Source organism: Myodes glareolus, chromosome 1, assembly GCF_982192425.1.
Source record: "Myodes glareolus chromosome 1, mMyoGla1.1, whole genome shotgun sequence".
NCBI lineage: Eukaryota > Metazoa > Chordata > Mammalia > Rodentia > Cricetidae > Myodes > Myodes glareolus.
This window is the reverse complement of record NC_142026.1, coordinates 25,707,404-25,779,492: the sequence shown is the minus strand read 5'-3', so window position 1 is coordinate 25,779,492 and position 72,089 is coordinate 25,707,404.

The window sequence follows — 72,089 nt, the reverse complement described above, 5'->3', positions numbered from 1 at the left end:
GACTAATTTCCCCTGTTTTACAGAATCAAGGAGCTAATTTGACCCAGGACAGGGAATTTTGGAAGACTCTTGACATAAACTTGCTTGATTCTGAGACATAGGAAGATCTCAGTCTCACAGGCAGCATCAAACACATTTACAAAGCACATAACAATTTTCCTATTAAAAAGTTCATCATGCCATGCCAAGTCACAAGGGCAGCATTCCTCAAGAGTATGGTTATGGGCCAAGGCCGGTTCAGACACCCTCTCCTCTGTCCAGAGAACAATCTGGGGATCTCTCCTTGGACCTGAGATCCCATTTATAAACAAGTCTCTGGTAAACCCTAAAATGACTCCCTTAGTTGAGATATATACTTCCCTGATCCCATATCCATCCTTCCTCCCTCCCCCAATCCCAATCCCCCGAGCTTTCCCCATTCCTCCCCTACTCCCTTCTCTCTAACCCTCTTCCCTTCCAACAACCCCCCACCCCCCCATGCACCCGAGGTTGCCTGGCACTCTTGTCTACTTCCAATCTCCAGGAGGATAACTACATGATTTTCTTCAGGTTCACCTTCTTATTTAGCTTCTCTAGGATCACGAATAAAAGGCTCAAAGACCTTTAATTATGGCTAGAATCCACATATGAGTGAATACATACCATATTCCTCTTTTTGGGTCTGGCTTACCTCACTCAGTGAAGCATTTTCTATGTCCATCCATTTGCATATGGAATTGAGTTAATTGTCCATTTACAGGGATGAATAAAGAGAATAGGGTGTGTACATACATTTTTACTCACTTTGAAGTTTGAATGTTTCTAAATGGAGTATTTTTTTGAGTGACTAAGCTCTTTTATTTTCAGAAAAGTGAATATATTGTCATCCCTGGCCTCAAAAGCCAGCATTACTTCCTTTCATGCACTGGTCAATAGGATCCCTCAGGAGCAAAGTGCTTATTCATTCCTTTGTATCTTCTACACTAGTATACCAACAAATGGCTCTGAGAGTGTGGGTAAGCCATGCGATTCTCAAGAATCTAATGTTTTGATAAGATTCAAGTAACATTTATCTTATAGGCTTCTTCTGAGAATTATCTAGCATAATATATGCAGACAGACCATAATGTTATACAAACAACAATTAATAAAATTTACCTTTTCATTTATGAGAAATATCTCTGCAACATGAAGTCTTGAGATTTACAAGCCATCTTGAAAAATCCAGAGTTGTTTTGAAGACTACCTATGAAATAGTAATTGTTTTTTAGCCAAACTCTTTGAGTAATTAAGGAACACATGTGAAGAATCCTGTCTTTTATTTTAGTGGACTGAGATAAAAAAAAAAACAGTCCATTCTTAAATATATGCTAACTGTGTTGTAAATTCTCTAGCTTGTTAAAATTGACAGTTGACACATGAATATACAAGCACATGTTTATACCAAAAACCAGAGGAAAATAAGAGAAAGAAAGAAACTGGAGAGAGTTTATGTTAAGAGGCTGGCCACCATCAACATACCAGAGATGCATATCGTTAGGAGAAATAGGGCATAAGTGGTCAACAGATTGTTTTGAAATGAATCCACACGAGCAGCTACTTTTGAGCAGGTATTACGCTCATCCGCATTTGCAGGAGCGGAGCATAACTGTTTTGAGCTTGAGCTGGCAAGGACCTGGTTGGGTGGAGCAGACAGAAAACATGGGAAGTTGTGAAGATGATAAAGACAGAAATCCAGGCTTACAAAGCAGCACTATTGTTCCCTTGGTAGCCTCATGACACCGGGGGAGGGAGGAACCTGAGTGGATGGAGAGGGAAGTGGTGATGGAGAAAAAAAAAATGTGGAAATGCAAGAACTTGAGAAAATGAGTGTAAAGACTTCCCTGAAGTAAACTGAGTTTAGATTTCTAGTTCCCATTCTAAAACGTGTTTCTGCGCAGAAATCACATAGACAGCCCCACTCACAGAGAGACACCCCCCATAGACGGAGACAACTTCTCTCTCACACACAATGATACACTTGCATACATAGAGACACACCTGTGTACACACACACACACACACACACACACTCACACACACATACCCTCACAGAGAAAGAAAATAAGACATAGGCAGAGATACATAGGTATGCAAAGGTGCACACACAGTGGCACCACGTGCTTCCGTGAGCTCATAACTGATGACCACTTTCATTGTAGAAGAGGATGTGCTTTACAAAGACATATCTTTTTTCAGGGCCAGTCAATCAATCGTCACCAAATGGACATTTTTAACACACGCAGTTCTGAATCAAAAAGGCAGACATCTTTGCTTTGTTTCCTGTGAGATTTTGATCAAATCTACCTGTTGTCCTTAAGGAGACAATGTAAAATCCCCACACGGAAATCACTTCTATGTCATTGTGTGAATGCTCATTGCTTCTTGACTAAGGCAAATGGTTTAAATAATTGCTGAGTCTTTTTCACGAACATATGTGTAATCTTGTCCCTCTGACTGATGCAAGGATTTAACCTTCTGGTCACGAAGCAGATAAAATGCTAGCCATTCAGAGAAGATTGAGGTGTGGAAACTCCCTTGTAGGAGAGTAATCAGCAACAAAGGGAAGCGGGCATAGTACCTCATGGGAGCTGCGCAGAAGAAGCCTCTGGGACAGGTGAGGGTGAGCAATATTAACAGGGTAATTAACGCCAGTGAGCAAAACGGTGCTGCAAGATAGTCCCTACGTTCACAGATGATATTGCTTTGACTGGTCTTTGTTACTCTGAGAGAATTTATGGTGCTATTAGCCTTAATGGATTGCTTTCTGCTTTGCATCCCATCTGTTTTTTTTTTTTTTCTCCAGATAATACCTCACTTCTCCGTATGGCCATACTGATGTGGAAGAAGGAAGCTGTGATGGTTAGCATAGATGGTCAGCTCTACAGGATATGAATCACCTAGTGGACTAACTGTTCAATCCAAGTATGAAGGATTATATAGATTGGCCTAGCTTCCGTGGGTGCTTGGGAGGACTTACCTATACGCGTTCATTGAGATGGAAAGGCACACTGATAACAGTGGGCAGTACCTTTCCCTATGCTGGATCCTGAACTGCATCAAATGGAAAAAGCTAGCCAAGTGTGAGCATTTATTGTCCCCTTCTTTCTGACTGTGAATGTGATGTGACTAGCTGCTTCAAGTTCCTGCCACCATCCCATGACAGAATGTCCCATGAACAAGCCAAAGGAAGCCTTTTTTTTCCATATTGCTTCTTGTCAGATATTTGGTCAAAGAAACGAGAAATCTAATAGGGAAGACAAGATCAGCAGCCATGTAGAGAGACCAGTATCATCTGTGTGGCCGGATTCCACTCCTAGTTGTATCCTCAATTGCTGATCAAAATAAACTCCTAGAAATCTATTTGTTGTGAGTTCCATTCATGTCTGATCATGGAGCCATTTTAAATAACTTTTACATTAAGAAGAGAGCCATTAATTTGCCCCAACCCTTTGAAATTACATATTTTTTACCCTATCTGCCAGATATTAATTAATCTTCAGCCTCAGAAACTTTACACACATACACAGTTTAAGGAAACAGCCCCTTACCTTCCTTCTGTCAGTATTTTAGACTCTTTCAGGCCTTTTTCATGGTCCTGCATAGACGTGCATGAAGCTCATGGAGACTCAAGTGTTTTCTGTTGTGCTGCGCTCCTCCATAGCCACTCCTTAAAAATAATAGACACAAATTTCACTTTTTCCGTGTGCTTTGGATAAACATATTTTATATATTTATAAAAAACTTGTAGTGTAGCATGATTAATAAATCCCAGAAACAGAAATTGGGGTTCAACCTGAAGGTCAGAAAAGCCAGCCATTGGCTTTTACATCTACCTCAGTCCAAACTGCCAATCCTGCCTTCAAACATCTCAGAATGAGACTGGGTCTGGGAGCTGTCTCCTCCCGTCTTATATTCCTCTCTAGGGCTGGGATTATTCTGAGAGGCCCAGCATAACAAAGGAATACAGCAGGGTTTCCAAAAAGCCAACAAAGTTTTTGCTGTTTGTGAGGCCCCATGAAAAGTTATCATACAGTGTATTGACTTGGAGGACAACCCATATGGAAAACTGCTGTTTTCAGATATAAGACAGGAAATAAAATAACAACCCTAAGCTCACTAGCTCTGTCTTTCACACACAAGTGTACTGGATGGGACATTTATTTTTTAAAAAATATTTTATTTTATTACTTAAAAAAAAACTACCAATCCAAATTCCGACTCCCTCCCCTCCTCCCACTCCCTCCACAGCTCCTCCCACCTCCTAAGAGAGGGCAAGACACCCTGCCCTGTAGAAAGTCCAAGGCCCTCCCTACTGCATTTAGGCTGAGCAAGGTATACATCCAACGAGACTAGGATCCCAAAAATCCAGTACATGCAGTAGCAACAAATCCCAGTGCTACCGTCAGTGGCTCCTCAGTCTGCCCCAATTGTCAACCACATTCAGAGGAACTAGTTTGATCCCATGCTTGTTCATTCTCAGTCTAGTTGGAATTGGTGACCTCTCATTAGCTCAGGCAAACTGTCCCAGGGGGGTGAACCCTTCATGATCTTGACCTCCTTGCTCATACTCTCACTCCTTCCACTCTTCAACTGAACCTCGGAGCTCAGACTGGACGGGAAACTTCACTCAGACTTCCGTCCTCCGAGCTCACGGGTCAGAAGATCCAGAGTAGTACCCAAGAATGCCTCACAGGCAAATTTTCTGGAGTTACTGAAGTCTGGTCTGTGAACACTGAGAGTTCAATGCATTGCCTCATAGTCTTTAATATCCTGAATTGCTTTGGTATCTCAACATTATATAAAAATAATAAGTGAACTTGGTGGAAGAGCACACAGTTCTGTTCTGCTCTACACAGACACAAGCAACTCTATGCTAAGCACTCACAAATACCCTTCTGGATAGTGAATAGTGAATTATTAAGAAAAACAGGTAAGTAAATTCAACAGATCTATTTTATTGGTTTTTCACTAGACTTATTGCTTTAAAACATATAGATCTTAATTGATGTCATTTAGTCTTTGAGTAGAAAAGTCTATAGGAAAAAGACCCTAATATGGAAACTGGTTGTGTCCATGTGTGTTGAGAATTACAGGCGCATTTCATCCCTCACCCTCTCCTCCTATTTAATTTACTTGTTTCCATTAAGAGTTTCACCACAAAGTGAAACTTCAAAGAAATCAATACTTATATATCATCTACAAATGATTGGAAGAGATTATAAGTAATTGTTTTTTCTTCAAATCATATTTATTCATTCATTTCTATACTGAAAACATGCAAAGTTATCAAACATCTGAAATGGGGCAACTGAGAACTGAGATAAAATTTAGTAATGCAGTATTTCTGAATTTCAAGAAAACACACACACACACGTGTGTGTGTGTGTGTGTGTAAATATATATTAAACTATGGCTTTCATGCCCTCAATTAATTAATAACATTTTGGTAAAGCATAAAATCAACTTTGGTCTGAGCTATTTTGTGTTTGTTTGTTTTACTGGGACACTGGAAACTGTCTAGGGGTCTCATGCCATATTTCAGTTCTGGAATAAATTTGAGTTAATTTTAATTCATCTCAGGCAAAGCTTTTCTCATGTTCCACTAAAAGTCAGAGCCCATTTTTAATACAACATTGACACTGTTGGGTTAAGTCCAGGCTTGGCTCCAACCACGCTGGTATGTGGTGCTCAGCACACAGCCCTTCATCTTCAATGCACTTTCATCTCTCAGAGTGGGGAGGGCCAATGTTCTTGGTTTGATTCATTATTTAGTAGCTTATATCAGTTCAAGAGAATAAGTCTTTTGAGTAGTTATCTTATGATTGACTTTTATTGCTGCATATGTGAACCATGATCCTTAAGATGATATGATACTCAGAAAGACCATTTCCAATATTTACTAAACCAATGAGTAAAGCTTATGATGTTGGAAATTCCTAGAACTTGATAAAAAGATGTGTCATTTACAGATAAATGAGAAAACCACCATTGTTCTTTGTGTTTATAGTATTGGAAGCTAGAAAAAAAAATGAGCAATTTCTTGCACTATATCTTTAAGAGTCACTACTAAAATAAAGTTCATAGGTAAGGTATACATTTGTTGTAATGAGTTTTTCCGTTAAAATAGCGTTTGTTTATCTTATGTGCTAACTTATTGTGGGTGTGTGGGTGGGTACTGTCGGGTGTGCACCAGCTGTACCACACATATGGAATCTAGAGAGCAACATTTTCTGTGCTTAGTTCTCTCCATGTCTACTTTGCACAGATTGGTAGGCTTGTTCAACAAGTGTCCTTACCCACTGATCCACCTCATCAGTCCTATTTTATGAATTAAACATAAACAGCACATTGACTGTTGTGCAAGGATATAGACATTTTTCTTCTGTTTGAAAAAAATTGTTATACTCTTCATAGATACTATAGAATATCAAATAGAAATCTCAGAGCCAGGAATGGGTTATTTCTTTTCAAGTTGTTGATCAGTGGGGTCTCCAAACATTACAGTTACTGTCATTGCTCTCATTCTAGCCTATTCTCCAGAACTTGACAACAGTGAGGTCCTAGAGTTGAAGACACCACATACTTCAGTCATAAACTATGGGGCAATCAAGTTGCTCTAGCCCTACTGGCTTGCTTACATAGTTCTGCAAGATGCTTTGCATGCTAGTAGAAGAGAAGTCATTACCAGTTTTATCCTGTTGTGGCTGCAGGGAGTCATAACAATGACTGGTCTGGAAAGAAATGCCTACTGGTGCAGTACTGGAATGAAAGATAAGGGAGTAACCAACCAGAATTTTCTCATCTTTAAAGCATGCTCAATAGATAGAATTGATGTCTTGCAACTTTAATGGGATCAAGAACCTATGGCTAGATGGGTCGTTGGTCCTAAGGGAGAACCTATTACTGTTATTCTGCTTAATGGACATAGTATTAAAAGACATTGTCTCTAAAAATGTTCTGTTTATAATCCCTTGTAATATTACCTTGCTTCCCACAATTATAACACTTGACATTTGATTTTTTCTCAAACCTCTGGAAATCACCTCTCCTATCCAAGTATCATCATAGTCATGAGATTCAATATTGATTGTATTTTAGATCCATTCCTCCAACCGTGCAGACCTTACTTTTAAAGGCCTAGCTATCCCTTTTAATTGAGAGTTAACATTTTAAAAAGCCAGAGATTCAATTATTATTTGTTTAGCTTCTGAATTTGGTATCACTCTATTTACTACTGAAGTAAATCTTTGTAAGACATCCATGAAGGCTTCCTTTCGGCCCTGTATAACTTTAGTAAATGACTCAATTTTCTTTCCTTCTTCTCCAATTCTGTCCTAAGCATTCAACACTGCTGCACAGCATAAAGTCAGGGTGTGGTCATCGTATACAGATTGCCTTTCTATAGTAGCATGATCACTTTCTCCAAGAAGTTGATCTTGGGAGATTTCCACACCTCTAGCCTTACTCCATTGTTCAATAGTCTTAGCCTCTTCTCTGAACCAGGTACTCCATTGTAACTGTGGATCAGGCTCTAAAACAGCTTTAACCAAGTCCAGCCAGTCTTTAGGGATAATTCTATTATAAACTGACAATGAGTTTAACATTTGCTTCACAAAAGGTGAATGTTTGCCATATGAGACTATTGAGTCCTTGAATCTCAGTAAATACAACATTTCCATAGGAGTCCAGTCAGCTATTCCCCAGCCTTGGGGATATATATCATTTGGCATTTGTTCCTGTAGGGCTGCTGGATATATTAAGGTTGGCTGTTTGAAATTCTTGGGCTGTTCCTCTCTAACCTTATAATGTAATGATGAAATTGGTTTCCATTAAATTCTTCTGTATGAATTTGAATATCTCTATAAAATGTTTTACTAAGTTTTTCTAAGGCCTGTAACTTATCAGTCAAACCAAACAGCCTTTTAAGAGATAAACCAAGAACTATCAAAATGACAACAAAGATTACCAAAATGATAATTAACAGTATAGTATGCCAATTCCGGGTAAGTTGATTATCCCTTCATTTAATTGTTCCATTTTTAAATCATACATTATGTAATCAATCATAGAGAGATGTCAATTTATCATAATTATATTCCCCATTTTTTTAACATGGGAAAAAACTTTCCCTTTTAACCAATTCCTCCCTTAAGAATTCTCAATTGTCTCACCAAATCTGCTGTTGTTGATGATGAAGATGTGAGGCTAATTGCTGGTGCATAAAACAGTAAAAGTCTGACTGCATTTCAATACAACTACCTGTTTAGCAGCACTCGATAAGCTGGTTCATGGAATGCCCACCAGGAGAGAAGAAAGGAAAACCTAGGAAGTAGGGTAGTGACTCCAGCAGCGTGCATCTCTGGCCTAAGTGGATGGCAAAGGCAAAGTCAAATGTCTTTTTCATGAATTCATACCTCAAAAGTTGAGTGTCAGATGTAACACGAATAATAAAAACCCAGAAACAGATATTGGGGTTCAAGCTGAAAGGTCAGAGAAGTAAAGGAGTCAACAATTAGTGAGCTCTTATCTCTAAGAAATTGTCAGACTTAAAAGAGAGTGAGTTCCTGTTTCATCCCACCTTATATACCTCTCTAGTGCACACCACCACTACCTGGCCTCTATGATTGCCTAGTGTGGCTTCTGGGACTACAGGTGTGTACTACCACTGTCTGGCCTCTATGGCTGACTAGTGTGGCTAGTTTTGCATTCTGATCATCAGACAAGCTTTATATGTTGTATCATAAACAAAATATCATTATACAGGGAAAAGACTCGGATCCCCAAAGTCATAACCTTGACTCTTCTGAGGACTGCTGAGAAAGTATTGGATCAGTCTAGCCCCCTACAATACATAATACAATACATAAAATCATGCTTTGCTTTGGAGAGTTCTAAAGCTTGAGAAATTCATGTGTGAGGAAATAAATTCAACATGAGGACTACATTAAAACCAACACTTTAAGCTGTCAATTTCTTTACCTCCTTCTTCATCCTGTATCCAGTACATCAGCCTTGAAAGACATACAGTACTTGTTTGATTTGCCATTATTTCCTAGAGAGACAGATAGGTATTTAGTTAATTTGATTGGATGATTAATAAAGGACATTACGAAAACCACTGCATCATTGAACGTGCTAAAGGCTGGGGGAGGTGAAACCTTGATTATGTCTTAACAATGAGGAGAGATTTCTCAGCATGAGAACATAGGAATGGGGCTAAAAGTGCTTGGAGAAGAGAATATAAATATAAATGACTGTGGGATACAACCCTGAATGTAGGCTTGAGGGAAGAATCTCTGAAACTGGTGCCATTGTTAGTTGAATTATGTTCTTTGTGGTTCCCATTTCCTCACTGGTTGTCAAACACAGCACAATATTTTCTTCCAAAAGATGGTGTTTCAGTCCTTCTGGCGTGGGCCATTGGTCACCCAGAACTTCTCCCAGGTTCTTGTGGGTGTTCCCTAAATCATAGACCCAGTAAAAGTGAACCAAATAAAGTTAATAAACTAAATCTCTCTATTTAGCCAGTGCCCTTTTCTAATTCCATAGAGAAAAAAATATTATCTGTCCAGAGGCACATGGGGTTGAGGCAGCACATGAGGACTGCAAGACTGTCCCCTTGTCTTGAAAGTTTGTAACTAGGACTGCACAATACACTTTGCCTTATTAATGTAATGCATTCGGTTGGTCCATAGTTTAGATTGAGGGCCAAAAAAAGTCATCACCAGCATGAGCAATAGTGGGAGATAACAGAGCCCATATTAGTTCACAGGAAGAAGAAGGCATGGAGATAGGAAGCACCAGGGAATTCTCATACACTTTGTGAAGACATGCTCAACATTATTCTTTACTCTCCTTTCTAATCTTGACGTTAAAAGAAAGCATATCTGACCTGGAGATTGGAAATAGACAAGAGTCCCAGATCCTTCATCTGACGATGGATGGCGATACAGATGGAGACCCACATTGGAGCACCGGACTGAGCCCCCCATGGTTCAAATGAGGGGCAGAAAAAGGAAGAACATGAAAAAAACTCAGGACCGCGAGGGGTGCGATCACCCACTGATACAAGGGGACTGATCTAATGAGAGTTCACCAAGGCCAGTTGGACTGGGACTGAACGAGCATGTGATCCAACCAGATTTTCTGAATGTGGCCGGATCTCTGAATGTGGCTGGTCCGGAGCCTTTCTGAAAAGCCACTGACAATGACACTGGGACTTGTTTCCTCTGCATATGCTGGATTTTTGGGATCCAGTCTGTTCGGATACTCACCTTCAGGGACCTGGAAAGAGTGGGGAGGAACTTGAACTTCCCACAGGGCTGGAAGCCCTGACTGCTCTTAGGGATGAAGAGGGAGGAGGAGGGGGAGGGGGGAGTGGGAGGGTGTTGGGAGGAGGGGCGGAAATGAAAACTTTCATAATTCAATAAACTTTAAAAAAAATAATGTTTGTTTATGCTATTCCTCAAGGCCAAAATCTACCATTGCTCGTTTCATAATGGACATTGCAATATTCATGCCAATTGTGCCTCTGCTCTTTTGTTTGAGAGAGAAATTTGAAAACAAACAATCACAAATTGTTAAAATTTATTTCCTTATGCTACTATGAGAGAAATATAAGTGAATTGTAAATAGTAACTCCTTTTCCATCATCTTCACAGTTTTGACCCCTTTAAATGGGTAGATAATGTGCCTGGAAATTTTTGAAACTGAGAGAAAGCTCTAGAAGTGAGCAGTATAACATGCTAAGGATGAGCCCCTGAAGAGTAGGGGTCGAAATCCATTTTTGACAAATAATAATTATGTGATCCAAATATAGTGGCACAGGCTAATCAGAGTGCACATGTGCATGTGTGCACATACACATTCGCACATTTGACAAATCCTTGTGGGTAACTATGTGTAATTATTATCCTACCCTTAAAAGAGGAGGTGTAATGGCCTTTTGTCCTCCAAATATTCCCACCCTCCTAGGCAGGAAGAAGTTACTTAGTCTCTGGAGTCTCTAGTATGTGCTATGTCACATCTCTGGGCATGTCAATCACTTCTCTGTTTCCTCAACTTAATTCTCTGTTCTTTTCCTGGTCTTATATGTAGCCTAAAGAAATGCTCCTCCTAGGTTACCCTGTAGTCATTCTCTTTTTCTCTTCCTCTAATATTTGATGTAAGGAAAGAAACAGAAAAAGGAGGCACAAAAATATTCCTTTAAAGATAGCAAAAGACATTAATCCAGAGGCAACATTTGGCACACATAAGTCTGGCCATTCTGGAGTCAGGCTGTGTTGTTCTCTAATGAAGTATTATGCTCATCCCACTGCTCAGAGCACTTCTGGCCTCTAGTCTTAGGTATTTAATGTATTTAATATCCTGTCTGGTGATTCTTAATAAAGATGATATGGAAAGCCAGCAAACTTGACTTTTTAGCCTATTACCATTTCAAATATCCATACTATGACCTGATGCATGCCAATAGGACATAAATCTTTCATTTACTTCCCTATAAATAACCAGGCTGTCATTTAAAGTCGCTTCTATTAACCCAGTCTATTCAACAAAGGGAAAAATCCATTCATCTGTTGATGAGATTTTTTTTTCAGGTGTCCTATAAAAGATGCACTTGGAAAATCAATGTGTTACCCTCCATTTGATCCTGAAGTCAAGCAATATCCAAGACAGATGAACCAAAGGCATGCTGGGCATCAGAAAAATGTCAAATACCTTCCTTCTCACTAAGATGGATTTCTCATAAGCAAATTCCACTGGCTCAAAGGGCATTGTTTAGAAATTATGCTTCAGGCCTTTTAAGATTTTTATAGGAATTCACATTTATGTTATGAAGGCAGGCAGTGTATATCATACTGATTGTTTGAAATATTATTACAGAGTGATATTTACAGTAAGTCATTTTAATATGACTTTGGATGTACCAAGAGTACAGTTCTTTGTGTATAGTAATAATGGCAATCATGGTGTGTCATTTTGGGAATGTGTATTTAATTCTGAAGATGAACACCAATAACTAGAATGAGGATTTCAAATTTCAAATGCCTGTGAACTGGACACAAGGCACATATTTTTAAAATGCATTATCAGTTTTCTCTTGTTATTCTTACAAACCACCATAAACCCAATGGCTTAAACAATACAAATGAATAGATTGCAGTTCTAGAGGCTGAAGTTCATTAGTGGTACCCACTAGGCCAGAATCAAGGTATCTACAGGTTCATTCTTTTGTAGAGGCCGTAAGAGAGAACATGGTTTTCTCACTTTGTTTCAGAAGCCTCTAGAGACTTCCATCTATTAATATAGTGTTCCTTAGTCTTCAAAGTGAACAATGGCTGATCAGGCTTTCTCATGTCTTCTCACTCACACACCATGACAGTAAAAACTGTCAACTCGACAGGAACTAAAATCACTAGGAAGACAAGCCACTGGTCAGGACTGTGAAGGAGTTTGTAGATAAGGTGAGTTGTGGTGGGGAGATTAGCCATCAATGTGGGCAGCACAATTCCTTAGGCTGACTGTTCTGGGCTCAATAAAAAAAGGAGAAAAAGAGCTAAGAATGCATCACTTTCTTCTTCCTGACTGTGGATGCAATGCAATCAGTTTCTTTACATTCCTACTGTCTGGCCCTCCCTCCCATGACAGACCTTGCCTGTTATGATGGTCCTTGTTTACACTATATGCTAACACACACACTCCCTTCCCTAAGTTGTGTTGGTCAGGCATTTTGTTATAGCAACGGGACAAGTAACTAGTACAGGTACTGACTTTTTTCTCTTTTTAAGATTCATTCATGATTGCATTGGCTCCAAGAGATAATTCATATTAACGTTGAGGAAAGAAATAGTCTTTATTCCACCTGTGACCTTAATTCTCCACTACTGTGTTACATGATATATTTAGAGTTCTGCATCAAGGCATGACTATCTTTGGAGATGGCATCATTCTGTCTCTTTCGGTGAACAACTGTCAATTGCTCTCAGGTTAGCAGTTCAAAATTTATCTGTGACTTTTATAACTTTTAGGTTCATTTGGGATAAACTACTTTATGGCTCATGGGATCATAAGGTAAATAGAAAGTTTGCCTGAGTATAAAGAACCATTTCTTGGTTTTTATTTTGCTTCATTTTTATTTCATTTCTCCTACCTATCTTTCTCTACATATTTAGTTAATGCAACCTTGCTATATACCCTCCACACTTTAGTCAATCTGCAAGCTATTTCATTTTTCTATACACACAGGTTAATTCTTCACATTAAAGTCCACATGATGGGACTAAGATAAGCCCATTTTTATTTTTCTTTCTGTTTGCTTATTTTTGAGACACAGTCTCATGTATCCTAGACTGATATTAAATTACTATGTAATAGATGATGGCATTGAACCCCTGGTCCTTTATTTATCATGTACTAAGATTATAGTCACATGCCATCATACCAGTACAACTAATGTTTTTGATGAAGTTAAATCATTGTTTTCTCAGCGTATGCTGGAGAGGATGTGGGGTAAGAGGAATGCTCCTCCATTGCTGATGGGAGTGCAAACTTGTAAAACACTGTATTGAGTGAAGTAACCCAGATCCCAAAAGACGAATATAATATGTACTCACTCATAAGTGGCTTCTAGATACAAAGCAAAGAAAAACCAGCCTACAGTTTACAACCCCAGAAAACATACAACAAAGAGGACCTTAAGAGAGACATACACGGATCTACATAAAAAGGAGAAAAAGACAATATCTAAGTAAATTGGTGGCATGAGAGTCATGGGAAAGGATAGAAAGAGAGGGGAGGAAGGAAGGGGAGTAGAGAAAAATGTATAACTCAATAAAATATTAAAAAAGAAAAAAATAATTGTTGTTTCTCTACATATATTATTTCTTCACATAATATATTTTAACAATTCAGCCATAATTAGTTTATATCTTGGTGACTACATTGCTCTTCTTGATATTAGCTCTACCTTAGTGTATGCCTCAGTACCTGTGTGGGATAAAGGATCTTTTGCAATGACACAAGCTGTATACATAAGAAATCCACTAGTGCTCAACAGCATGGTGGGAAGGACAGGTTTCCTGGAGAGGAAGCCTCAGCAGTGTGGTGGGCTGTAGTGACAGCAGTGGCCTCCAGATATTGCCTGAGTATGGGAGACTCAATCTCAACCCTGACTATAAGTGGAGAAGTGACCATTGGAACAATAGCAACAACTGCACCATCCGAGCCTTAGGCTCATAGATACCTAGAGGAATTATTATAGAAGTCTCTGCCCTGCTTACACCTAAAGGAGCATTCAATAGAGCCACAGCCCCAGTTACACCAATTGGAGGAAAAAGGCTGCCCCCGAAACACAGGCCCAACTTGTTCCTATCGAAGGAAGAGGTGGGCAGAAAACAGGGCAAGAATATACTCAATAGCATAATGAGCAATATAGCACAGCCAGAAACCAGTGGTTCTACAACAGCAAGACCTGGACATCTCAACACTGTTGAAGCAGAAGAAAATGACCTTAAAAATAACTTTATGAAGATGATTGAGGCCCTTAAAGAGGAAATTAGGAATTCCCTTAAAGAAGTGGAGGAAAAGACAAACAAAAAATGAGAAGAAATCAACAAATCTCCTAAAGAAAAGAAAGAAAAGGAAGTCAAACAGGTGAAGAAAATGGTTCAAGACTTGAAAACTGAAATAGAGGCAATAAAGAAAACATAAACTGAGGGAAATCTGGATATGGAAAATCTAGGTAAATGATCAGGGACTACAGAAGCAAGCATAAAGGACAGAATGCAAGCGATGGAAGAGAGTATCTCAGGTGTTAAAGATATGATAGAGGAAATAGATACATCGGTCAAAGAAAATGCTAAATCCAAAAAATTCTTAACACAAAATATCCAGGAAATCTGGGGCATCATGAAAAAAGCTGAACCTAAGGATAATTGCAATTGAAGGAGAAGTCCAGCTCAAAGGCATGCAAAATATATTCAACAAAATCAGAGAAGAAAACTTTCCCAATCTAAAGAGGGACATACCTATGAAAATATAAGAAGCTTACAGAATACCAAATAGACTGGACAAAAAAATAGTACCGTTGGCACATAATAATCAAAACACTAAACATACAAATGTTTTATCTTTAAAGAATATTAAAAAGTTCAAAGAAAAAAGGTCAAATAACAGATAAAAGGAGACCTATCAGAATTATACATAAATCTCAGTGGAAACAATGAAAGCCAGAAGTTACTGGATAGACATTCTACAGACACTAAGAGACCATAGATGCTAGCCAAGACTTATACCAAGCAAAGCTATCAATCAACATAGATGGAGAAAACAAGATATTCCATAACTTAAATGATACCTGTCCACAAATCCAGCCCTACAGAAAATACTAGAAGGAAGACTCGACCCTAAAAAATTAAATAACCTGAGTGTTAACCATTACATCATAGAAACTGATATGACAGTACACATAAGTGACCCCCAAAATTCTACCAGTAAACTCCTACAGCTGCTAAACATCTTAGGTAATTTAACAGGATATAAAATTAGCTCAAAAGTATCAGTAGCCCTCCTATATACAGATTATAAACAGGCTGAGAAAGAAATCAGAGAAATGTCACCTTTTAAAATATGCACAAATAGTATAAAATACCTTGCTGCAACTCTAACCAAACAAATGAAGGACCTGTATGACAATAAATTTAAATCTTTGAAGAAAGAAATTAAAGAAGACAACAGAAATATCTCCTATGCTCTTGGATAGGTAGGCTTAACAGTAAAAATGGAAGTCTTACCAAAAGCAATCTACAGATCCAATGTAATGCCCATCAAAATACCAGCAAAATTCTTCTCAAAACTTGAAAGAAAAATACTCAACTTCATATGGAAAAACAAAAAACCTAGGATAGTCAAAATGATCCTGTACAATAAAGAAACTTATTTGTTATTTATTATTTATTATGACTTCAAACTCAACTATAGAGCTACAGTAATGAAATCAGACATAGGAGACAGGTAGACTGGCACCATTTCCTTCATCAGCTGTAACCTGGGTTGCCCACCTTCCATAACGTCACTCCATTGGGTAGATTCTCTTCTGCTAGTTTGCTAAATGCTCAGAGCACCAACCTTGGCAGTCTGGGAGCCCCTCTAGGGCCTGTGACCCATGGGGAAAGCCGCTGTGCTTCATCTTGTACCATTTACAAATGTATCAACCCTAGAAAAGGAGGGTGTGTGGAGAAACAATCAACTGTGCAATTTGATCAAAGTTATTAGGGCCCCTCAAAGCCAAGAGGCCACATCTCCTGCAGACAGGAGCAACCAAGGTCTCACTGGGTTCCAGGGAAGGCATCTGGAAATGTTAGGGACACTGAGAGTTCTGTGATGCCTGCTGAGTCAGCATCTCAGAATGGGGTCAGTGCTGTAGCTCTAGGTCCACGTTCTCTCCAGAAAGGTAACCTTCAGGATGGGGGCTGCCAAATTTCTTGCCTCCAATTAAAAAGTGGGAGGCAAAGTAGTTTTCAGACTCCGGGGGGATATTCAGCAATAAAAGAGAAAACGCAGAATTTTAAGAAAAGGAAAAAATCGCAATGACAGATGTTCTAAAGTAAACTAATAAAAGAGAAGGGAACAACCATGGGGCATAGGCCGGCTGGATTGTATAAGGGTAGGCTGGAATAAAATTCAGAAAATAGAGATGGATTGAATAGTCAAGGTGAAAGGACTACTAAGGCCATCTAAACTAATAACTAGAAACTTGTCTTGTGCTTACCAACACTCCTTCCTGCTGCCGGAGAGGTGGGAACTCCCTTCAGCTACTGTCTCCTTCTGTACTTCCTAAACTGATGTGCTGAAATCGAATCTCCAATAGGTTGGCTTTAAGACATGAGCATTGATGAGATGAGTAAGCTATCAGGCCTTTGCTCATGAGTGATAATAGTGTCCTTTCAAAAGAGGTGCGAAAAACTGAGATAATCCCTTTTTCTATTGTATGACATTTAGGAAAAAAGTCATCTATAGCCCTGAGGGCATGAGCTTGGGGGGACTGGCCCCACCCATCTCCATGAGCACTCAGCATGGTCAGCACAGTAGAGCTGGCCCTGGTGGAGGGGGCTGGCCCTGAGGATATAAGCAGAAGAATTGTCCTATGCAGCCTGGGAGAGTTGACCTTAAATCTGTGAGAGTGAATGGGCAGCACGAAATGAAATTCACAAAGAATCAATAAAAAGGATGACTGTATCCTCACCAGATGCCAAATCTGAGGGAACATTGGTCTCAAACTTCTTAACAAACAAAATTACAAATGATACAATGTTCACCAATTTATAAATTGTCCAGATGATACCTTAGCTCCATATCCCAACAGACTAAGATATTATCTCTGGTCTAAGTTAACTTAAGCCCCATAAGTTGAAGTCTACATGTTCGGGTCATCAAACCCAGTATAGGGCTTTCCTATCAACTGTCCATCAAGCCCATGCCAGATTCTACCAGAATTTTAAACATTTCAAGATGGTTTTAATCTGACTTAATACGAAGAAGATAAGGAATTAATCTTCATAGTGGTGGCTGATATATGCCACAAAGCAAAATTGATCTCATGAATGGATTTGTAAAATGTTATTTATATCTTACATATACAAAATATGAATGGGTGAACTGTTATGTTCCTGGGAGATTTCCAATTGCAAACTTGTCATAAGTAGGTAGCTGTGGCATTTCAATGCATATAAGGAAGCTTGAATGACAAGGACTTATCTTTAACCAGGTCCTATAGGTCTGTTCCTGTGAGTTTCTGGGAAGCAGGAGGAATTACCACTGACCTTGGTTTCTCCTAAAGGTAACACTACCCCAGTCTTCCAGCAGGAAGTCACACCCTTTCCTAAGGTTCAGACAGTCAGGTACTGCCATCCGATTTCCAGAGTCCCCAGCCTTTCCCTGTTATGTGATTAGCATCTGTGTCTCTCCAGATTAGTGTTGGGAGAAAGAATGGGGAGCAATTCTCTCCAGTGCAGCTGTGGTTAAAAGTAATCCTTCCTCAGGGCATTATCATGCTGTTCTCTCCTTCCTATACCTTCCTGGTTCTTATTTTAGAAGATTATGCTCTTGCTCTGTCTGGTATTGTCTCCTTAGTCATAGAATCCTTCAGATTTTTTAGTTTACATCTAACAATAAAACTCTAGTTCATATGAACTCATGCTGATGTTATTAAGACTGCCTAAATACAACCTACACAGGGTAAACACCAATAGACATGCTAACATGGATGGGGAAAGTTCAGAAGCCTTCAACCTAGGGCAAAGAATTACAGACAACTAAGGAATGCTAAGGGCCACAGAATTAGTCTTCACCAAGAAGTATTCAAATTCGTTATTCAGTACTAAATGGTCAGCCATAAAAACACACATGTAAATAACCTTATACAGACTAAACATACTATATTTATATATTTAGTACACACACAAATATATATGTAACAGCAATTAAAAAAGAAAGCGGATGAGTGTGAATGAGAATGGGGGTATGGGTGGGGTTGGAGCGAGTAAAAGGAAGAACAAATGATGCAATTCTATTATAATTAGAAAAAACAAATTAATCCCCCAATATTACATGCACGTGTGTGCACACATGCGTGTGCATGCACACACACACACACACACACACACACACACAGAACACAATCAATTTTAGTAAGCAGTGTACCTGTTAAACACCTTGACTGTGCTAATAGTATTGTACATCCATGCACACGATCAGCAGGAACTCATCATAAAGCATGTGTGAGGTATTTCTACAAATGATTTTTGTCTCAGTAAGGTTACCCCATTATCTCAAACCATCTCAGTGTCTCATCTATCCTCTTATAGTGCAGGCAATGGAAAATAGCCAGTTCAACTGTCTTGTTAATATAGTTTCTGTGTGATTATTCAGGTCTGGGCTGCTAGTAGACAAACTAGCAGTCTTTGCTTACATAATGGTACTCACCATCTAGTATGAATTCACATAAGACCTAGAAAAGGTTAAAAAAGACACACACACACACACACACAGAGAGAGAGAGAGAGAGAGAGAGAGAGAGAGAGAGAGAGAGAGAGAAAGGACAAAGCCTAAGCCAGTGACCTATGCACGAGCAGGCCAGAGCCAGGGACATCATAGGAGCTGGCACAAGCACATGATATCTGCCAGAGGAAGCCCAAGCCAGAGACTTCCACAGAACCAGGCCTGAGCCAGCAACCTTCATGGAACCAGGCCCAGGCCAGTGACCTCTGTGGGAGTAGGTCCAGGTCAGGGGTATCCACAGAAGCAGGCCAGAGCCAGAGACCTGAACTAGTGACCTTGTGGAACCAAGCCTAAAAGAGCAACCTCAGTCAGAGTAGGTCTGAGGCAGCGACCTCCATGGGAGCAGGTCTGAGCCAACTATCTCTGAGGGACCAACCTGAGTAAGCAACCTCTGCTGGAGCAGGTCCTAGCAAGAGACCTCCATGGGAACTGACCTGACCAACCTCCAGGATTACAGGGTGACCTCCAGGAGCACAGAGTGAACACCAGGAACACCAAGTGACCTCTAATATGACTGGAATCATGGCCCTGACTCCACCACTAGGAGCAACCATGTGAGCCCTGGATTCACTGTCAGATGAGAGAGTGATCTCCAGACACAGCTCCAACTGCACCAATTAAAGGGAAAAAATGAAGAGACAAGGTAAGAACACTCTCAACATCACAAAGAGCAATGCAACACCAACAAAAACAGTGGTTCTAAAAAAGAAGACCTGAACACCCCAAAATAGATGAAGCAGAAGAAAATGACTTAGAAATAACTTTAGGAGAATGTTTGAGGATCTTAAAGAGAAAATGAAAAATTCTCTCGAAGAAATGGAGAAAAAAAACAAAAAATTAGAAGAAATAAACAAATCTGTTAATTAAAACCAAGATAAAACAATCAAGCAGGTGAAAAAAACAATTCAAGACTTGAAAACTAGATATTAGCCCACAAACCTATGAACACTTGATTTTCGACAAGGGGGCTAAAGGTATGCAATGGAAGAAGGAAAGCATCTTTAACAAATGGTGCTGGCATAACTGGATGTCAACCTGTAGAAGAATGAAAGTAGATCCATATCTATCACCATGCACAAAAGTCAAGTCCAAATGGATTAAAGACATCAACATAAATCTGATCACTTTGAACCAGATAGAAGAGAAAGTGGGAAGTAGTCTACAAGACATAGGCACAGGAGACCACTTCCTAGGTAGAACCCCAGTAGCACAGACAATAAGAGAATCAATGAATAAATGGGACCTCCTGAAACTGAGAAGCTTCTGTAAAGCAAAGGACACTGTCAGTAAGACAAAAAAGGCTACCTTCTGACTGGGAGAAGATCTTCACCAACCCCTCATCAGATAAAGGCCTGATCTCGAAAATATACAAAGAACTCAAGAAACTAGACACTAAAACTCTAATTAACCCAGTTAAAAAATGGGGTGCTGATATGAACAAAGAATTCTCAACAGAAGAACTTCGAATGGCCAAAAGACAATTAAGGTCATGCTCAACATCCTTAGCGATCAGGGAAATGCAAATCAAAACAACTATGAGATACCATTTTACACCGGTCAGATTAGCTAAAGTCAAAAACACCAATGATAGCCTATGCTGGAGAGGATGTGAAGAGAGAGGGGAACTCTCATCCATTGTTGGTGGGAATGCAAACTTGTGCAGCCACTGTGGAAATCAGTGTGGCAGTTTCTCAGGAAACTGGGAGTCAACCTCCCTCAAGACCCAGCAATTCCACTCTTGGGAATATACCCAAGAGATGCCCTATCATACCACAAAAGCATTTGTTCAACTATGTTCATAGCAGCACTATTTGTAATAGCCAGAACCTGGAAACAACCTAGGTGCCCCTCAATAGACGAATGGTTAAAGAAGGTGTGGAACATATATACATTAGAGTTTTACTCAGCGGTAAAAAACAATGACATCTTGAATTTTGCATGCAAATGGATGGAAATAGAAAACGCTTTACTGAGTGAGGTAAACCAGACCCCAAAAGAGGAATATGGTATGTATTCACTCATAAGTGGATTCTAGCCATAATTAAAGGTCTTTGAGCCTATTATTCGTGATTCTAGAGAAGCTAAATAAGAAGGTGAACCTGAAGAAAACCATGTAGTTATCCTCCTGTAGATTGGAAATAGACAGGAGTCCCAGGTAACCTCAGGTGCATGGGGCGGGTGGGAGGGTTGTTGGAAGGGGAGAGGGTTAGAGAGAAGGGAGTAGGGGAGGAATGGGGAAAGCTTGGGGGACTGGGATGGGGGGTAGGGAGGAAGGATGGATATGGGATCAGGGAAGAATATATCTCAACTAAGGGAGTCATTTTAGGGTTTACAAGAGACTTGATTATAAATGGGATCCCAGGTCCAAGGAGAGATCCCCAGATTGTTCTCTGGACAGAGGAGAGGGTGCCTGAACCGACCTAGGCCCATAACCATACTGATGAATATTTTGATTATCACCATAGAACCTTCATCTGGCGATGGATGGAGATAGAGACAGAGACCCACATTGGAACACTGGACTTAACTCCCTAGGTCCAAACGAGAAGCAGAAGGAAAGAGAACGTGAGCAAAAAAGGCAAGACCAGAGGGAACCTTCATCCGACGATGGATGGCGATACAGACGGAGACCCACATTGGAGCACTGGACTGAGCCCTCCAAGGTCCAAATGAGGAGCAGAAGGAGAAAGAACATGAAAAAGGAAATCAGGACCGCGAGGGGTGCGATCACCCACTGATACAAGGGGACTGATCTAATGAGAGTTCACCAAGGCCAGTTGGACTGGGACTGAACGAGCACGTGATCTAACCAGATTCTCTGAATGTGGCTGGATTCTCTGAATGTGCCTGGCCCGGGGACTTTCTGAAAAGCCATTGACAATGACACTGGGACTTGTTTCCTCTGCATATACTGGATTTTGGGGATCCAGTCTGTTTGGATACTCACCTTCCTGGACCTGGAGGGAGGGGGGAGGAACTTGAACTTCCCACAGGGCAGGAAACCCTGATTGCTCTTAGTGATGGAGAGGGAGGAGGAGAGGGAGTGGGGGGAGTGGGAGGGTGTTGGGAGGAGGGGTGGAAATGGAAACTTTTATAATTTAATAAACTTTGGAAAAAAAAAGACTTGAAAACTGAAATAGGAACAATAAAGAAAGCACAAACCATGGGAATTCTGGAAGCAGAAAATATGGGGAAATGATCAGGAACCACAGTGCAAGCATAAACAACAGAATAAAAGAGATGAAAGAGAGAATCTCAAACATTGAAGATACAATAGAGGAAATAGACTCATCAGTCATAGAAAACTTTAAAACTAACAAAATCTTAACACAAGATATCCAGGGAATATGGGATACCATGAAAAGGCCAAACCTAAGAATGATGGGGATAGAAGGAGAAGACGTCCAAATCAAAAGCACAGAAAATATATTCAACAAAATCATAGAAGAAAACTTTCCCAACATAAAGAAAGACATGCATATGAAGATACAAGAAACTTACAGAACACCATATAGACTGGATCAAAAAAAGTCCCCTCACCACCTAGTAATAAAAACACTGAACATACAGAATAAAGAAAGAATATTAAGAACCTCAAAGGAAAATAACCAAATAACATAAAAAGGCAGACCTATCAAAACTACACCTGACTTCTCAATGGAAACAATAAAAGTCAGAAAGTCCTGGTCAAGCATCATGCAGATATTAAGATATCAAAGATGCCTGTCCAGACTACTATATCCAGCAAAACTTTCAATAACCATAGATGAAGAAAATAAGATAATCCATGACAAAACCAGATTTAATCAATACCGAGTCACAAAACAAGTACACAAACTACTAAAAGAAAACTGCAACCAAAGGAAGTTTACTAAACACAGAAACACAGAAAATGGATGATCTCACAGCAGCAAATCTTGAAAGATGGGGAAAACACACACAATAATATCTCCCACAACAAAAACTAAAATAACAGAAACTAGTAATAATTGGTCATTAATATTTCTTAATATAATGGATTCAACTCAACACAGGATAATAAATTTGATATGAAAACAGAATCCATCCTTCTGCTACATAAAAGAAATACACCTCAACCTCAAAGATAGATATCACTTCAAAGTAAAGGGTTTGAAAATAATTTTCTAATCAAATGGACCTATGAAACAAGTTGGTGTAGCTATCCTAATATCTAACAAAATAGACTTCAAACTAAAATCATTCATAAGAGACAAAAAAGAGTGCTTCATATTAGTCACAGGAAAAATCCATCAAGAGGAAATCTCAATACTGAACTTCTATGACCCAAATGCGAGGTCACCCTCATATGTAAAAGATATATTACTAAACCTTAAACCACACACATTCTCACCACTGGACAGGTCTTCCAGACAGAAACTTAACAGAGAAATAAGGAAACTAACAGACGTTATGACTTAGTAGACTTAACAGACATCTAAAGAACATTTCATCCAAACATAAAAGAACATACCTTCTTCTCAACACCTCATGGAACCATCTCAAAAATTGACTATATAATAGGTAACAATGCAAACCTCAACAGACACGCAAAAAATGGAACAACCAGTGTATCTGATCACCATGACTTAAAATTAGAATTCAACAGCAACACTAATTTCAGAAAGCCCACAAAGAATGGAAATTAAACAATGTTCACCTGAATCACCAATGGGTCAAGGAAGAAATTAAAGACTTCATAAAATTCAACAAAAAGATCACACAACATACCCAATTTTATGGGACACAATGAAAGCAATGTTGAGAAAAGTTTGTTGCACTAAGTGCCTATATAAAGAAGCTGAAAAAATCCCATGCTAGTGAGCTAACAGATGACCTGAAAACTCTAGAACCAAAAGAAGCAAAATCATGTAGGAGTACTGGATGGCAGGAAATAATCAAATTGATTATATGAATTCAACAAAATAGAAACAAAGAAAAAAATACAAAAACTAAATGAGACTAAGAGTTTGTTCATCAAGAAAATCAACAAAATAGACAAACCTTTATCCAAACTAATCAAAAGACACAGAGAATATCCAAAAAACAAAATCAGAAATGAAATGGGGCACATAACAACAGACATGGAGAAAATCCAGAAAATCATCAAGTCATACTTTGAAAACCTGTATTGCACAAAATTGGAAAACTTAAGAGATATGAAATTTATTCAATTTTTGGATAAATATGACTTAATAAAAGTAAATCAAGACAAGCTGAGCAAATTAAGTTGTAGCAGACCTACAACTGCTAAAGAAATAGAAATAGTCATCAAAAGTTTTCCAACAAAATATGCCCAGGAACACATGGTTTAAGCACAGAATTCTATAAGATTTTCAAAGAAAAACTAATACCAATACTCCTCAAAGTGTTGCACACAATAGGAACAGAAAGAACATTGTCAAAACTCTTTTTATGAAGCTACAATTAGACTGATACCCACACCACACAAAGAAATTACTAAGAAAGAGAATTATAGATCAGTCTCACTCATGAACATTGATGAAAAATACTCAACAATATACTGGCAAAACAATATACTGGCAAAGCAAATTCAATAACACATCAGAAAAATTATCTACCATGACCAAGTAGACTTCATACTGGAAAAGTAGGGATGGTTCAGCATATGAAAATCTGTCACTATAATCCACTATATTTACAAACTGGAAAAAAACTCACATGATCATCTCATTAGATGCTGAAAAAGTCTTTGACCAAATATAATATCCCTTCACGATAAAAGTCTTGGGGAGAGCAGGAATTCTAGGAACATACCTAAACATAATAAAAGCAATACATGGCCAGCCAACAGCCAACATCACATTAAATTGTTAAGAAACTCAAAACGATCCCATTGAAGTCAGAAACAAGACAAGACTATGCACTCTCTCCATATGTATTCAATATAGTACTTGAGGTTCTAGCAAATACAATAAGACAACAAAAGGAGATCAAGGGGATAAAAATGGGAAAAGAAGAAGTAGAACTCTATGTGCTGATGATATGATAGTTTACATAAGGGGGATATGATATAGAAATGGATACTTTACAATGATATGGACTTCAATCCAGTGATACAAATTAAGGTCAATTTTGTATATATGTATTTCTGCTCTTGTTTAAAGTATTATGTTTATGCAACTCATTTAAAATGTAATATATAATTAAGAAATCAGAATATTAATAGATATTCATCTCTAATAATAAAATTTTTAGTCTTTTAGTTAGGTTTTCTAGATATACAGAGATATATTTCAGTTAAATAATCTTCAACTCTTCAAAGGCCTACAGAAAATGACATCTAAAATGTTTTAAGAGCAGACTTTTTTTTCGACAGTAAGACATGCATGCTTCTGGCAGCACCAGTTAACTTCAGAGAGGTTGATGGATATTGAAGCAACTCATTATGGAATTTTCCTTCAGTGTGACAAGGTTAGCCATTTGGGAAAGAAACTGCTCTTGCCTGTACTGCTTGATGATATGCTGTATGAACTGGACATGCAGGACCCACAGAAAGGTGACTGCTGAACTTTCCAAAAGACAGGATAGTCCTTCAGGATTCCTGCTTCACAGATGAAACTTCCAGACATTCTGTAGGACACAGAGAAAAGTAACTGACAAACTGCCAATAGAGGCGAAACAGTTTTTAAAGTTTCGTGCTTTGTAGATAAGTCTGTCAGATACTATTGGCCTGTAGCCTGAAGATGGATGCCCCAACATTACAGAAGAACTTTGGGTGATTGTCCAGGAAGGGAGAGGTCTCTGTTAATTCTAGAGTTTTGGAAGTTGCTTAAAATGCATTCCCTGTTTACTTAGGTAATAGTATATCCTTCTGGGGTCTTTGATGGAGTTGAAGACAGATAGTTATAGTTTTCCTTCGTTATAATAAAAGATAGTTTAGATATAAAAATTTAGACTCACTTAAAATATTGTAACTATAATTCTTGCTTGATACCTGCTTTGTTATTTCTAATTTTAATATGTTAAATTAAAACCTTTATATTTAGACAGAAGAGGGAAGGTTATGTGATAAACCCCTCTGTATACTGTGAATATATTTTATTACTATTGGATAATAAAGAAGCTCTTTTGGCCTATGCCAGGGCACAATGGAGCTATATTGGAAAACTAAAGTGAATACAAAGAGAAAGAAGGTTGAGTCAGGCAGACACCTTGTAGCTACCAAAGGAGAAAGATGCTGGAACTTTATCAGGAAGCCACAGCCTTATGTGACACATAGATTAATAGAAATGGGTTAATATAAGAAATAAGAGGGAGGAGGAGCTTGGGCGTTCCCCAACCCCATAGACGCCCAGGTCGCCCTGCAGTGCTGGCTCTCCCCTCCCGCCTGCCATCCCAGCTCCCATCTAGGTACGAATTCCTATATTTCTCCCTTCCCCCTGGGGCCATAAAATTTCCCCAGCTCAGCTGCCTTGCGAACTGGGCCTGGGCTATAGGCGCATCCTGGCTGGAGGCAGTTCCTGGGTCTTAAAGGCCTCCCTGAGGACAGGTGGACCAGGTGCCAGCCCAGCCACATTCCTGACCAGCAGGGGCCCTGACTTCTAGCAGAGGGCCATTGGAGGGGTGAGTTTGCTTCGGGCCCATGGCAGGGTCCTGGTGAGGAGGAGCTTGGGCGTTCCCCGACTCCATAGACGCCCAGGTCACCCTGCAGTGCTGGATCCCCCCTCCCGCCTCCCATCCTGGCTCCCATCCAGGGACGAATTCCTATATTTCTCCCTTCCCCCTGGGGCCATAAAATTTCCCCAGCTCATCTGCCTTACAAGCTGGGCCTGCATTGTAAGCGCATCCCGGAAAGAGGGAGTGCCTGTGCTTCAATAGCCTGCCTGAGGAAAGGTGGGTATTCTGTCAGTGAAGTTCCTGCCCAAGAAGGGAACCTGACCCAGTACCAGAAGTTCCAATGGAGAGCATTTGAAGTAAAAGAAGGGCAGATGCCAAGGCAAGACCTCATCCAACAATCTGAAAAACAACATGAAAACACCAGATCCCAAGGATCCTACAATAGAAGGACTTGAACACATTAACCCAGAAGAACTGGAAAAAAGTGCCATTATGAAAGCAATAGAGTCCCTTAAACAGGATATGAATAACTCCCTTAAAGAATTGGATGAGAAATATAACAAAAAGTTTGAAGAAATGAGTATAGAAATAGATGAGAAATATAACAAAAAGTTTGAAGAAATAAGTAAATCCGTGAATAAGACCGTGAGAAACCAAGAAAAAACAATCAAAGAGGTAAAGGAAACAGTTCAAGAATTGAAAACTGAAATGGAGGCAATGAAGAAAACACAAACCGAGAACCGGCTATATATGGAAAACCTAGGTAAATGAACGGAGACTACAGAATCAAGCATAACCAATAGAATACAAGAGATAGAAGAATGAATCTCAGATTCTGAAGATACCATAGAGAAAATAAATGCTCTGCTCAAAGAAAACGGCAAATCCAACAAATTCTCTTCACAAAACATTCAGGAAATCTGGGACACAATAAAAAAACCAAATCTAAGAATAATAGGGATTGAAGAAGGAGAAGAACTGCAGATCAAAGGCCCAGAAAATATATTCAACAAAATTATAGAAGAAAACTTTCCCAACCTAAAGAACGATATTCCTATGAAGGTTCAAGAAGCATACAGAACACCGAATAGAATGGATCAGAAAGAAACATCCCCTCGCCATATAATAATCAAAACACAAAACATACAGACTAAAGAAAGAATTTTAAGAGCTGCAAAGGAAAAAGGTCAAGTAACTTATAAAGGTAAACCTATCAGGCTTACACCGGACTTCTCTATGGAAACCATGAAAGCCAGAAGATCCTGGATAGAGGTACTGCAGAAACTAAGAGACCCGGATGCAAACCCAGACTACTATACCCAGCCAAGCTATCGTTCACTATCAACGGAGAAAACAAAATATTCCAGGATAAAAACAAATTTAAACAATACGTAGCTACTAATCCAGCCTTACAGAGAATATTAGAAGGAAAATCACAACCGATGGAATCTAACATTCCCAACACTGCCTACAATAACTCAAACATCTAGCGACCATTCACAAGCACAAATCAAAGAAGGAAAACACATACACTCTACTACCTAAAAAAAAAAAAAAAAAGACCGGAGTCAACAACCACTGGTCATTAATATCACTTAATATCAATGGACTCAATTCACCTATAAAGAGGCACAGACTTAGAGATTAGATACGAAAACAGGATCCAACATTCTGCTGTTTACAAGAAACACATCTCAACCACAAAGACAGACACCTACTCAGAGTAAAGGGTTGGGAAAAGGTTTTCCAAGCAAATGGACCTAAGAAAAAAGCGGGTGTGGCCATTCTAATATCTAACAAAACCGACTTCAAACTAAAATCAATCAGAAGAAATGGAGATGGACATTTCATACTCATAACTGGAACAATTCATCAGGAGGAAGTCTCAATCCTGAATATCTATGCTCCTAATATAAAGGCACCCACATATATAAAAGAAACTCTTCTAGAACTCAAGGCAGTCATCAAACCACACACACTAATAGTAGGAGACTTCAACACTCCTCTCTCACCAATGGACAGGTCAATCAGACAGAAACCAAACAGAGAATTAAGAGATTTATTGGAGGTATTGAATCAAATGGACTTAACAGACATCTATAGAACACTCCACCCAAATAGGAAAGAATATACCTTTTTCTCTGCAGCTCATGGAACCTTCTTGAAAATTGACCACATACTCGGTAACAAAGCAAACTTCCACAGATACAAAAAAATATTAGTAACCACCTGTGTCTTGTCAGATCACCATGGATTAAAATTAGAATTCAACAACAATGGTACCCCCAGGAAGCCAACAAACTCATGGAAGTTGAACAGGCAACTACTAAATCACCCCTGGGTCAAGGAAGAAATAAAGGAAGAAATTAAACTCTTCCTTGAAGCTGATTCACCCAGGAGGTCTAGAAGACTGGAAATAATCAAACTGAGGGCTGAAATCAACAAAATAGAAACACAGAAAACAATTCAAAGAATCAATGAATCAAAAAGCTGGTTCTTGGAGAAAATCAACAAGATTGACAAACCCCTATCCAAATTAATCAAACAGCAGAGAGAGAACATGCAAATTAATAAGATCAGAAATGAAAAGGGGGTCATAACCACAGACACAGAGGAAATTCAGAGAATCATTAGATCTTACTATGAAAGTTTATATGCCACAAAGTTGGAAAATGTAAAAGAAATGGACATTTTTTTAGATAAGTACCATATACCAAAGTTGAACCAAGACTAGGTGAACGATCTAAATAGACCTGTTAGTCGTGAAGAATTAGAAGCTGTTATCAAAAATCTCCCTACCAAGAAAAGCCCAGGACCAGATGATTTCAATGCAGAATTCTACCAGAACTTCCAGGAAGAGCTAATATCTATACTCCTTAACATATTCCACAATATCGAAACAGAAGAGTCATTGCCAAACTCCTTTTATGAAGCTACAGTTACCCTAATACCAAAACCACACAAACACACAACCAAGAAAGAGAATTACAGGCCAATCTCACTCATGAACATCGACGTGAAAATTCTCAATAAAATACTGGCAAACCGAATCCAAGAACACATTAGAAAAATTATCCATTATGATCAAGTCGGCTTCATTCCAGAGATGCAGGGCTGGTTCAACATACGCAAATCTATCAATGTAATCCATCATATAAATAAACTGAAAGAAAAAAACCATATGATCATCTCACTAGATGCTGAAAAAGCATTTGACAAAATTCAACACCCATTTATGATAAAGGTGTTGGAGAGACTGGGGATACAAGGATCATACCTAAATATAATAAAAGCAATATACAGCAAGCCAACAGCTAACATCAAACTGAATGGAGAGAAACTCAAAGCCTTTCCACTAAAATCAGGAACACGACAAGGCTGTCCACTCTGTCCATACCTCTTCAATATAGTGCTTGAAGTTCTAGCAATAGCAATAAGACAACATAAGGAGATCAAGGGGATTCGTATTGGAAAGGATGAAGTTAAACTTTCGTTATTTGCTGACGATATGATAGTATACATAAGTGACCCCAAAAACTCTACCAAAGAACTCCTACAGCTGATAAACACCTTTAGTAACGTGGCAGGATACAAGATCAACTCCAAAAAATCAGTGGCCCTCCTATACACAAAGGATAAAGAAGCAGAGAGGGAAATCAGAGAAACATCACCTTTCATGATAGCCACAAATAGCATAAAATATTTTGGGGTTACTCTAACCAAGGAAGTGAAAGACCTATTTGACAAGAACTTTAAGTCTTTGAAGAAAGAAATTGAGGAGGATACCAGAAAATGGAAAGACCTCCCCTGCTCTTGGATTGGGAGAATCAACATAGTAAAAATGGCAATTCTACCAAAAGCAATCTATAGATTCAATGCAATCCCCATCAAAATCCCATCAAACTTCTTCACAAACCTTGAGAGAACAATAATCAAGTTTATATGGCAAAACAAAAAACCCAGGATAGCCAAAACAATCTTATACAATAAAAGAACTTCTGGAGGCATTACCATCCCTGACTTCAAACTCTATTACAGAGCTACAGTATTGAAAACAGCTTGGTATTGGCATAAGAACAGAGAAGTCGACCTATGGAATCGAATAGAAGACCCAGATATTAACCCACAAACCTATGAACACCTAATTTTCAACAAGGGAGCTAAAGGTATACAATGGAAGAAGGAAAGCATCTTTAACAAATGGTGCTGGCATAACTGGATGTCAACCTGTAAAAAAATGAAAGTAGATCCATATCTATCACCATGCACAAAAATCAAGTCCAAATGGATTAAAGACATCAACATTAATCCGTCCACTTTGAACCTGATAGAAGAGAAAGTGGGAAGTAGTCTACAAGATATAGGCACAGGAGGCCTCTTCCTAAGTAGGACCCCAGTAGCACAGACAATAAGAGAAACAATGAAAAAATGGGATCTACTGAAACTGAGAAGCTTCTCTAAAGCAAAGGACACTGTCAGTAAGACAAAAAGGCTGCCTTCTGACTGGGAGAAGATCTTCACCAACCCCTCATCAGACAAAGGTCTGATCTCCAAAATATACAAAGAACTCAAGAAACTAGACACTAAAACTCTAATTAACCCAATTAAAAAATGGGGTACTGAACTGAACAGAGAATTCACAACAGATGAACTTCGAATGGCCAGAAGACACTTAAGGTCATGCTCAACCTCCTTAGCGATCAGGGAAATGCAAATCAAAACCACTTTGAGATACCATCTTACACCTGTCAGAATAGCTAAAGTCAGAAACACCAACGATAGCCTATGCTGGAGAGGATGTGGGGTGAGGGGAACGCTCATCCATTGTTGGTCGGAATGCAAACTTGTGCAGCCACTGTGGAAATCAGTGTGGTGGTTTCTCAAGAAACTGGGAGTCAACCTCCCTCAGGACCCAGCAATTCCACTCTTGGGAATATACCCTAGAGATTCCCTAACATCCTACAAAAGCATTTGTTCTACTATGTTCACAGCAGCACTATTTGTAATAGCCAGAACCTGGAAACAACCTAGGTGCCCCTCAATAGAAGAATGGTTAAAAAAGGTGTGGAACATATACACATTAGAGTTTTACTCAGCGGTAAAAAACAATGACATCTTGAATTTTGCATGCAAATGGATGGAAATAGAAAACGCTTTACTGAGTGAGGTAAGCCAGACCCAAAAAGAGGAACACGGTATGTATTCACTCATAAGTGGATTCTAACCATAATTAAAGGTCTTTGAGCCTATTATTCGTGATCCTAGAGAAGCTAAATAAGATAAACCTGATGAAGATTATTTAGGTATCCTCCAGGAGGCAGGAAATAGACAAGAGTCCTAGGTAACCTCGGGTGCATGGGGGGGGGGAGGTGGGAGGGTTGTTGGAAGGGGAGAGGGTTAAACAGAAGGGAGTAGGGGAGGAATGGGGAAAGCTCGGTGGACCGGGATGGGGGGGAGGGAGGAAGGATGAATATGGGATCAGGGAAGAATATATTTCAACTAAGGGAGTCATTTTAGGGTTTACAGGAGACTTGATTATATATGGGATTCCAGGTCCAAGGAGAGATCCCCGGATTGTTCTCTGGACAGAGGAGAGGGTGCCTGAATCGGCCTTGGCCTGTAACCATACTGATGAATATTTTGCTTATCACCATAGATCCTTCATCTGGCGAAGGATGGCGATACAGACGGAGACCCACATTGGAGCACCGGACTGAGCCCCCCAAGGTCCAAATGAGGAGCAGAAGGACGAAGAAAATGAAAAAGGAAATAAGGACAGTGAGGGATGCTATCACCCACTGATACAAGGCACGGATCTAATGAGAATTTACCAAGGCCAGTTGGACTGGGACTGAACGAGGACGTGATCTAACCAGATTCTCGGAATTTGGCCTGATTCTCTGAATGTGGCTGGCCTGAAGTCTTTCTGAAAAGCCATTGACTATGACACTGGGACTTGTTTCCTCTGCATATACTGGATTTTGGGGATCCAGTCTGTTTGGATACTCACCTTCCTGGACCTGGAGGGAGGGGGGAGGAACTTGAACTTCCCACAAGGCAGGAAACCCTGACTGCCCTAAGGGACGAAGAGGGAGGAGGAGAAGGAGTGGGGGGAGTGGGAGGGTGTTGGGAAGAGCGGCGGAAATGGAAACTTTTATAATTTAATAAAATTACTTTCAAAAAAAAAAAGAAATAAGAGTTAGCTAGAAATATTCCTGAGCCATAGAGCAAATAGTGTTGTAATTAATATAGTTTCTGTGTGATCTTTTTGGCCTGGGTGGTCAGGAAATGAATGAGCAGTCTCTGCTTACGTATGCCCTCTCTGTCACAGGTTTCTATGTATAATAGAAATAAAAAGAAATTGCGAAGCATCCTGACATCATTCCTTAACTAGAGGGAAGGGGAGTGGGGCCCTTCGCAAGTCTTGCAAAGTGATTTCCTCCACAGCTCTCTAGGCCTTCATCTCCCTCATTCTGTCTATACATCGTACAACAATTTCAAAGCCAAGCCCTTTCTTAGAAGTTCCTGACTTCATGATCTGAATCTTCTTATCCTTCTATTGAGATATCAGCTCCTGTTTCCTTGTCCCCCTGCCCAACTTTATGGATATCAAAATTCTTACAGATTTCCATTGCAGTATTTTCCTTTGACCCCCATTCCTCCAAGGACGGTACAGTTACTGCTGCCCAGTCTTTCTTCCCATGGATCTAGCCTAGATCCCTGTCATTGTACCTGTATCCCTCTCTGTATTTACTTCTCTATGAATCTCCACTTGATCCCTCTGGTTGCTCAAAGTTAGTAACTCTTGGCTTTCTAATGAGTTCAAATGTCTTTAACCTTTTCTCTTCTGTACCATTCATCACCTTTGTCTGGTTTTACCATTTATTCAGCTTAAATTCTCAAATTCTATCTGTGCAGCCATTTCACACATAACTATTGGTTTATTAAGTAGTCATGTGGAATAAAAGAAGACTTTAAAAATAAAATGATTCAAAGAACTATGCCAAGGAGTCAGGATATGCCAATTAAAAGCAAATGTCCCTGTGCCAAATTTGTCTCTTATTAAAAACAAGAAAAACAATAGGATAAACAAGATGACAATAAACTGTTCAAGTGATGATTTTAAGAGGGAAAATAAAGCAGATATTGGGAGGTCAGGTTGGGTGGTTTTCATATGGAATGATGGGGAAATCCCTCACATGAGAACTTGAAGGAGAAAGAGGAGAGGGAGGAACAGGAAGCCACAGAGATATAGGCATAAAAATAAATAAGTGTGTAGGTCCTGAATTGCTAACAACCTTAAAACATGGTGTGGATGCAGGTGTTTATGTAATTGACAGACTCAGATGCAATGGGTAGAGAGGTGGACATGGAGATTCTGGGGTAATTAAGGGCTGGACATGGTGCAGGATTAACCTTTGCAATCAAGACTTTGAATATATGCACAACTCCCTGCCATTTCTTTACATTTTAACCATTTGACTCAACTAGAGTCCTGGATGAATATGTCTTTGTCTATACTGCCTGCAGCTCCACAGCTTAGAACACCTTGAATATTCTGTCCACTGTAGATAGACTCCCCTCACTTCCAATGAGTTCTTCATGTCCCTATGCACTGATGTTCCCTCTCCACACGTCCCTAAAATGCTCCACACCACACAGAAACACATTCCCATTGTCTTTAGTTCACGTCCATGGCTAATCACTCCCTTTGCTCTCGGTAAGTAAGCTAAGAAGTTATGCACAAAGAATCATGGTGCGCTCCACACCTGAAGAAGGAGATGAGTTGGTAGGCAGCGAAGAAGTTTTCTTTTGATTTCTTTACTTTTTCCAGTAAACTAGGAATCAAGTTTGTCATTGAGAGCAAAACTGGTGGTGGAGATGGGCTTATGTTGGTCGCACTTTTAAGTCCTCCAGAGCAAAAAAAAAAAGATCATTCCTCCCTCTTACACAGGAAATGAACATGACTGCTTAACCAGAAAGCAGCCAACTATTAAGCATAAAAAAATTTAATCCTCATGGATAATAGTAAGCAACCACCTTGAACTAATTCAATATGAGTCACTACCCCAAGAGAAGATGGTATGGAGCTCATTAAGGTTTTTCACAGTGCCAATCACATGGAGTTTTGATTTAGTCATGTCTCTGTTCTCACTTCAGCTGCTGAAACCCAAGATTCGCATTTAAAATATCAGAATAGCCTAGAGTTTTCTTGGCAAATAAATGAGCTGTTGTGGTATAAGGCATAGAGTAAGCCTTCAGTAGTGAGCCAGGTTCAGCATAAATCTATTCCTGCATCCATATTCAGTGGGGCAAATGAAGATGTCACCCAACGTTCCCACAGCTCTGTTTCTGCTTCAGGAGTCTTTCATCAACTGGAAGTCAATTAATTGACTTTGGGCCCAATGAGTTTCTCCAAATCTGCTGTTCCCAAAGCTGATGGCTTAACTTGTAGAAACTAGGTAGCAAGAATAGCTCTGGGTGGAGGGAGGAGAGGGCTGTGACTCTGACTTGACTCCTACAGGCACACATGTACCTCTACACTGGTATCTGTTGGGCTTGCTCCAGGCCACCCATTCTGCAGTGGAATGCAAATTCCATTGCACTGTTCTCCAATGACTCTTTCTCACCAATAATCAGTGTATACTTGATGCTTTTGTTCTTTCTTCCCTCATGAATCTATTGTCACACCCAGCAGATATCCTCCAAATGATGCAGAATAAATGTATCCACTTGTATGCACTATCTGTACTACCTCTTAATCCAGCCCTCCTCTTCCATGGACTTCTACATCAGCCTCCTGATTGGTTTTGTTGCTGTCTTGATTCATCTGCAAGTTTCCAGTTCACCACGTTGAAGCCACATCGATCCTCACACAGTGTGAATAAAGTACACTATCCTGCAGTTTAGAGCTTCCAAATCACGTATTATTCCCTGTAGTGCAAAGTATGGCTTTCTTTAGTTAGTGCAAAGTCCTACTTGATGTAGACCCTGTTTGTGTCTCTGACTTTGTAAAGTGCTTTATCTAAGATAGTTCTGTGAAGTAGACTTGCAACTTAATTTACTTTTCCTGATGCATCCGCATTATTCTAGGACTCTTACATAATTTAACCATTTTCTTACTGATTTAAGATGACAACTTCCTTATAAATTAAATTGTTAAGAGCTCTTACATTTACATTTGTTCCTGTCCTTCTGTTCCATTGCTGTCTATTCAACTGATAATAAATCTTTAACTGTAGTAAAATTTAATATGCCTCACTACCTGATTATATGAACCCTCAATTATTGATCTTTCACAGAATGTTCTTGATATTTTATCTCCATTTGTATTTCAAGTTAAACTTTTGGATTCAGTTATGGTTGTCAAAACACACTCCATTATCTTTCTAAATGCTATTACATTGTGAATATAAATTTTCTTCTAAAAAGTCGTATTTTGCAATGTTTTCTTCCCTTAATAAACCAGCTTTGTCTTCATTTATTCCAGTCTTCTTGAACAGTCTCCCAATTTTTTTTCTAATCTGCTTCACACTAGACCTGCACATTTAATTTGTGCTCATTATTTTGTCCCTAGTTTCAACTTTTCAAGATTAAAACCATAAAAGAAAAAGCAGCTTCACACAAAGGCACTTACTTGCAGTTAGCTGAAACAAAGTGAGAGTTCTCTTCATCACGACAATTCAGTGCCTGAACATGCCTGGCAGCTCTATCAGAAATAGGATTTGTTTAATTATAAATTATTACTACGAAAACAGGCTGCTCTCAAGACAAGCTCCAAGGGGAGAACACATTCCATGCCTTGTCTCAGCTCCATGCTACTGAATTTACTTTATTTGTTGTCCACAACACTCCAGTCTCAAGTACAGCACTCTCAAATCTACTAGATTTACACAGTTTTATATTAAAATACCAAATATCTCTCTGTATTTATTATTTCTGAATTGTAACATGTGTATTAATTATACATGATCATACATATGATGTATTCTAATCATATTCCTCTCCATCAAACTCTCTTATTCCTTCCTATTCTCACTGAACTCTTTCCTCTTCCTAATTAGTCTCTTCTTTACTTTTGTGTCTTCTTTTTTATTTTTAGTGCATCAGTGAATGTAATTAGGGTTAGTGATAGGAGCATGGATACTTACCAGTCACCACACTACTGAAGAAAATATTTCTCCAGCATCAAGCAACTATTAACTTGCTATAAATTCTCTGGAAGCGGAGGGACCTTATGAATCCTCTCCCATCGATGATGGAATATTAATGGGTCTGAAGGGTCAATGCAGCTCCTGTGCAGGCAGTCACAACTACTGAGAGAAGAGGAGTCATGTCTAGCCCACAAGACAGTTTTCCAGAGCATGCATCCCCTCTTCCAATTCTATGCTCATTCTTCTCTTCTACAAATTTCCCTGAGCCTCAACAGGCAACTATTCTCAGCACTTGGACCAGCCTGCAGTCTCTGTAGTACCTGCTACCCACAGTGTGAAGAAGGTTTCATGACAAGTATTGACTATAGCATTACTTTGTGGCACCAACATAAATTTTTAGAAGGCAATTTTCCTAGGCACATCACGTCCATTCATCTAACTTTAACTCCATCTTTTAAGGCTACCTGGATTTGCATTCAGGGTCCACCTTAATAATCCAATATAATCATTCTCTCAATCTTAAAATTCATTACTGAATCACAATCAAGAGATCTTTGGCATATAAAGTAAAAATAAAAGTATATAGAGATTAGGGCCTTTTACTTGTTTCAAAGTACTATAATCATGTCTAGCCAAAGTTGATTTAAATAATGGAAAAGCAGTGTGGTAAGCTTAATGAGGAACTGAATTTCACTATTACAAGTTAAAAATAAGTCAATTAGTAAGAGTGGTAGTTAGTTCTTTGTCAATTTGATGCAGGCTGGAGCTGTCTGGAAAGAAGAAACCTCAATTGAAGAACCACCACTATCAGATTTGCCTATAGGCAAGTGTGGGGGCCACTTCTTTCTTGATCAATGATTGGAGTGGAAGGCCCAGCCCATTGTGGATAGTACCACCCTGAGCAGGTTATACTGAATTGTATCAGGAAGCAGACTGAGAAAGCCATGTGGGAGAAGTAAGTAAGCAATATGGTCTCTCCATGGCCTCTGTCTCAGTTTCTGTCCTGACTTCACTTCCTAATAAACTATAAGCTGTAAGCTGAAATAAACCCCTTCCTCCCCACGTTGCTTTTGATCAGTATTATATCATAGCAGCTAAAGCCTATCTAGAATAATAGGTTATGTGTAGTCATCATTTTAAAACCAGCGCTTCCAAAAGTTTAAGAAAATTGTGAAAATGTTTGAATGTACTAGTGCAGATGGATGCTGGGCTCAGAGGAACCTTGATAGCACAGGAGTCAGCATGGGCTTTTGTCCAAGTCCAGACACTCTTGAACAATTTATTCAGAAACTTCACAGTGCAATATAAAAGAGTCAGCAGAACACCATCACAGCATGAAGCTTGGCTGCTGCTATCCAAAGCTAAGCCCCAAGTTTATAATTACTGGGTCACTGGAAGGCTGTACCTTTACAGAGAATATAGAAAATGGCTTCTTGCTGGCTGCCTTTGTGGTGATGGAAAGAGCAGAAGCACCCTGCATAAGTACTGTTGAGTCTCTGTTGGAGGCTTTGGGCACATGGAGCAAGGCGTGTAAGTAGATTTTATAATTCTGCTTACTGAGTCATGTGCTCATGGATTAGCCAAGGAATAAGAGGTTTCATGGGGTTGCAGGAGGTGAATTGTCAACAGTCTTACAAAAGATGGATGGAGAAAGGAGAAAGTATTTTCATATTTTCCCAAAAGAAATGATAAGGAAAATGCCAACAGCTCCATTATCCTTTTGTATGCAGTAGTATCTACCATGGGATGGGAAGAATTGGTAGAAGCCTGTGATTCTGCAGATGGAATCTTGCCTAACCACTGATCACTAGAGAATGGCTCCTGTTAGATTTTCAAGTCCCTGAATATTAAGGGGAGAAGATATCTAATTCTGCCATTGTACTGTGTGTACCATGATGTTCCCTGCCCTGGACATAGCCTACCATGGAACAAGCTCACCATGAACAGAGCCTACTATAAATACAGCCCACCATAGTCATTGTCTACCATGAACACATCTTACAATGGAAGCAGCCCTTTGTGATCACAGCCAACTATCAACACAGGCCACTGTGGACACAACCTTTCATTATCACAGCCTACAATGGATGCAGCCCTTTGTGACCACAGCCAGCTGCCAACGCAGCCCACCATCGGCACAGCCTTTCATCAGCACAGCCTACAATGGAAACGGCCCTTTGTGATCACCGCCAACCACCAACACAGCCCACTGTGGACACAGCCTTTCATCAACACAGCCTAAAATGGAAACAGCCCATTGTGAACATAGGACACTGTGCAAAACCATTGAACTCTTTCATATTCGATAAGAATTCTGGGATGTTCAGGCAACATGACATAGTAGGAAGGAAGAAAGTTCTTCATGACAAACATGATTGGAGTTGCACAATAGCCTAACCCCATGTGGAAATGTTGAAGATAATTTTCTTTTGTTTTATTTTATTTTAATTTCTTAGGCAGTCATAAAGCTAATAATGTAATATATTTGCTTTTCCTTTTAGTATTATGACCATACATACAGTCTTTTTCTGTTTTCTTTTGCTATAACAGAATGCCAGAGACATGGAAATTTATCAAGAAAATCTTTTGACTCACAATTTCTTGGTCTAGGTAACATAAGGTCAAGGGCCTTGTGTCTAGTGAGAAAGATTTTCTTGTCTCCCCCCATGTTAGAAAATGGGCTGGACTTTTTCTTTATGAGAAACTCACAAGCCAGACGGTGGTAGTGCACGCATGCCTTTAATTTCAGCACCCGAGAGGCAGAGGCAGGTGGATCTCTGTGAGTTCGAGGCCAGCCGGTTCTGCAAGAGCAAGTGCTAGTTCCAGGCTCCAAAGTTACAGAGAAATTCTGTCTCAAAACCCTCCCCACCAAAAAAAAGAAAGAAAGAAAGAAAGAAAGAAAGAAAGAAAGAAAGAAAGAAAGAAAGGAAAAGAAGAAAAAACCACCTCACACCTTAATCCCTTCCCACAGCAGAGCCCTGGAGACTTAATCTCCTCTTCAGCACCCCCCTGCCCTCCCCAGCCTCAATGCATGGGGAATTGAATTTCTAGGAGAACATCATTTTCCATGCTATTGTAGGATCTGTACCATCACTGTCCATGTCATAGAGCCTCCTCTGCATTCTGTTTTGCTAATAATTTTCTCACCTCTTATTTTATTGTGTGGGTCTGTGTATTTGTGTGTTGTTTGCGTGCTGGAATAGCCACCATTTATTTATTTATTTATTTATTTATTTATTTATTTATTTATTTATTTATTTATTTGCCATAATATCAGGCATGTCCATGGACTATGATTTCTGATTCACCAGCTCCACACACTCAGTGGGAACAGGACACAAGCCTGGGGCTTCATGAACTGTAAGATTCTGCATATTATCCTAGAGTAGCCTTACATTACTAGAGAATAACAAAGTGTCAGGGTTGAGGAGAGGACTCAGTAGCTAAAGCACTTGCCAAGCAAGCAGGGTGACTTAGGTTAGTATCCCCACACCTCATTTAAATTCCAAGTGGATAACCTGCCTGTAATCCCAGTCCTCCTCGGGGAAGAGAAGACAAGAGATCCCGTGGTTGTTTAAGTTAGAACTGTCTCCCATCATTCTGGGCTTCTGAGCACATGGTCCCCAGTTAGTGGCACTGTTCAGGGAGGCTTACGCCTTCCGTGGCATTGGGCTTTGAGAGTAAAATGCCTTGCTTTACGCTTAAGGTTAAGAATGTGAGTTCTTGGGATCCTGTTCCCACCACCATGGCTGCTACTTTCCCACTGTGATAGACACGGGTGTCTGTAACCTTAAGGGCAAATGATACAGTGTTTTACCACAGCAGCAGAAAGGGCTGCATATAGACTGCATCCCAGGAGCAAGCTGGCTAGCTGAACCGGCCACATTGGCGACTTCTGAGTGCAGTTGAAAGACCTTGCCTCTAGGAACAAGGTGAAGAGGGATCAAAGGTTTCTGAGTCTATCTGTAAACACACACACACAGACTCACACAGCTTCCCACATGCAACATGCATACCCACATGCATTAGCACACATACACACATGAGGAAAGAGAAAGGGCACAGTCAAGAAAATCCAAGTCTCTACCACCATTTTTCTTTGAAAAAAAATTATGCATATATACTTCTATTAAATTCTCCTGTCTGCACCCAAAGATAGATAATTTACCCCGGTGGGATTTCATAAATCTTTTAATCTTTCTTACTGATTCCTTCTATTTATTCTGATCATGAGATATGAAGTTCATGAGACATATGATTATATTATGAATTATAATTAGGACATTTTTTTAAAACAACCAGCAGAACAATCAAGTAGTGATGTATGACCCACATCATTTTTTTTCTTTTCGTTCTGATTCTCAGCTTTAAGGTTCTGAGGGAAAACAAAAAAAAAGAGACAGTGAAAGAAGAAAAGCCTGACTCATTTTGGTGTGGCCTGCAGAACGTTATTGCATTATCTCTGGAATGGGGAGACTCAGCCTGCAGAACTTAGCTGTTGCATTATCTCTGGAACGGGGAGACCCAGCCTGCAGAACTTAGCTGTTGCATTATCTCTGTAACGGGGAGACCCAGCCTGCAGAACTTAGCTGTTGCATTGTCTATAGAGTGGGGAGTCTCAGCCTGCAGAACTTAGCTGCTGTATTATCTTTGATATGGGGAGAAGTGTGATGTCTACAGCTGATACAGCTGAGACACAGGCCCAGGGGTCCTGTTGGGAATACAGCAGAGAAATGGGAAAGCAACTCTGTAATGATGCTCCCTGACTTTGTTCTGCCACACAACATCATTATCATGAAGTTGCGGTAAATCAGGAGTTTTAACATGTACTTTGCAGAGGGATAGATTTTCACAGGAAAAAAAAGTGTTGGGTATGTAAAAAGCAACTTCATTATTACCTTTTTTTTTTTTTTTTTTTTTTTTTGCTTTGGCTTCACTCATGGTTTCTTTAGCACTTCCTTTGTTCCCTTGTGTGAAACAAGTTCTTTCTAGAAAGACTTCTTGCTTCACACTGTCCCTGCCCCAGCAGAAATGCAGGGGTCTCAGGCTTTCTGGGCCACCTCTGCATTCTTCTGGCTTGGTATATTCTTTTGTATACCCAATATATCTTTTAAAACTAAAGATACTAGCTCTTGTAGACCAGACTGGCCTCAAAATCACAGAGATCCGTCTGCCTCTGCCTCTCAAGTGCTGGGATTAAATGACCAGGACAGGCTCCAAAAGCTACAGAGAAACCCTGTCTCAAAAATCCAAAAAACAAAACAAAACTAGAGATACTGAATGTGTGTGTGTGTGTGTGTGTGTGTGTGTGTGTGTGTGTGTGTAGCTTGTTTTGTGAATCACTTGCTACTCACTTGCAGAATAGGCAATGGTGGCCCAGCCCTGTAAAACTTACGAGAGGAGGTCGTAAAACTCATTACTTTTCAAACAATTTTTATGTCATAGTTGTTGGCAAACTTTTCCCTAAAATCAGCTTTCTGGGTAGCTTCACCATCCCTAGAATATTTAGAAGGTTCCATGGTAGCTGTGGTATGCATTAAATACTACATAGCTCTTTGGCTGTCATTCCAGGAAAGGATGCATCGAGAGTAAGAAACACAGAGCCAACAAGTGCCGTAAAAATGATTTTTTTTCATTTTTTCAAAATCCCCTTTTGGTCACTTGACTCTCAATTTTTTTCTGACTGATATATATATATATATATATATATATATATTTATATTATATATATATATTTATATTATATATATATATTACAATGCATTGTTGTTTCAACATTTACATTTATAAATAATTTTAATAATATTATATTCTATGAATGCTTCATTCATTTATATATAACATACACTGATCATTTGCATCCGTTACTACTTCCCTCCAACTCCCATTAACACTGTCCATCTGTCTCCTGCCCAGCAACCTCAAGTCCTCTTTTTACTACTATTGGTAGCACCCACCCCACGCCCAAATTTAACTAGTGTTGTCCCTATGTACATATATGTATGGCATCCACAGGAGCACGGCCAACCTATAAACAACCATGTTCCAAAAGAAGAGCAACTCTCTCTTGACAGACATCAGTTATCACTGGCTCTAGTTTTTAAATGAAAATATAGATCCATAAAAGGTCTGGGCATTTTGCTGTCAATAAGAATATGTGGTTAGAGAGCTTAGGGTGGAATTCTGTTCTCCTTTTCACTGGTGTGACAGACAAGTCCAGCAACATTGCAGCTCAGCAGGGAGAGCATTTCCACTGTAGAGTGTTACCGAGATAGTTACAGCAGAAATGCTGTCAGTGTCATTGGGATGAGAGCAACTTAGTAGAGAAACATTCTCTTCAATTATGGCACATATTTTAAGATAGTGAAATATTCAGTGTTCACTTGAAAGCCTTTAACAGCATCTGCTTGCAGGAACTTGAGGAAAGTGAAAGAAGGATCAAAAGGAAGCAATCAAGGCAAACAGCAATACAGTAAGGAAGACAAGTCACGGAAGGCTTTTCGGGTATAAAACGGTGGTGTGACAGCTCTGTGCTCAGGTGTCCCTGGCACTATCCTTTGGGTTCTATAATACTGTTTCTAGGATGTAGAATCTTTAATATCACTTTTTTGCTTACTTTTCCCTCAAAAAAGAATTATATCCCATGCTCTGCCATCCACATAAAGCAACACTTTAAAATCCATTCCTATATTCCTCTTTGCTACGGTGAGGATAATTTGAACAATCAACATTTTCCTAAAACGTGACAAAGAAACATTCAAACAAAAGTTGTTTGGATTTTATTCGTATTAGCTGAGGAACAAGCTTAACACAATGAACCATTGCTCCCTGCATCACCCCATCAGCTCAGCGAACCTCTAAGTGAGAGATGTTAATGCACATGCCCAGTTAGCCAACTGTATGTTCAAATCGTAACAGGCTTTCATAAAATTCTTGCAGAGAAGCATCCCAATTTCCCTCGAGAGACTTAGGCTAAAGGGTATATCTGGACCTCCCTTTTCCTTTTCATTCTGAAGGTAGCATAAAATTTTTTAGATCAGAATTCTAACTTCTGTTTTTCTCCTTTTGAATCAAAGTGTTTTCGGGGAACTTTTTTTTTTTTTTTTTTTTTTTTTTTTTTTTTTTACACAGCATCCTTGTTTCTAGTTCAACTCTTTGACCTCTATCAGACTTCTTTCTTCTCAGATGGATGCCCATGAGGTTATCTCAGAAAGTATCATCCACCCTATGGACAGGACATTGCTACCACTATCTGGTGCTTCAAGCTTTACAGTGGGGGCTTGTGAATGTGCATTTGGTTCCTTCTGCTGGGTCCTAACTTGATATTCCTTCGCATACAGTGTTCAGGCACTTGTCAATCTACACCTGTCTTTCGGATTCCGTTCTGTCTAACCTTAGCAGCACAGGATCTCCCGAGTTCTTTTGTGGGCACTGATACCAGCATCATTGCCACAAGAGTTATATTAAATATCTGTAATATTGAAACACAAGCTCTGCCCTCATATAGATGAAGGTACACCAATAATTATGGCACCCAATATTCCAGGTGGTGATGTGTTGAGAAGTTTAGTTGAAATATGCTTTAGCTAGATAGAAGGAAGTAAAAGCTTGCTGGACAAGAAAACAATGATGAACAAATGACCACAAAAATATTCTGAATCCATTTTCATGGAGGCAAATCATTCACACCAAGGAGTAAGGGCAACAGTAATTGAAATGCAATTAGAGGCCAAGCATATGAGTATGTATTTGATCTTGCAATGAGGAGTTCACTAAAGGTTTGAGGAGAACAAGGTGTATAGAGTTAGTTACACATACTAATAAGACCGAAAGTTTATTTACCATAAGCTGAGCACAAACATGACTCTAAATTGATAGTAATAGAAACAGAAAGAGAAGCATTAGCTTCCATTTCATGTGAACCTGATGCTAATGTGGATGGAAAGGTGGCACACTAATTACCCCAACACAGCATATAATCAGTGATGCAGAAAATGGATGAATGCATTTTCCTCAATCGAGAGAAAAAAGGGTGAGTTATTTTGCTTAGGAGAAAGTTTACCCAGAAAGCCAATTATAACCGTGATTCCTCAACACAACCAAGAAGTGGATGGATGGAATTGCAAGTGCAAAGAAAAGTAGGATCAGTGACAATAATCCTAAACTCCCAGGAAATCCAGAGTATGGTGAGGAACCAAAGGGAAGAGCTGAGACTCCCTGCACTAAAATATGACTTCATAACATGTTGAAGAGTTACAGGACGATAAGACAGGGAACCTTAGATAGGAAGACATTGCAAAGTCTGAAGGCAAAGGTTTGTGTCAGCCTCAGAGGGTATGCACTCAACCTATACAGGAGTACGATATTGTTACTTAGATACCTCCAGATACGAGAATTAATGTCGGATGAGAACAGGGTGTGTTCTCTGCTGAGAACTTTACCTGCATTACTTTCTCTACATGTCCGTAGACTGAAAATAGCTTCATTCTTTCAAGGGATACTTACTGAGGACTAGCTTATGGATTAGACCCCCATAGAGAAACATCCTACTGGGGAAATTCCTTCTGAGGTGGCGTGGGCACCTAGTAGTACCATCTTCCTCACTGGTGTAAGTAATCCTGTCAGTCATGGACCTCAAACCCTTGCCCACCTGCATTCTATGTAAGTCAACAAGTTGAGTTTGCCTTTCAATGCAAAGAAGGAGTTGGCTACCCATAAACATCTTGAGAGTGGGTCTTTTCAGGAAAGATTAGCTATTGGATTCAAAGGTAAATGATATTTCCAGGGACAGAACGGAGCAAGGCTAGGGCTATGGCTCATGGTAGCCAGGAGAGACAGTGCTCTGGTGTCCTGTGTGGTGTGTGAACTGGGTTTGTTTGTGATCCCTTTTTGATTTACTTTATCACAGCAGTAGAGTGGGCTTGCCTGATGTGGAACTTACTGAAATTACTTACTTCCAAAAAGGGAATAACATGGGGTGGCTATTACTACTAGGCCAGTTATTGACACCAAGACTTAGCAACTCTGGGCCACAGAGGATGCTACTGTTACTCTGAGTTAACCATCTTATTAAGCTATGTTTCATGGAATTGTTCCCAAGCTCCTCTCTCTGCAAGGCATGGGAAATTAGCCTTTTCTTTCCTTTTGATGTCAGCCTGCTGTGTGTACTTTCCTGGGACCCATTTGATCCAAAGTCTCTGAAGATTTGGGGAGGCTCTGACTGTCCCTAAGATGCTTATTAGCAAATCCACAGTGGTGATCATATTGATTAAAATTGTATATTGCTGTCTGCAAGATATTTTTTTTTATAGTCTGGGTTCTTCGAAGTGGATAGCAGGGAGGGCTGCCGCCACTCTTCACAAGCATTTTCTTCGCAGTGTCTCATTTTGCTTTGTCACTCCTAAGAAAATGTTTGTTTCAGCCTAAGTGAAAAGAGCACCCGATGTCCCCACTGCCCGTGCTGAGATCACAGGCACCCATGCTGCTCTGCGGTTGCTCCTCAACCCCAGATGCTGGCCCTGTGAAGATCAAGGACTCCTGACCTTTGAGGACTCTGTTCTTTTTGCTATATTGTCATGTGATCTCAGGACTCAGTCGTCACCCTGAGCTCTCCTCACCTAGATCACAGAGCACACACACCAGTCCGGAGGGCTTCCCATTAAACTGCTTTCTAACTCCACAGTCTTTCCTCACACACATTGCACATGATTCTCCGGTCCTGCACACACAATGGAAAAGGTCGCAGGCCCTGCTATTTTCATTCTGAGCAGGAAACAGTCCATTCTGGATACTTTTGTAAGATTGTGTTCAGTGAATAAATGACTCTTTTAATAGTGTTTAGCTTGACCCAAGGACTTTAACTCTACACTGCGACACAGCAATAGCCCCCCCATGCCATGTGACTGGCAGGGACAGTACTCAACCAGGAGCCCCCTGGGGAATTCTAGGCCAGGGCCAGGATACACCAACAGCTCCCCCATACCATGTCATGCTGCCGACAGGGATAAGACTCAACTAGGAGGGAGTGGATACAGGATGCTGATATGGGAGAGAGAAAAAAGAAGGGAGTGGGACAGAAGGAGTCAGGTGCATGGGAGAAAGGCAGATTTGAAGAAACAAGGGCAGTGAGGAATGGATTGATGCAGATGTCCCATTGACCCCCAGGGCCAGATGTCTGGGTCTGGGCAGCTGCCAAGGGCTGTGACTTGGTCCCTGATCCTGATGAAGGAAGAGGGGATAGGGCTGTAGAGTTGGCTCCACCCCTCACTGACTGAAGCACTCAGGAGAGAGGGCCCTACTCCTCACCTGAGCAACACAATAGAGTTGATCCTATTTGCAGGACCATAAGTGAGCTGGCCCTGAGGTCACGTGGACAGGAGGGCAGGTTGTGCAGCTCTCCTCTGCTGTGTGGTAGCATGGGCAAGGGAAAGATGTCTTCTTCCACTTACCCTCTCAACACCTGAAACAGGTGGAGGACCTGACCCAAATTCTCAACAGCTTCAGCACTCAGAGAATGGGGCCTCTGCCTCACCTGGGCAGCATAGTAGAGTTGACCCTGAAGACAGGGGAGAAGGTGAATCAGTCCTGAGGTTGAAGTTGGTACCACCTCTCTTGTCTCTGATGTGGTTTTGGGGCCCAGGGAAAGATGCCGTCCTCCCTTGCCCCTGCTGCCTCCAGCTGGCAAGAGAGATTACCCCTAACAGTGGCAACACTCAGGAAAGTGGACCCTGTACTGGTGTGGAAGGTCCTTCTGTCTGTGTGTTGCTTTTATTGGTTAATGCATAAAAAGCTGCTTTGAGCCTATGGCAGGAAAGAACAGAACTAGGCGGGGAAAGCTAGGCTGTATGCTGGGAGAAAGAAGGGTGGAGTCAGAGAGAAGCCATGGAGCTACCAGAGACAGGAGACAGACACTGGGAACTTTACCCGATAAGCCACAGCCATGTAGCAATACACAGATTAATGGAAATGAGTTAAATTAAGATGTAAGAGTTAGCCAATAAGAAGTTAGAGCTAATGGGCCAAACAGTGATTTAATTAATATAGTTTCTGTGTAATTATTTTGGGTGTAAGCTAGCTAGGTGGCCGAGAACCAACCAGCAGCCTCCCCCCCTCCAACACTGTATCTGATCTGGGCAGCACAGAGGATCTGACCCTGTTGATGAAGACACAGGTGAACCAGCCCTGAGAACAAGAGTGGGGAAACCAAGCCCCATCCTTCATCTGCCATATGGTAGCTTGGGTGAGGGAGAGATACTCCCACCCCTCCAATCAATGCTCCCAGCAGGTGGAAGAGCTGGCCCTGAGGTTGGTTATATGAACAAGAGAGCTACCCCTGTCCTCCAGCTGCTGAAACACTCAGGAGAGCAGGCTCTGCACCTCCCTTGAGCAGAACAAGAGAGACAACCCTATTGGCGAAGGTGTGGGTGAGTCAGCCCCAAAGTTGTGAGCATGGGAGAGCTGTCCCCACTACTCATCTGTCATGTATGGGTGGGGGAGAGATGCCCCCCTCACACCTCACTGCCTGTGACAGACAAGGGAGCTTACCTTCCCCTTTACCATCGACAGCACTCCGGAAAATGAACCCGATTCCTTGCAGTACAGAAGAGCGCACCCTGGTGGTGAACATGAGGAGACTGGCAAATACCCAGGTCTAGAACCAGGTCTCCATGTTGATTCACCCCCAAACATCCACCCCATCTGTGATCTGCTGATGCACTGGATGGGTTGGGGGTTGGTCCTATGGACCAAGGACTGTAGGATGTTCACAACACAGTGCAGCAACAGGGTGTCCAGGAAGAGTCCCAGTGAGGACCCAGCATCAATGGTGTGGCAGAGACCAGGGACCTCAAACCTTCGCAATGAATGTGTACATCTATAAATGTCTGGATAAAGGGGTTTACTGCATGACTCACTGTGTCACACTGCAGCTTCCGTGACAAGATATTCCCTGTCTACCTTTTACATTTTCTTTTTCCTTTTTTCTCTTAGATTTACTTTGTTTTTATTCTGGGGCAGGGGAGTGGAATTAGGAAGCATGATGTAAAAGACAGAATGAATAAATAAAAAGAAAGTGGTTTATATATATATATATATATATGCACATTTCCAAATTTAAAAAGTTCTTAGCTTTTTTTCCTAAAAAACAATCACCTCATTCTTACATTCTTACAAGGCCCAAATTGTCACATCACACTATTGTTTCTACAACAGATGGTTTCTTCTGAACTTCGGTACCTTTTCTTGCCCTGATATACATCAGTTTATTTTTGGATTTGCCATATTGCTTCTTTGAAAGCAGTGTTACATTCCAAAGATTGCTGAATGCAAATGGTCACATAGAGTTGCCATTACATATTTTGCAGAATACTAGAGTGAGCATATGCAGATACACATATGGGCCTCATATGCACACACAAACTCCATCACACTGATATGCTGGCACACACCCATACACGTAGGCATGCCACACACAAACACAATCACATATGCACACACACGCATACATGCGTGTGTGCAAGCGTGCACACACACACAGTCTCTCCAAGACCTCTAACTCTGTCTGTCAACAATTTGCACATTGCCTGTACTGTAAATAGCTATTTCAGGGAATGTAGTAAATGTAGTTTTAAATTATCTTTTCTTTCTGTCTAATATGTATGATCTTTCATTATTTCAAATTATTCTAGTTTGTAGAAAGGTAAAAATAGCAGTTCTGAATTGATACTGTATTTGTGTAATGAAAAATGTGCAATACAATCAAGTAAGCTAAAGTTACTAAAATGTCTCAGTTTAGAGCTGATTTTTGCTTTTATGTTCATACTTGCTACCACCATCCATTAGTTCTGATCTCTGGGAGCAATCATGTTTGCTATTTTCTTACAGTGGAGCACAAGGAAGCCTGAGGATTGATTAGCAGTGAAACAACATGAGAAGAAAGAAAAAAATACTACGTAGGCAAGAAAGTGGTAAATTGGCTATTAAGAAAAAAGCCAACTCAGAAAATAAACAGTCTAACACCAGGGGCCCAGACAACATGAACAGGAAGCACACATTTGTGACTTTTCCAATTTCAATTTTCTGTTAGCAATTGCTATGTAGAAGGCACCAGATAATCTTCCTATTTTATTACAAGAGATTCAAATCTTATAACTAGGGTGCCTGTTTTCGTGACTCTCATGAAAGATTCTGAAGAACAGAAAGGAAGGGAAATTATTCGTCGCAGCACGTGATGCTGATAACAGCCCACTGAGTGGCACCTCTGCCCCTGGAACGCAGCCCTGCAGCCTGGCTGGCATCTCCCGATGTGTTCTCACCATGAGTGCAAGGTGTTCAGGAAAGAAAAGCAGGTGAACAGGGAGAACAACGGTGGAAAGGCAAAGGTCAGAAGAAAGTGCTAACTCTGTGTGAAGAATGGACGTTCGGATCTGAAATAAGCTCCTTTTGTTCTCTGATGGCATGATGCCCTATTTGTGGGCACCTAGGAAACCTAAGGATTTTTGAAATACCGGAAAGAGTTTAATAAACATAAGCAGTTATGTTGTGACACAACATTATGTAAAAATGTTCATGTATGCATGCTATATAATTTAAAGAGTGAATGGATTTTAAGATATGAAAAACAAGTTTTTAAAAATCCATATAAATCAATTTGTTGGAGGAAATGAGATTGAGAGCTTTAAACCACGAGGTAAATGTTAACATTAAAGATCACATTGACGAAAACAATATAGCAGTTAAAATACTGAAACTTAAGTTCAAGCTAACTGATTCTCATTAATCTTTAATGGATTTTGATAAGCTTTGGGCTTGCCTTTTTTTTTTAAATCACACAGTACCTTTTTGGTATGTTGTGGCAGGCGTGGTCGATTGATAATTAACCAGGCCAACCCAATACAAAAAGATTTAGCTTTTAATAAAAGGGGAAAACTTACATGACCAGAGATCCCACAAACACCAGGTGAGTAGGGAACCAAAGAGAGAGAAAGTGGCAAGGCATTTTGATCTTTTATTTGTTTTGTGTGGCCCCAGGGGGACACACCTTAAGCAGAATGTGATTCGCTGAGATTCCCCATCAGTATGTCTCATTTTTGTGAGATTCCTTTTCTCTGATTGAAAGTTATCCTACTTATAAAGATTGAGGGCATGTCTTCTCAGAAGACCGCTTCCACCTCACACACCGATTGAGAAGAAGAGAAGGTATACACCAAGCCACTTTCGGGTTTGGTAATTATCCCTGAACTGTGAATTTGGCATGTATATCTCTTCAGTATGCCACAATTATTAAAATAACAGGAGCCATGCCTGCCTACCTCGTGTCTCCTCTTTTGCACACCTTCATCTGTTGGTGGAATGTGTCAATGCTCAGCAGAAGAATTCCCACTCAAGAGTGGAAAATGACTGTGGTCACCAAACAGATATCCTGCTCACCAGGCGACCGTCTTAGAATTAGCGACAGCAATACAGACGGAATGGGTTGAGTCTCAATACACAAATCGGGTATACAGAGCTCAGAGCTTTTCTGACAATAGGGCAATACAGCTGTATTCGCTGTCAACCCCAGTCTCTTCAGGTGAGGTGACAAGGCAGTCTATATCATTATGGACTTAGAACTTCTTGTCAACACACTTAAATAGTAGATATTTTCATTCCCTTTACAATTGTGTATAAAACTGTTTCTTCAAGAAAAATTTTAATCTGTTGTTGAGTATTATGGACCTTGCCATGTGTCCTTTGGTGTGATAAATATGATTCAGTGATTCAAATTTGTTTAGCATCTTCTATTCTGTAATTTTATAGTACTCAGATTTTTATATATATATATTCCTGGCTATAAATAGAGAGGAAGGCTGTGTCAGGATTCACTCCTGTCTTTAAAGAGCTGTTAATAACAGTCCAATTGACCAGTTTTATGTGAAAACTTGCCTGCTCAGTTTCCCCCATAGTTGTTTGAAATCTCCATATATTTCATTGAGAGATATAATAGCATTTTATGGGCATTTTTTCTTTGTCATATATGAGAGAACTATGGTGAGATTCAACTCATATCAACATTGCTATAGGTAATTCCAGGATGGCCACTTTGGGTGAGCAAGACATCTGTTCATTTATCTGAGCCATTTTCTACTCTAGGATGGGAATTCTTCAGATGAGAATTGATTCGTCTTATTGTTACAGACTCTATGAAACTCCATGAGGATTTTATAATCTGTGCTCCATATAAGAATCTAATTAATAGAACAATTTTCATCTGCCCTTGGTCTGACTGCAAGGCTAATTTACTGATTACTGAGCACCAGATGGAAACCAAACAGTGGGACCACAGGCAAATGGTTTAGTATCCTTTTATCAGATCTTAATATTTTTTTCTCCCTTCTGTCTGAATGTTATCTTTCCAAATTAGGTCTTTACAAAAGTACCTGTGTCAGCAGATCTGTCAAACAAATACTAGGAAGAAATGACAGTTTCAAGACCTAACAAGCAGTTAGCTAATTGATAATTATATTTTGGGAAAAATGTTTTGTAATATAAGGCTAAAAGCATTGTTTATATTATCATAGATAATAATTATCTTGACAGACAGATGAGAGAGAAAGACTAGTAAATACGTATTTTTGTTTTTCATTGTCTCTTCTCTACCTCTCCCCTTGCACAGGGAATAAGGGATAAAATATTAAGAATCAAGATTGGCCTGTGTCAATCCCTTAGAAGCTTTCATGATGCTTTGAAATGAGGATGAGAAGGATAAATAAATCATAACAGTTATTTTATGGAGAAACTTAGAAATATCAGAATTCAGATTCCCTTCTCAGGAATAGGAACTGCTTGGTATTGTTTCCTGCAATGTGACTATTTAATTTCCTGACAAGTGAACTGCTGAGGCCTTTAAGGCTTATCCTTCTGAGTTTAAGGCAAAGATTAAAGTAGAAGGACTCTGCTATTCATCCACTGCATTGTCCCTAGAAAGTTGTCAACATCTAGTCCGCAGCATCCTTCTAGCTGGAATATTGACTGTCTTGATCTTGTGTAGGTATTCGGAACTGCTTTAAGTTCAAAAGCCTTGTCATACCCAGAAGATACTTCACTTAGGTCCTCCCAGACTTTGGTTCTTATACCCTTTCTACTCCTTCTTTTGTGTCCCTGAGGGTTGGGAAGAGGGGTTGTGATATAGATGTTCCATTTTTGGCTGAGCACTCCGCAGATAATTATTTCTGCACTGTGACCAGTTGAGACTTTCTGCTTAAGCATCATCCACTGCACAAAGAAACTTCTTTGGTGAAGTCTGAGAGATGCACTAATCTATACATATAGAGATACACATTTGGAGGAAAGTTTGACAGTATGTCCATTTAACAAATAATAATAATAATAATAATAATAGTGTGTTTATGCCTGTGGCCTCTGAACTTTCCAGCTGCAGCATCTTGGCCAAAGTACCAGTAAAGGAACACATTTCTCCTGTAGAGAAGGTCTTACATCCAATCAGAAGGTAGTGAATTACCCAGATAATATTTGTGACACTATTTCACTTACTTGCAGGCCTATCTTACCACCCCATCCTCCACCCTACCATACTAACTTTCAGCTTAAACATTTCTTCCCATTATTTCCCATTTACCCTTCCTGTGGTCTGTGTTCTAACATCCTCCCTCCTTTAAGATCTTTTATCCTTTCCCCATCACTGACCCTTTCTCTTCATGGATTCTGCAGGTCCTCCAGGTTAAAAATCACAAATCTAAAGATACAGTGCTGTCCATATACAAGGGAGAACATGCAATGTTTGTCTTTCTTGCTCTGGGCTAGCGCAGTCTCAGCATGTTTTCTAACTCTATCCATTCACCTACACCTTTTATAATCTCATTCATTGATGGCTTCCGGGAGAGGAATAGTCAGTTCTCTTTAAATATCTTGTCACTGGTCAGTCATTCTCCAGAGAATGGCCCCATACTTGTGAGTATACAGACAGCACAAGCTGAACTAAATGAGTTATAATAACAGAAAAAATAGTCCACCAAAAAGGATGGAGGAGCAGATGGGAACGGGGCATGGACATATCAAAATATTGTATGTAGGTATAAAATTCTCAAAGAATTACTAAAAACAATTTTTGCTTGTTTTCTATTTTACTGTCACTATAAGCCATTCTTTAATGAGCATATTTAGGTCTACACTGATAAGTAAATTCATGACTTCCCTTTAGTGCAGTGGAAGGAGCAAAGAGGCTAAGTCTGAGGTCATTTGTTTTTTTAAAGACTTTAGAAATGAGCTTCCAAACTGCTTTTCAAAAAGGCCAGGACATTTTAATGGTTCTATTCTTTTGCTACGTTTCATTCCTCATTGATTTTCTCTTCAGAATAAACTACTGTTTGCCATAGAGAAATTCTACCTGCCCCCATCTGCCTATATATTGGTAATTTTCTGCCTGTATATTGGTAAATTCTACCTGCCCCCATCTGCCTGTATATTGGTAATTTTCTTTTTTATTAATTTTTTTCATTTATTTTACACTTCCTGTCCTCTCCTCACCTCTCATCCAACTCCACCCATCCATTCCTCCTCAGTTCAGAAAGGGGTAGGCTTTCTATGGGAGTCAACAAAGCAAGGCATATCAAGTTGAGGCAGGACCATGCTTCTTCCCTGCATCAAGGCTGGACAAGGTATCCCAACATGGGGATAGGCTCTGAAATGCCAGTTCATGCACCAGACACAGGTCCTGATCCTACTGCTCCATAAGCAGACCAAGCTACACAACCGCCTTCCCACATGCAGAGGGTGTATGTCACTCCCAGGCAGGTTCCCTAACTGTTGGTTCAGTGTCCGTGAGCTCCCACTAGCTCAGGTCAGCTGTCTCTGCGGGTACCCCTGTCATGACCTTGATTCCCCTTGCTTATACAATCCCTCCCCGTTTCTTCAACTGGACTCTCAGAGCTTCACCCAGTGCTTGACTGTTCATCTCTGCATCTGCTTCCTTCAGTTACTGGATGGAGGCTCTCTGATAACAATTAGGATAGTCGCCGATCTGATTACAGGAGAAAGCCAGTTCAGGCACCCTTTCCACTGTTGTTAGGAGTGTTAGCTGGTGTCATCCTTGTGGATTCCTTGGAGTTTTGGTTGTGGTGGTCCATGAGGGTAGGATTTGCAGGAGGATCACTAGTTCAAGGCCAGCCTGGGCTAAAAATAATTTTTTTAAAAAATAAAATTGCTAGTTCTTTGCATCATTTTCCTCAGCTATAAAATAAAATTTGTCTGTATCTATTTTATTCAATAGCTATAATTACTCATATATTGATATAGCATAGGCATCTTGTACCTAACACAAACATCGTTTTACTGATTGGGTTGTAGCATTAATTGGAATATAATACCGACAAATTCTAAAACCACGTTAAAACTGCTCCTAAGTCACCCATAAATACTAATCACAGTTTGCAAACCTCTGTTATATTTTAGTTAAATCAATAACTTTAGGTGTATTTGCTCTCAGATGCCTGAGTTGCACACGGGCATAAAGGATAATGCTAGCGGTTCATGTTGCAAGCAACACACCAACGGTATCTGACACAGTGATGAACTGAAGAAAAAAGATACTGAAAACTTCTTTGTCTAACCTAATATTCCACAGTTGAAGAAGGAAAGATCAGGAAAGCGATGTGACTTGACAAGGAGCAGTTAACGATCAGACATTAAATTGTGCACTTTTAATCCCAGCACTTGGGAGGCAGAGACAGGGGGATCTCTGTGAGTTCAAGGCCAGCCTGGTCTACAGAGCGAGTCCAGGACACGGAGAAACCCTGTCATAACTCATTAGTCAATCTCAGGGCTAATACCACCAGTGTGAGGATTGTGCTGCTACATGGGACCCTACACTTACAAGTGACTCATTCATTTTAGTACTGCATTGAAATTCCTAACATTTGAAAATTTGTTTTTATTTTTTGCCTGCCTGGGTTTTGCTTGCATGTACATATATGCATCACACGCATGCCTTGTGCGAGCAGAGGTCAGAAGAGCACCTCTTACTCAATGCTACTGGAGTTGCATGGGGTGGTGAGTAACCATGGTGCTGGGAACCAGAACCAGATCTTCTGCTAGAGTAACACATGCTCTTACACTCTGAGTCATCTCTCTTACCCCATGTTCCTCATAGTTTAAATAAGAGAACACCTTCCTTTTTCATTGTACTGTGCCCTGCAGATGATACCGGTGGTCATGCAGACTATGTAGGTGATCATACGAATTATGTAGGTGGTCTTGAGCACTGTGTACAAACTTATAAGTCAACCCTTAAAGCAGATTTTAGCATATTGGCTTGAAAATCTTTCTCCAGATCAAGACACTGTTACATTTAGGACTATTCTACCAAAAAAAATGGAGAGGAGAGGGCTCTGCCTCCCCACCCCAAGCATAATAGCGTTCATCTTTAGGGAGGCAGCCGGGAGAGCTGGGCTGAGCGACAATTGCATTGCACTTGAACTCCATTAGCAGTCCCAGCTCCACAGTGAGTTCACGGCATGATTGCTCTCAGCGGACACCTGAAGCCATACTTGCAATCTTGGGGTTTAGAGAATAAACAACATCATCTTTGTACATAAAACTCAGGCATCCTTCAGGCATTGCCTTACCCCCTACACCTCCCAAGTGCCTGTGTTCTGTTTTCTGTGCAGCTCCTGTTAAAAAAAAAAAAAAATCACGGATGCATCTTTCCATTTCAGAGAGTAAAGGAGAATGCCCAGGCTGTGGATTTCTGACAGTTAACCTCCCAGTAACACATCAAAATATGCTCAGACTCTGTGCTGGGAAGAGAAACTGGTCCCCTAAATTTTCTGTGTTAATTCTTATAGGTAATCCTGATTGCTGTTGTTGGGTGGTGAACCTTTTTGCATGGCCTGTGTTGATAAATTATTTACCCCCAGCTTAATGTCATTGGGAGGTGTTGGAAGCCATAAGAAGTGGGACATAATGGGAGGCACTCTGGTTACTAGTGGCATATTCTGAAGGAGAGCAGTAGGACTCTGATTTTCTCACACGTAGTTGCTATGTGCAAGCCTCTTTGCTCTAACCCCTACTGCACAGCAATCAATGGGCCTCAAAGCCCCAAACTGGAATCAGGATAACATTTTCTCTTTAGAAGTCAGTTTAGGGCTGATACCTGGCTTTGAAGGAGGCATCAGACATAGTGAGCTGCCTCCATTTTCCATTTCTGCCTGCTTTAGAGGTGATCCCAGAGACCTTAGCTGACACCCCAGCCAAACATCTCCCCCAGAGGCCGATCCATTCTGATATTTTCACATCGTGATCTTGAGAGTGTTTTGTGGCCGTATGATAGAAATTCAAAAATAAAAATGAGTACTAGGACTGATGGTCAAGCAAAGTACCAGGACATTCCGGGTGAAGCTGATCAGATGTTTATGAAATCTAGACTTTGTGGTGATGGTAAGTCAGTATCTATCAGAATGTGGAAAAACAAGGCAGACGCAGCAGTCTCTTGGGACTTCAGTGAGACAGTTGTGTCTTCATCCTCTCAAGACCACAGCTATGGGGATTCACTATAATTCAATGCTGGGAGGTACCCTAGTCTGCATCATCTTCCTTCCATCTGATTTCAGGTCAGATTTTTGGCACCAGCATATTCTGCTTCATGACATCTTCTCCTCTACCTTACAATCCTCCTAACTGCATCTCTTTGACTTCCTCTACACTAAAGCATTTGGAATTTTTCAGAATGATCCATTTTTTTGCTCCTTACTTTATTTTTCTGGGGCACTTTGGACAATTCACTTCTGTGACTTTATTTGCTATCTTCCTGCTAATGACCACCAAGATTTTCTTTAGAACTAACATATCTTTTACAATGAACACCACTGTGTAATGGAACATATTGGCAACCACTGAGAATTCCCAAGACACCAGATTCAATAGGTCTAAAACTATGCTTATTTTATCTTCCCCCGATGTCTTTTCCTTTCATTCCTCTGGTATCACTCCTCATTATGTGATGACACTATCCATCCCGTTGGTCCTCCGAGAGCACAGAAGTGGACCTGTTCTCTATCTGCTCTTTTGTGCCTCATTTCTAACCTGTCGTTGAATCACGGTGACTCTGATTTCCAGTTAAATCTTAAAACAACTGGTACAATCTCTGTATTTACCATCCCACCTTTGACAACACTGTAATCCTTTTTACCTATTCTACTTCTGGACCTTCTAGCTGACCTCCTCTCTCAAAAACTTACAGAGAACTTTACCTCTCTGTTGCAATTTGAGTGTGAAATAGACCACCATAGATTCGTGTGTTTGAGTCTCAGCTCCCCACTAATGGCAGTGTTTGGGAGGTGGTGGAGCCTTTGAGACATGAGCCAAGCATAGGGCTGTAGGGGCAGACTTAAGAGCCATTGTCCGTCCTAGTTCTGCTGAGGTATCTCCTTCCCAAAAGCTGACTGTGCCATATGCCCACCTATTGCAGGATGCTACTCCCACCCTCTGCAAATGCTGCTATGCCTTCCCCTACCAGTATGAAGAATTTGTATAAATTCTCCCACATCCCCAATGTTTTTTCCTTCAGATGTTTCATCATCGTAGTCTCAAACACAAGAAAAGTACCTAGTAAAACCTTCCAAATTTTCCTTTACTACTTACAGGTAGGTGAGTCAAAATGCAAATCTCTGTCATGTCTACCCCTTTCACTTCAGTGATGCTTGCACCTCATCTGTACATTCTAACAGAATAAGAGCTCACTAATGGATTTCTAAAACACAAAACAAACAAACAAAACTATGGATGAGTACAGAAATGGACGCTGTAGTTGCTAAAATCCTAACTTTGAGCTGTATCCGGGTGAGACTAGAGCGACCTGCAGACACAGCCTCGAGTTATTGGGAACAGCACAGCAGGGCGTATATATGCCAAGGGAAATGAAATATCTCATTTTATGGTTTCATAAGATTTTCAACTTAGAAATGTTCTTAGTTTTATAAGCTTCAAAGTACACAGCTATACTAACAGCCTCTCTTCAGACAGAACTGTAAATGTCTATGTGGCTCAGACAGTCTCTGTAGAGGGAAGTGATTCACTCTTAGGACGAAGTTGTTTGTGTTACTTTTGTGTATGTCATAAAAGTAAATCCCAGACTCTCACGAGCTCAGAATGCATCCGGTCAGCTTGTACAAAGGTTCTGTAGACAGCCTTCCTTTCTGCAATACTTTCATTGGTCATGTGTATTCCAAGGAGTTATTAGAAGGACTTTTATTAAGTTTCTATTATCTTTCTCCACTAATGGTTGACACTTTTCTTGCAGTATTGGGGAAAGTAACAGTAGTTACTTCCAAAACTTGTTCCCAATAAAACCAATTGCAATTTTTTTTAAGTTGGAGATATCTTACTGAACGAAAACAGATGTTTAGAGAAAACATACTCCTTCACAATTTAGTCACATTATTTTTACTCCAAGTCTTTCTAAAAGATTAATTATACTAAATATGGCTCATTTGCAAGTTTAATCCATCATCTTTTTCCCTCTGTGGTACAATAAATGTGAAAATGATGGAAAATATGATATTTTTGTCATTGTTTCACATTGAAAGGTTAGGTGAAGTATATCTAGGTTTCGAATACAAAATTCCAGTGAAAATACAGGGCTGTACTACAATTCCCACTAACAGTGAAACAGTAGTCGTTGTGTCTAGATGACTAGCAGTAACACTCTTGATGGGTCTGCCTTCTCAGAACACCATCATAAGGAGACAGAACATAGCAGCACAGCTTCTAAACAAGCTTTCTGTCCTACCCTTTCCTCTGCATGCTTCTTTTATTTGGCGAGATGTCTTTTGTTAAGACTTAGACATATAGTGAATATTTATATTATACCCTCCTCTAAGACAAGGGCAGCTTCAGAAGAGGGGACAAAAATATTATAGGGAAGAGCCATAATGAAATGCTGTCTTCTGAACATGAAAGGGACTGGCGTCCTCATAAACTACCAACAGCTGCGGTTGGCTGTATAAGACCTGCACACGATCAAACCAGTCAGTGTTGCAGCACAGACGGAAAGAGGTTTATGAAGCCGCTATGGAAAGCCAATGACTTCCAGGGCAGGAAGAGCCAGTTTTCTTTAACGGTGTGGCTCCTGGTTGGTTGTGCATGCTCTGTCAGATGGCCCAACATCCATGAATATGTCGGCAGCACAAACTATACTCAATAGGTTATTTTAAATAGGTAATTTTTAATCATTAAAGAACACACAAATCAATGTGTACCCTAACAACCTCTACTAGGCACAAGAAATTTTTATCCATTTGCATATGTATCGATCACCTACTGCTACATAGTAAATTGTTACACAGCAAAATAAGTAAACTCCATGGGTTTGTGACTGGCACAGCAGAATCATCTAATTAGAGCCACTTAGAGCAGTGGTCAAGGTGATACAAGGACTCAAGGACTGTATCCCAAGCTGCAGGCTCATCTGGAAAAGCATCAACTTCTGACTTCTGTGATGGCTTCTGTGGAACTTATTTCTTGCCATGTAGGAGGAAGGGCTGCGATTCTTTTCCTATGGTAGTTGACTGGGGGTTTTGCCTCCTTTACGTATGAGCCTCACAGCATGGCTCTTTCTATGCCAACCTAGCCAAGGAGAAGTCTCTAAATGCAGACGATAACAAGATGGAACCCGGGGGACTTGGCATCATCACAGGAGTGTGTCTTGGCTTCTTTCCTGTTGATGTGACAAAATTCCTTAATGAAAAGCATGTTAGGGAAGAAATGTTGTCTTGCAGTTCCCAAAGGAATGTCATGGTGGCAGGAGCTTGAGGCATGCTTGGCAGTCAGAAAGGCCCCACAAAGGAAGCAAAAGGGGTAGAGAGACGGGAAGTGGGGTCAAGCTATAAAACTTCAAAGCCTGCCCGACTTCCTTCAACAAAATGTCACCTCCTAAAACTTCAATAACCTTCTCAAACAATGCTAGCAGCTGGAAGCAAGTATTCCAATGTTTCCCCTGTGGGGAGTATTCCTCATTCAAATCGCCACATTTCTTCCCTTTTGCTGTCTTTACTGGGTAAAAACGCTTAGGCTGGAAGGGGTCATTCAAGGGCATGGACTAGAGGAAGCAGGCGAAGGGGGGTGAAGGCCAGCCTGGAGCTTGTCTGCACCAGCTCAACTGCTGCAATGATTGTTCATATAACCTCTCTCATGGTTTGTTTCCTATTTATTGATTTATTTCTTCTAATCCTTTTTCAGTCATTTAGGACTTACTGGAAAATATTTAGTTGTTTTTAATCTTTTCTATTGTTTTCTTGGCTCTCTCTCTATGATTTCCTTTCTAAAACTTACTTATTCCAGACATTAAAATGCGTTTCCTTAATTTATCATAGTCTATCTAAAAGAGATAATTATTTTACAAATGAGGCATGAATGAGTGATTTAACCCCCCCCACACACACACACATTACCTTCTCTTAGTAGCATCTGTTTTCTTCTTTATGTATTAGAAACTACATAGTTTATTGTATTAAAAAACCAGCAGTTTCTTAAAGAAATTGTTCAAATGTATTTCAGACTTCCACGTGTATATGTCATTGTCTTTGTCTCTCTATTCTTCTTTCAAAATTAGGTTTCTAGAAACCTTTCCTTCCAGACTAAAGGATTTGGTGTGGCACTTACTGCAGGGCACATCTCATGGGTACAAACCATTCCACATCTCTACTGAGATATTATTTCCTTTATTTTCAGTTTTAGGGTACAATTTCATGAGCCGCAGAGTTCTAGACTCATATTTCTTTCATAGCAAATGAAAAGTATTTGATTCCATTGTTTTCTGGGTTCTATTGTTTCTGAGGAGGAATGTTGGTCTGCTCCACTGAGGGCCTTTCCTTATTGTATCAGCTAGTTTCAATGTGTTTCTTTTATCTCCAGTTTCCAGCAGCTCACGTATAATGTGGCTAGTGAGGCTGTCTTTGTATTTATTCTGATGCCTCTGTGTCATGATGTATGCTGTCAATTTTGTGTAATCCCTAGGCACTGTCTCTTCAAATATTGCCTTCCTACTGTTCTTTTTCTCTTTTCATTTTGGAACTCCCATTGCTCAGGCATTAAACCACTTGGTATTTTTGCACAAACTCGCTGCATGTTGCTTTTCAGTCCTCTGTTTTGACTTGTCCTGTTTCAGATAGATAACTTGTTTGTCTCTGTGCCCATTGATCGCACATACAGGATGCAATCTGCCTTTAATCCACTTATGAAATCGTATGTTTTATAATTTCACACTTTCAATATCAGGCATAAGAAGTCCACTTTTGAGTTGCTGGCCAGGGCTGTCCAAGAGACTCCCAAAACATACAGATTATTGCTATTGTCCTTGGTTACAGCACAGCAGTGGAAGTTAAGTCCCTATTACTGGATACAATGCACTTCAGTAACAGGGCCCAGAGGCCCCTGAGTTGACACTGATCTGGAGGCTCTCTCCTGAGGATTAATTTTCATGGTACCAGAAAGTGTCGCACAAACTTTGGGAAAAAAAAAGTAAGCTGCCAACAGGCTGAAACTAGATATAATATCTATAAAAAAACATCAGCTGCCAACATAGAATAATAACCCTGTGGGTGTGATAGTGCCACACATCCCTTGACAGTCACCGACAGTTTTCTAATTGGACTTACAAGACCTACACAGCAAGAGGGAAGGGTAGTTAACTACCCAATACTAGTGAAGTCCTCACTGGAGGAGAATCTGCAATCACTAATTTACTAAATCAGCATAATTCCTAACAATGCTCTATAAATATCTGTCCTTGTTCCCACATAAAAGTGTAGGTTCAGCGCTCATCAAGGAAACTTCTCTTTGCAGCAGTCAGGGACCACTACAGAAAACTCCAGCCTGTCAAAATTCAGGTTTCTAAAGCCCAAGGATACGTCTGCAAAACCCTTCCACACTTAAGGCTCGGGGGGCACTGCCAATGAGGGGCAGGAAAGATTGTAAGCGCCAGAAAGAGGAGCAAGGAGTCTGTTGTGAGACTGTGTCTTCTAGTAATATCAGAAACCACATCCATCAAGTCTCGCCAACACGACTGCCCAAATGGAAGTTGAGCAAGGATAACGTCAGTGAACATTTCAGGCTAGACAGAGGAAAGCCTACACAGGCCTCAGCCCTTTCTAAAGAACTGTGGACATCTGAAGAAAACTGGGAACGGGAGAAGTAGTCTTCCCTGGGGAGGAGCATATCAAGTGGTTGTCAGCACCAAAAGATCAGCCATGAAAACATGCACACAAAGTAGAACTGTAAATAGTAAAAAAATTTATATTTGGGAATACATATGTACACACATACACATATGCATGTAACAACAGTGAAAAGAAAACATGAATTTGGGAGATATGAGGACTGGTATATTGGAAGGTTTAGAGGGAGGAGAGAAAAGGGGGGATGTTCTAATGAAGTCATGATTTCAAAATTTAGTAAAATAGAATCAAATAATATAAATAATATAAAGTAAACAAATATACATCAACATGGTGTTTTAAAGCACCTTTGTCGTTTATTAGTTATCCTTCTTTCAACTACCTCTTCTGTCCTACTCTCCCATTCCTCTCCACTCTTAAACTTCAAACTCAACTTAACTTACAAGAGATAATGCATTCCAAAAATTCATTGGAGATACATAAAGACAAGGCAAAATCATTTTAGCTTTTGCTAACAATAATGGGAGAAATTGCTAAGTTTGTTTTTTCAATTAATTTTTAATTGAGAATTTCATACATATATATTACACATTTTGATCAAATCAGTCCCCTTTCTCTTGTCTCCAATTTTTCTCCATTGTACCTATTCTTTCCCCCTCCCAACTCTATATATGTTAAACAAAACAAAACACTGAGTCCACTTAGAGCTTCCTGTATGTTCACAGGTGTAGGAACGTCTATTTGTCATGGCCAGCTTCTGAGGGGCCACATCCTTGAAGAAAACTGACTCTCCTTTCACTATAGACCATCAATTGTCAATATGTTCTCTGATAGAAGTAAGACTTATTGAGTCTCTCCTGTATCATCTGGGGATTTTGGTTGCACTGATTGTTTGCAGGTCTTATACAAGGAAGTCACATATCCTTTGAGATCATGTATACAGTGGCCCTGTTATGTCTAGAAAGCACTGCTCCCTAACATTCACCACTACCTCTGACTCTTGAAATATTTCTAGCCCCTGCACCTTGAGGGGAGGATTATGATCCTAAAGCACAAATAACTTGTTTCCTTAAGAGTTTCTTTGAAATATGCCAGAGAAAGAAAACAGCTCTGGGAAAATGGGTGACATGACTTGTATAGTCTTTCTATACATTTTAATCTTCAAATCAAGCCTGAGATAGATAGAAATAGGCATCTTGTAACCATTCACTGAAAACCATCACAGATAACCCTATTGTAATGAAGACTAATGCTGTGTGGTATAGTACACCATTTCCCTGACTTTTGCCATAACGATAATTTCAGAATGTGCATAACTTTTTGTATTTTTTAATACATTATTTAAGTATATGTGACCCACTCACTAAAATTAATCATTAATCTTGTGGAGAAATTACATCCTTCTGAGACACATTTTTTTTTCTGGGAGAGTCATTTAACATGCGTTTTTCATTTTATACTGTTTTGTTATAAAATTGTAATGATCTGTATGCTTGATAAAATTCTATACCTAGAAAATACCTAATGAATATAAAGAATGCAAAATAGAACAACAGAATTGAAGTTGTTAAAAACCAATCTATAAAACCTCATGTCCCTTATCCACCCATGCAGCGTCTCTCCCATCAAAATTTTATTTGATTATAATTACAAGTAGTAAAAACAGTGGGTTCCCATGGGGCTTTTTCATACCCCTTAGTTTGGGCTATTTTTTCCTCCAATGAAAGGTTATGAGGGAACAAAAGGTGTAGATCAGTGGGATACATGTTTTTCATGTGTGAGGTCTGAGTTTCGAGTCTCCAGCACCACAAGCAAAGAAATAAACAGCTGATAAAGAAGGAAAGAAGAATTTTGGAGAGATTGCAAGTGGTCCAATTGGGAAAACAGAACACCAAGCAAGACAGATAACAAATACGAGTGCATAGGTTCATGATTAATTTTGACAGCTTCATTAGCTAAAAATCCAGAAGTTTCTGCAGGAGAAAGTGCTGTAACCTGACCCCCCCCCCCCCCCGCACACACACACACAAAATAAGTTGGATAGATTCTCATTGGAAAACAGCAAATTTCATGAACATTTTGAGATGATATAACTTAAAATCTAGGATATACATTTTGTAATTCCAGTACCTGAAAGGCTGAGTTTTGATGCCTCATGGACCACATAGTAAGGCATGCCTCAAAAACAAAGAATGCAGATGTGAGCCTAGGTGATTAAGGTGGACAATGACTTTTCTGTGTTTTCTGAGAATAGTCCCGTGACTATAGCTATAGTGAGGAAGAAGAGCAGAAAATCATGCTGAGTCTTTAAACTGGGAAAATCTAAGAAAATTCAGAAAATCCTGAGCTCATTTTAAATGCCCAGAAATATTCATCTCTGTGGCCCTGTGTGCAGTGGAAATTCAATATACAAGATAAATGTAACTGTAAACAGTGGGTTTTTACTTTCCACCTCTGAGCACAGGATTTATGGCTGTTTCTGAGAGCAATGAGGATTTTGAACATTAGCTGTCTAATCTGCTGACTATTTTCATTTTCGTCTATGTAAAGCTTAATAAGTTTGATGGGATTTGGGTATTACTATCTGCATTTTTGCTCGAGAAACAGAGATTAGAATATACAGTAAGTAACTTAACCAAAGTATAACACTTAAAAATGATTAAGTCAGAATTATAGCAAGAGTTTTGTGACTCTAAAATCTAATATCTTGAATGTTACTTTAACAACTTGCCAAGGTTCCGCTGATTATCCTCCACAAAGATGTGCGCACTGACCCTTCTCCAGCTCTGAATGGCTCAATGCTTGCTTTTTTATTTACATCTTTTGACATAAACAATAGTATGCTGTGATACTGCGACTACAGGATATTTGGTGTTATCCTTATAAATTTTATTCTTGAAGCAGCATGACTTGTCACTTCAAAATTTTCCTCTATGTGAAAGCCAGAAGAAAGAGCATTTTCAATTAATCCTAGCAGCCTCTGTTCTCTTCCGATAAGATTGTATGGAAAAGTACACCTGTAGTCCACTGACTGTCTCCCAAGGGCATCGACACTACTGAAGACTTCAAGAACATCCTGTAAAAAGGACTTAGAAGAAAATTTGAAATTCTAATAGAAAATGATGCAAAGATATTTCAAATAAAGATACACCCTGTTCTTCCTAATAAAAAGAATCGTACACAGAGCTTTGTAGAACCTAGCATGTATCTAAGATTGATGCGTGTCTGCTCTTGGCCTTCATGTTAATGAGACATTTAGCTTCCACGAACACTTAAATAGGAAGCAACATCTTCTGTTTCCATTTTTACTTCCATTTCTGCACCTTGCTCCCCCCAGTAATCCTTCTCTCTCTCTCTCTCTCTCTCTCTCTCTCTCTCTCTCTCTCTCTCTCTCTCACACACACACACACACACACACACACACACACACACGGGTATGTGGGAAATTCTTTAACGTTCTTGTTGAAGCCAGAGGTGTTTAGAAGTCCAAGTTCATTTGACGATCTTGATAAGGTCTGGATGGCTCAATATTCAGTCTACAGATGGGTATCGTTGTTTACTGCCTGTCTTAAAATATTTTAACATAGAAAATTTATTTTTTCTGCCCACTTATAAGCTAAAAATGTAAAAACATACAAATATTGTAGTTGTGTGTAATACAAATCCAAGAATTTTGTATTCTTACCTTACTTATTTCCATATTTTATTAAAATTTTCATGGTATGAATATAATGAATATAGCCATCTTGACAGTTCAGTTTTTTTTTTGCCTCAGGGGAACATTATAATATATGCTGTGTTGTGTGGCTAAATCCTCCAAACTGAATCTTTCCCTTCTGAAGGGAGCAGGTGCATTCATAAACCAAGGAAATAATGAAATGTACAATTCTCAGGAAATAAAGAAACCACATAAGGCTCAGGAAGCTTCTAAAATGCCCAAGATGTACAAAACCTCTCTCAAAGGTTAGAGAAGCATTAGTAATTTCTTTGAAAAGAGAAACCCTGGCCAACCTTGCTGCTTGTAAGTTATGTATGGAGGGCAAAGGGTGAAGCTTTCATGAGTTGCTGAATTTCACCTTTGAGTTATCCAATGTGTTGTAAGTAACCAGTCACCCATAATCTTATAAGTAATCTCAATAAACTCACTACTTCACCAACCTAGATTCGAACAGAGTTATTGCTTCAGTTTGTCACTGGTGCCCTATTTGGGGTGACAGATATTTGTTCATCAGTCGCTAGAAAATATTAATGCTGGACAACTATCTCGAATCTTGCATACTTTCTTATTTTATATAACAATCACAGTCAACCAAATGGGGCATTTTAATTAGTTGGGTAGGAACTATTGGACCTAGAATGTTTTCTTAGGTAAGTTTGCCACAGACAAGATCTCTTTTCTGTTACCTAGCTTCTTCCATCTTCAGAAACCATATGCTGCACCCTACAGAAAGGCTCTGGGTAGTGTCAGGGGGGATCTTGGTTGCCTCCCACATGTACTCTGTAACAAGACTGATAACTTTCCGCTTATCATCGCTTGTTCCTCTGGTCTACAACTGTGTTTCCAGATTGGGTACCTTCTGTAGAGTACTATATTACAGAAACTTCCAGTCTGTTCAGGAGTTCTGATTTTGCCTGAATTATTATTTTTTTTTGTTTGCATCATCCTCAAATTTTTTTAGTAAGCATTAAGCCATATTGGGGTGCACTGCACAATTTGGCTAAGAGATCATAGAAACTAAAGGAACTTAATCCTTTGGTACAGGCAAGCAGACACGCATATTACATGCATGTTCTCAAAATGAGCAAGAGTCAGTCCTCAAGTAAGGGACCCTGGCAGCCTCACTTGTCATGCCAGACTCATCTCAAACTTATTTAGTACTCAAATTAGCCCTCTGTTCACCAACTTCATTAAAACGATAAAAATAATTTCTGACCTCCCCCTTTCCCGTAGGGTCTCACTTTTAAGACCAAGTTCATATGGATAAGCTAACACAATCTTTATATTAAGAACCCATATTTAGTAAGCTAATTCCTGTTTAACTTTCATTACCACTTCAAAGACACTAGATTCATATTTAACTGCATAACTATAGAATGAAAACTAAGGAGGGGTCCTTAGAATACTATTTATCTGCTTTTTCTTAATTAGCGGGTCTTTTCTTTTTTTTTTTTTTTTTTTTTTTTGTTCAAGTTCCTCCCCCCTCCCTCCAGGTCCAGGAAAGGTGAGAGTCCAAACAGACTGGAGCGCCAAAATCCAGTATATGCAGAGGAAGCAAGTCCCAGTGTCATTGTCAATGGCTTTTCAAAAAGGCTCCGGGCCAGCCACATTCAGAGAATCTGGTTGGATCACGACCTCGTTCAGTCCCAGTCCAACAGGCCTTGGTGAACTCTCATTGTATCAGTTCCCTTGTATCAGTGGGTGCTCGCATCCCTCGCAGTCCTGATTACTTTTTTTATTTTCTTCATCTTTCTGTTCCTCATTTGGACCGTGGAGTGCTCAGTTCGGTGTTCCAATATGGGTCTCCATCTGTATCGCCATCCAACGTCGGATGAAGGTTTCCTCTGCCCTTGCCTTCTTTGCTCACGTTCTCTTTCCTTCTGCCTCTTATTTGGACATAGGGAGCTAGGTCCAGTGTTCCAACGTGGTTCTCTGCCTCCATCTCCATCCATCGCCAGATGAGGGTTCTATGGTGACATGCAAAATATTCATCAGTATGGTTGTGGGCCAAGGCCGGTTCAGGCACCCTCTCCTCTGTCCAGAGAACCATCTGGGGATCTCTCCTTGGACCGGGGATCCCCTTTATAATCAAGTCTCTTGTAAACCCTAAAATGATTCCCTTAGTTGAGGTATATACTTGCCTGATCCCATATCCATCCTTCCTCCCTCCCCACCATCCCAGTCCCCCGATCTTTCCCCAATCCTCCCCTACTCCCTTCTCTCTAACCCTCTCCCTTTCCAACAACCCTCCCACCCCCCCGCCATGCACCCGAGGTTACCTGGGACTCTTGTCTATTTCCTACCTCCTGGCGGATAGCTAAATAATCTTCATCAGGTTCATCTTCTTATTTAGCTTCTCTAGGATCACGAATAATAGGCTCAAAGACCTTTAATTATGGTTAGAATCCACTTATGAGTGAATACATACCATGTTCCTCTTTTTGGGTCTGGCTTACCTCACTCAGTAAAGCGTTTTCTATGTCCATCCATTTGCATGCAAAATTCAAGATGTCATTGTTTTTTACCGCTGAGTAAAACTCTAATGTGTATATGTTCCACACCTTTTTTAACCATTCTTCTATTGAGGGGCACCTAGGCTGTTTCCAGGTTCTGGCTATTACAAATAGTGCTGCTATGAACATAGTAGAACAAATGCTTTTGTAGTATGTTAGGGAATCTCTAGGGTATATTCCCAAGAGTGGAATTGCTGGGTCCTGAGGGAGGTTGACTCCCAGTTTCCTGAGAAACCGCCACACTGATTTCCACAGTGGCTGCACAAGTTTGCATTCCCACCAACAATGGATGAGTGTTCCCCTCATTCCACATCCTCTCCAGCATAGGCTATCATTGGTGTTTTTGAGTTTGGCTATTCTGACAGGTGTAAGATGATATCTCAAAGTTGTTTTGATTTGCATTTCCCTGATCGCTAAGGAGGTTGAGCATGACCTTAAGTGCTTTTTAGCCATTCGAAGTTCATCTGTTGTGAATTCTCTGTTCAGTTCAGTACCCCCATTTTTTAATTGGGTTAATTAGAGTTTTAGTGTCTAGTTTCTTGAGTTCTTTGTATATTTTGGAAATCAGGCCTTTATCTGTTGCAGGGTTTGTGAAGATCTTTTCCCAGTCAGAAGGTAGCCTTTTTGTCTTACTGACAGTGTCCTTTGCTTTACAGAAGCTTCTCAGTTTCAGTAGGTCCCATTTATTTATTGTTTCTCTTATTGTCTGCGCTCCTGGGGTTCTGCTTAGGAAGTGGTCTCCTGTGCCTATATCTTGTAGACTACTTCCCACTTTCTCTTTTATCAGGTTCAAAGTGGTCGGATTAATGTTGATGTCTTTTATCCATTTGGACCTGAGTTTTGTGCATGGTGATAGATATGGATCTATTTTCATTCTTCTACAGGTTGACATCCAGTTATGCCAGCACCGTTTGTTAAAGATGCTATCTTTCTTCCATTGTATAGCTTTAGCTCCCTTGTCAAAAATCAGGTGTTCATAAGTTTGTGGGTTAATACCCGGGTCTTCTATTCGATTCCATAGGTCGACTTCTCTGTTGTTGTGCCAATACCAAGCTGTTTTCAATACTGTTGCTCTGTAATGCAGTTTGAAGTCAGGGATGGTAATGCCTCCAGAGGTTCCTTTATTGTATAAGATTGTTTTGGCTATCCTGGGTTTTTTGTTTTGCCATATAAACTTGATTATTGTTCTCTCAAGGTCTGTAAAGAAGTTTGATGGGATTTTGATGGGAATTGCATTGAATCTATAGATTGCTTTTGGTAGAATTGCCATTTTTACTATGTTGATTCTCCCTATCCAAGAGTAGGGAAGGTCTTTCCATTTTCTGGTATCCTCCTCAATGTCTTTCTTCAAAGACTTAAAGTTCTTGTCAAATAGGTCTTTCACTTCCTTGGTTAGAGTTACCCCAAGATATTTTATGCTATTTGTGGCTATCATGAAAGGTGATGTTTCTCTGATTTCCCTCTCTGCTTCTTTATCCTTTGTGTATAGGAGGGCTACCGATTTTTTGGAGTTGATCTTGTATCCTGCCACATTACTAAAGGTGTTTATCACCTGTAGGAGTTCTTTGGTAGAGTTTTTGGGGTCGCTGATGTACACTATCATATCGTCTGCAAATAACGAAAGTTTAACTTCATCTTTTCCAATTCGAATCCCCTTGATCTCCTTATGTTGTCTTATTGCTATTGCTAGAACTTCAAGCACTATATTGAAGAGGAATGGTGAGAGTGGACAGCCTTGTCGCGTTCCTGATTTTAGTGGAAAGGCTTTGAGTTTCTCTCCATTCAATTTGATGTTAGCTGACGGTTTGCTGTATATTGCTTTTATTATATTTAGATATGATCCTTGTATCCCCAGTCTCTCCAACACCTTTATCATAAATGGGTGTTGAATTTTGTCAAATGCTTTTTCAGCATCCAATGAAATGATCATATGGTTTTTTTCTTTCAGTTTATTTATATGATGGATTACATTGATAGATTTGCGTATGTTGAACCAGCCCTGCATCTCTGGGATGAAGCCCACTTGATCATAATGGATAATTTTTCTAATGTGTTCCTGGATTCGGTTTGCCAGGATTTTATTGAGAATTTTCGCGTCGATGTTCATGAGTGAGATTGGCCTGTAATTCTCTTTCTTGGTTGTGTCTTTGTGTGGTTTGGTATCAGGGTAACTGTAGCTTCATAAAAAGAGTTTGGCAGTGATTCTTCTGTTTCTATATTGTGAAATACATTAAGGAGTATAGGTATTAGCTCTTCCTGGAAGTTCCGGTAGAATTCTGCATTGAAACCATCTGGTCCTGGGCTTTTTTTGGTAGGGAGATTTTTAATAACAGCTTCTAATTCTTCACGACTGACAGGTCTATTTAGATTGTTCGCCTGTTCTTGGTTCAACTTTGGTATATGGTACTTATCTAAAAAAAATGTCCATTTCTTTTACATTTTCCAACTTTGTGGCATATAAATTTTCGTAGTAAGATCTAATGATTCTCTGAATTTCCTCTGTGTCTGTGGTTATGTCCCCCTTTTCATTTCTGATCCTATTAATTTGCAAGTTCTCTCTCTGCCGTTTGATTAGTTTGGCTAGGGGTTTGTCAATCTTGTTGATTTTCTCCAAGAACCAGATTTTTGATTCATTGATTCTTTGGATTGTTTTCTGTGTTTCTATTTTGTTGATTTCAGCCCTCAGTTTGATTATTTCCAGTCTTCTACTCCTCCTGGGTGAATCAGCTTCTTTTTTTTCTAGAGCTTTCAAGTGTGCTGTTAGGTCTCTAATGTGTGCTTTCTCCGTTTTCTTTAGTTGGGCACCTATTGCTATGAACTTTCCTCTTAGCACTGCTTTCATAGTGTCCCATAGGTTTGAATA